The sequence below is a fragment of the Solea solea genome, chromosome 7 (genome assembly GCF_958295425.1).
Source record: "Solea solea chromosome 7, fSolSol10.1, whole genome shotgun sequence".
NCBI classification, from domain to species: domain Eukaryota; kingdom Metazoa; phylum Chordata; class Actinopteri; order Pleuronectiformes; family Soleidae; genus Solea; species Solea solea.
The window spans coordinates 27,246,027-27,298,667 of NC_081140.1; the positions used below are offsets into that span (position 1 = coordinate 27,246,027).

The 52,641-nt window shown below is 37.4% G+C and overlaps 4 protein-coding genes across 7 annotated transcripts; 1 reads left to right on the plus strand and 3 right to left on the minus strand.

The window, feature by feature from the left end:
* Positions 1-9,337: 9,337 nt before the first annotated feature.
* Positions 9,338-22,240, minus strand: proca1 (protein interacting with cyclin A1). The gene is made up of 5 exons (XM_058633834.1): positions 22,161-22,240; positions 12,894-13,567; positions 12,264-12,396; positions 11,262-11,396; positions 9,338-11,141 (listed from the first exon to the last, which is right to left on the minus strand). The coding sequence occupies exons 2-5, from the start codon at positions 13,384-13,386 to the stop codon at positions 9,515-9,517; spliced, it is 2,388 nt and encodes a 795-aa protein (XP_058489817.1). The 5' UTR covers positions 13,387-13,567; positions 22,161-22,240; the 3' UTR covers positions 9,338-9,514.
* zgc:174895 (uncharacterized protein LOC100126024 homolog) lies at positions 21,831-24,252 on the plus strand. Its single transcript, XM_058633838.1, has 5 exons — positions 21,831-22,071; positions 22,164-22,257; positions 22,754-22,900; positions 23,924-24,019; positions 24,110-24,252. Exons 1-5 carry the CDS (start codon positions 21,949-21,951, stop codon positions 24,250-24,252), a joined length of 603 nt encoding a protein of 200 aa, XP_058489821.1. The 5' UTR covers positions 21,831-21,948.
* Positions 24,253-24,328: 76 nt separating this feature from the next.
* Positions 24,329-34,454, minus strand: rab34a (RAB34, member RAS oncogene family a). 4 transcript variants are annotated; one of them, XR_009240893.1, is made up of 13 exons: positions 34,284-34,454; positions 32,942-33,051; positions 32,036-32,127; positions 31,863-31,931; positions 31,262-31,363; positions 30,243-30,307; positions 30,062-30,113; positions 29,884-29,965; positions 29,162-29,252; positions 28,339-28,446; positions 28,144-28,240; positions 24,923-25,031; positions 24,329-24,440 (listed from the first exon to the last, which is right to left on the minus strand). XR_009240893.1 is itself a non-coding variant. In XM_058633836.1 (12 exons), exons 2-11 carry the CDS (start codon positions 33,014-33,016, stop codon positions 28,170-28,172), a joined length of 807 nt encoding a protein of 268 aa, XP_058489819.1. In that variant the 5' UTR covers positions 33,017-33,051; positions 34,284-34,454; the 3' UTR covers positions 24,435-25,031; positions 28,144-28,169. The 4 variants fall into 4 exon arrangements, 3 of the variants coding, with proteins under 3 accessions (XP_058489819.1, XP_058489818.1, XP_058489820.1); XM_058633836.1 differs by having other exon boundaries at positions 24,435-25,031; XM_058633835.1 differs by lacking the exons at positions 24,329-24,440; positions 24,923-25,031 and having other exon boundaries at positions 25,170-28,240; positions 34,284-34,453.
* Positions 34,455-36,306: 1,852 nt separating this feature from the next.
* Positions 36,307-47,342, minus strand: tlcd1 (TLC domain containing 1). The gene is made up of 4 exons (XM_058634758.1): positions 46,777-47,342; positions 42,474-42,556; positions 41,354-41,436; positions 36,307-38,233 (listed from the first exon to the last, which is right to left on the minus strand). The coding sequence occupies exons 1-4, from the start codon at positions 46,980-46,982 to the stop codon at positions 37,829-37,831; spliced, it is 777 nt and encodes a 258-aa protein (XP_058490741.1). The 5' UTR covers positions 46,983-47,342; the 3' UTR covers positions 36,307-37,828.
* Positions 47,343-52,641: the final 5,299 nt, after the last annotated feature.

The following is a 52,641-nucleotide window of genomic DNA, read 5'->3' on the forward strand; positions in this document are numbered from 1 at the left end:
GACAAAAAAGTCATAGTATAGTATGTCGTCCAAAATTTGCCAAAAAACTCATAGTATAGTATGTCGTCCAAAATGTGACAAAAAAGTCATAGTATAGTATGTCGCCAAAATCACCTAAAAATATATTAGTTACAGTCAGGGGTGGGATTTGAACCGGTGTCCCTTTGGGGAGGCTAGCACCCAAAAGGGAGCGTCATAGACCACTCGGCCAACTAGAATGAGTGGACTTCAAGTTATTTTTTATCTTAGAAACACGATATATGACAGGAAAGTCATAGTATAATATGTCGTCCAAAATCACCAAAAAAGTCATAGTATAGTTTGTCGTCCAAAATTCGACAAAAAAGTCATAGTATAGTATGTCGTCCAAAATTCGACAAGAAAGTCATAGTATAGTATGTCGTCCAAAATTCGACAAAATAGTCATAGTATAGTATGTCGTCCAAAATTTGACAAAAAAGTCATAGTATAGTATGTTGTGCAAAATCCGACCAAAAAGTCATAGTATAGTATGTCGTCCAAAATTTGACAAAAAAGTCATAGTATAGTATGTCGTCCAAAATTCGACAAAAAAGTCATAGTATAGTATGTCGTCCAAAATTTGACGAAAACGTCATAGTATAGTATGTCGTCCAAAATTTGACAAAATAGTCATAGTATAGTATGTCGTCCAAAATTTGACAAAAAAGTCATAGTATAGTATGTTGTGCAAAATCCAACCAAAAAGTCATAGTATGTCGTAGTATAGTATGTCGTCCAAAATTTGACAAAAAAGTCATAGTATAGTATGTCGTACAAAATTTGACAAAAAAGTCATAGTATAGTATGTCATCCAAAATGTGACAAAAAAGCCATAGTATAGTATGTCGTCCAAAATTTGACAAAAAAGGCATAGTTAAGTATGTCGTCCAAAATTTGACAAAAAAGTCATAGTATAGTATGTCGTCCAAAATGTGACAAAAAAGCCATAATATAGTATGTCATCCAAATTTTGACAAAAAAAGTCATAGTATAGTATGTTGTGCAAAATCCGACCAAAAAAGTCATAGTATCGTATGTCGTCCAAAATTTGACGAAAACGTCATAGTATTGTATGTCGTCTAAAATTTGACAAAAAAGCCATAGTATAGTATGTCGTCCAAAATTTGACAAAAAAAGTCATAGTATATTTCGTCCAAAATCCGACAAAAAGGCATAGTATAGTATGTCGTCCAAAATTTGACAAAAAAGTCATAGTATAGTATGTCGTCCAAAATTTGACAAAAAAGCCATAGTATAGTATGTCGTCCAAAATTTGACAAAAAAGGCATAGTATAGTATGTCGTCCAAATTTTGACAAAAAAAGTCATAGTATAGTATGTTGTGCAAAATCCGACCAAAAAAGTCATAGTATAGTATGTCGTCCAAAATTTGACAAAAAAAGTCATAGTATAGTATGTTGTGCAAAATCCGACCAAAAAAGCCATAGTATTGTATGTCGTCCAAAATTTGACAAAAAAGTCATAGTTAAGTATGTCGTCAAAAATTTGACAAAAAAGTCATAGTATAGTATGTCGTCCAGAATTTGACAAATAAGTCATAGTACAGTATGTCATCCAAAATGTGACAAAAACCCATAGTATAGTATGTCGTCCAAAATTTGACAAAAAAGGCATAGTTAGTGCCTGCAGCTGCAAGGCATTCTAGTGAGAACCCTAGGGTTCTCACTAGAATGCCTTGCGCTGCAAGGCATCTCTTGTAATCGTGCGCGTTTATTCTGCTTTTTATTCTCGCGCCCTCCCGTTATTTCGGCACGCTACTCCTCCTGCATCTTTGAGAAACCCCCAACACAAGTTATATCAAAATGTGCGCCTTGACCGGGAATGGTGTGCTATGACTTTTCTAAGATTTTCATATAACCATTGGGATAATATTTACAAAAAACTGAACAAAAATTAACATTGAAGTGGATGGGAGACCGAAAAAAACCAAGCCCACTTTGGAGCATCACAGTGTCGTCATACTTTAACGTAGAAACGTGGTTGGAAGTTTAAACAGGTCACAAGACTTGGGACTTTTCTGACCTAAGTCGACATTTTGATACATGTTACGGTTTTTGAACTATCGCAGTTTAAGTTTTGTACTTTTTTTCAAAGCTTTCTGATTTTATAATGGGTGTGTGTGTGGTCGTTAGGTGTGAGCTAGAGTGACACACTCTAGCAAGATCCAGCAAAATAATCAGAAAAACTTCTAAACAAACTCTTCTCCTGCCCACAATTTCCAACCTACAGAGACAATTTTTACATCAAAATGTTGCCATGGTTGTCGTCTAACCCTGTGTGTGTTTGTCATGTTCATATGACTTGTAGTTTTTCTTAAAATCACCTCAAAGCACAGAGAACTCTGGTCACAGTCTCAATTCACTCCCATGTTAAAATGTCTGCTTTGGAGTTGTGGAAAATCAAGATGAGGGTGATTTTAAAACTGTGATTTCTCTGTCAATTCACGCCCGTTTGTCACAAATTTTGAGATGGGAGCTGCTGAAAGCCTCCTGGCGCTCACAAACCAAAAATTTTATCTCTATCATCAACCGTTCTTGAGATATGACAACTTTAAAACATGCTGTTTTCTCTGTGAGAATGGGAAACAGAGGGGATTGTGAATCTCTCTCTCTCCCTCTCTCCTGTCACTCCAGCAGTTTGCCCCGCCCCCTCCTCTGCCGGCCCTGATTACACACACCTGCTGACAATTAAGCCATGTGGACTATAAAAACTCCCTGTTCCCCTGTTTCAGTGCCAGTGTGTTTTCGTCCATGCCTGATCACCATAGCGCCTCGTCACAGCCCCAGAATCCTCAAGTTTTTGATCCTCTTGGTGAGCGATGCTTTATTTTGTAAGTTTTCTTATCATAGCCTGTTAGCTGATACCTTAGTTAAGATTTATAGCTTTTGTTTTCCTCCTTGGGAGAGATTTTTTGTTTGTTAATTTTCACAGCCTTTTAGGAACTCCAATCACTAGGCTTGTGACTTACCTTTTATTAGTTAGATCCAATCATTTAGATTGCGTTTTGTTTTTTATCTCATTCTTAGTTGGTTAAGGATCGACAATCATTGGGATTGTGCTTTTGAGTTAGCTTTTGTTTTGAAGTGTTTAGAGCCGTGTTTTCCTCCGTTTGGAGAGTTTTCTGTTTAAGTTTTACATGATAACCTTAGTCCGAGTATGTTTCCTCTTCGGAGTGATTTTTTTTGTTCCGCGTTTATAGTTCCACAACGTTTCTCTTGTAGAGCGTTGCGCTCGCAATTTGTTATAGGTTTTCATAGCCACGCTTTTGTTTTTCCTCAGTAAAGAGGACCTGCCTTGAGAATTGTTTACGAGTGCCAATAAAGACAATTAAAAGGCCTCTGCGTCTGAGTCCTCTCTGATCCGTCTTGTTATCTCCTCTAAAACTTGGTGTTTTTAAAGGGTGAGTCCACCAAAATACCACTCTGTCTAAATGCTTTTAAAGGTTCAATCCACATTTTTAGATTTTATAACGCAGGTGTTTGGAAGGGGGAGGGGGCATCAGGGAGTGGGAGGGGTTTATGAGTTATTCTCTTTCAAAGGGTGATTCCACCAAAATACCACTCAATCCTTTACCAGCACAAGTCCTGCACGCGAAGACACATGCCGCAAGAACTGCAGGCACACTCGAAATTTCGGCACGGAATTGCGGAAATCTAGTTAAGTATGTCGTCCAAAATTTGACAAAAAAGTCATCGTATAGTATGTCGTCCAAAATTTGACAAAAAAAGTCATAGTATATTTCGTCCAAAATCCGATAAAAAAACGCATAATATAGTATGTCGTCCAAAATTTGACAAAAAAGTCATAGTATAGTATGTGGTACAAAATTTGACAAAAAAGTCATAGTATAGTATGTCATCCAAAATTTGACAAAAAAGCCATAATAAAGTATGTCGTCCAAAATTTGACAAAAAAAAGTTATTTAATTCACATAACAAACACGATAGATGACGTCCAAAATGTGACAAAAAAAGCCATAATATAGTATGTCATCCAAATTTTGACAAAAAAAGTCATAGTATAGTATGTTGTGCAAAATCCGACCAAAAAAGTCATAGTATAGTATGTTGTCCAAAATTTGACAAAAAAAGTCATGGTATAGTATGTCGTCCAAAATTTGACAAAAAAGGCATAGTATAGTATGTCGTCCAAAATTTGACAAAAAAGGCATAGTATAGTATGACGTCCAAAATTTGACAAAAAAAGTCATAGTATAGTATGTCGTCCAAAATTTGACAAAAAAAGTCATAGTATAGTATGTCGTCCAAAATCCGACAAAAAAGCCATAGTATTGTATGTCGTCCAAAATTTGACAAAAAAGACATAGTATAGTATGTCGTCCAAAATTTGACAAAAAAGGCATAGTATAGTATGTCGTCCAAAATTTGACAAAAAAGTCATAGTATAGTATGTCATCCAAAATGTGACAAAAAAAAAGTCAAAATCACTTATGAATGTCTTAATAACTGTCAGGGGTAGGATTCGAACCTTGTCCCTTTGGGGAGGCTGGCACCAAAAGTGATAGTGTCATTGACCACTTGGCCAAACAGAATAATTGCTTGTAAGTTGTCCAAATTTTGACAGAGAAGTCATAGTTTAGTATGTCGTCCAAAATGTGACCAAAAAAAGTTATTTAATTCACATAACAAACACGATAGATGACGTCCAAAATGTGACAAAAAAAGCCATAATATAGTATGTCATCCAAATTTTGACAAAAAAAGCCATAATATAGTATGTCATCCAAATTTTGACAAAAAAAGTCATAGTATAGTATGTTGTGCAAAATCCGACCAAAAAAGGCATAGTATAGTATGTCGTCCAAAATTTGACAAAAAAGTCACAGTATAGTATGTCGTCCAAAATCCGACAAAAAGGTCATAGTTTAGTATGTCGTCCAAAATTTGACAAAAAAAGTCATAGTATAGTATGTTGTCCAAAATTTGACAAAAAAAGCCATAATATAGTATGTCATCCAAATTTTGACAAAAAAAGTCATAGTATAGTATGTCGTCCAAAATTTGACAAAAAAGTCACAGTATAGTATGTCGTTCAAAATTTGACAAAAAAGTCATTGATAGGATAATTTGATATGTTACTTTGACAAGTTTAATCACCTTCATGTGTTACCTTGAACTTTTTGATTCATTTTATGGTTTGACGGTGTTGAAGAATGCATTAAGATTCTGGGTTGTTTGAATTGATTCTTGATTTTTTATTTATTTACAGATTAGCTTTAATGATGTTTAGTAACTGTGTGTGGTTTGTTGTTTATTGTGCTAAATAAGTCAAAATCAAATATGTAGTGGGTGATGTAACTCCTTGTTGTAACCACTGGAGGGCAGTGAGCACTTTCTTAAATGTTGTGTGATGAATAAAGATTTCATAGATGGAACAGCTTTTGCAATATTGTGTTCAAAGAGAACAAACCAAGCAGCACTTTTATTCATTTATGGATCTATTGACATAATTATTACCCAAATATGAGTGTTATTTCTAACAATTACATCAGTCATGAGCTTCTGTCAAATAAAAGTTACAACTTTGTTAACACTGGGGAAAGAAATAGGGTCAACAACCATAATTTTGTGGTTTGTTCACGATGCTTCCCGATGTCATCAACTTAGGTTGTTGTGAATGCAACAGATTTATCCACACAGACAAGGAAACACAATCTTTTTTGTTCTTAAGATGTTCTCTATAAACACGCATACACATGGATCCCCCAAAAACAGCAAAAGAACCAAGACATGTGGACCTAAGAAGGAAAAGAGAAGTTAACATGAACCAAAACAAGTCAAAAAGACAAACTACCACCAAACACAGCTTGCGTACCACTGGTGGTACATGTACCACAGTTTGAGAACCAAAATTTGACAAAAAAGGCATAGTATAGTATGTCGTCCAAAATTTGACAAAAAAGTCATAGTATAGTATGTCATCCAAAATGTGACGAAAAAAAGTCAAAATCACTTATGAATGTCTTAATAACTGTCAGGGGTAGGATTCGAACCTTGTCCCTTTGGGGAGGCTGGCACCAAAAATGATAGTGTCATTGACCACTTGGCCAAACAGAATAATTGCTTGTAAGTTGTCCAAATTTCGACAGAGAAGTCATAGTTTAGTATGTCGTCCAAAATGTGACAAAAAAAAGTTATTTAATTCACATAACAAACACAATAGATGACGTCCAAAATGTGACAAAAAAAGCCATAATATAGTATGTCATCCAAATTTTGACAAAAAAGTCATAGTATAGTATGTTGTGCAAAATCCGACCAAAAAAGTCATAGTATAGTATGTCGTCCAAAATTTGACAAAAAAGTCATGGTATAGTATGTCGTCCAAAATTTGACAAAAAAGTCATAGTATAGTATGTCATCCAAAATGTGACAAAAAAGCCATAGTATAGTATGTCGTCCAAAATTTGACAAAAAAGGCATAGTATAGTATGTCGTCCAAAATTTGACAAAAAAGTCACAGTATAGTATGTCGTCCAAAATCCGACAAAAAGGTCATAGTTTAGTATGTCGTCCAAAATTTGACAAAAAAAGTCATAGTATAGTATGTTGTCCAAAATTTGACAAAAATAGTCATAGTATAGTATGTCTTCCAAAATCTGACAAAAAGGTCATAGTATAGTATGTCGTCCAAAATTTGACAAAAAAGCCATAGTATAGTATGTCGTCCAAAATTTGACAAAAAAGTCATAGTATAGTATGTCATCCAAAATGTGACAAAAAAGCCATAGTATAGTATGTCGTCCAAAATTTGACAAAAAAGGCATAGTATAGTATGTCGTCCAAAATTTGACAAAAAAGTCACAGTATAGTATGTCGTCCAAAATCCGACAAAAAGGTCATAGTTTAGTATGTCGTCCAAAATTTGACAAAAAAAGTCATAGTATAGTATGTTGTCCAAAATTTGACAAAAATAGTCATAGTATAGTATGTCTTCCAAAATCTGACAAAAAGGTCATAGTATAGTATGTCGTCCAAAATTTGACAAAAAAGCCATAGTATAGTATGTCGTCCAAAATTTGACAAAAAAGGCATAGTATAGTATGTCGTCCAAAATTTGACAAAAAAGTCACAGTATAGTATGTCGTCCAAAATTTGACAAAAAAGTCACAGTATAGTATGTCGTTCAAAATTTGACAAAAAAGTCATTGATAGGATAATTTGATATGTTACTTTGACAAGTTTAATCACCTTCATGTGTTACCTTGAACTTTTTGATTCATTTTATGGTTTGACGGTGTTGAAGAATGCATTAAGATTCTGGGTTGTTTGAATTGATTCTTGATTTTTTATTTATTTACAGATTAGCTTTAATGATGTTTAGTAACTGTGTGTGGTTTGTTGTTTATTGTGCTAAATAAGTCAAAATCAAATATGTAGTGGGTGATGTAACTCCTTGTTGTAACCACTGGAGGGCAGTGAGCACTTTCTTAAATGTTGTGTGATGAATAAAGATTTCATAGATGGAACGGCTTTTGCAATATTGTGTTCAAAGAGAACAAACCAAGCAGCACTTTTATTCATTTATGGATCTATTGACATAATTATTACCCAAATATGAGTGTTATTTCTAACAATTACATCAGTCATGAGCTTCTGTCAAATAAAAGTTACAACTTTGTTAACACTGGGGAAAGAAATAGGGTCAACAACCATAATTTTGTGGTTTGTTCACGATGCTTCCCGATGTCATCAACTTAGGTTGTTGTGAATGCAACAGATTTATCCACACAGACAAGGAAACACAATCTTTTTTGTTCTTAAGATGTTCTCTATAAACACGCATACACATGGATCCCCCAAAAACAGCAAAAGAACCAAGACATGTGGACCTAAGAAGGAAAAGAGAAGTTAACATGAACCAAAACAAGTCAAAAAGACAAACTACCACCAAACACAGCTTGCGTACCACTGGTGGTACATGTACCACAGTTTGAGAACCATGAAGCTACTATATAAAAATATGCACATCAATTCTTCCGTTTTTTTGCCAAATTGCCATGATGATTTCATAGCAAAATAAACCCCCCCCCCCCCCCCCCCCCCACACTAAATGAGTAAAGCAGCGTGTCATCGTATGATATACAGATTTCTTTCAGCTTCAGAAGTTGGTAAAAAATATATATATCAGATTTACCTTTAGCTTGTGTTTTCATCTTGTGCATCTCTGTGGCAGAAAGCTGTTTGAAGTTGTTGGCGCCACTGTAAGTGACGCCAGATTCAAGGACTTTCCAGGACCAATTCCCTCAAATTCAGGGACTGATTGTACTGACACAGCTTAAGATGGGAGGGCAACTTGTAAGAGCTGCTTCAGCCATGGCGTCCACTTTCATTGATTTGCATCACGCTCTGCATCTGGTCAAGTGAGGGTCATTAAGTCATTATTGTTGCGGAGATTTGATTATTAGGTGAGCCGACCAAGGGTGGAGTTTCTGGAGTCAGAGATGAGTTAAGTTGAACAGCTTTATTGGAAGCAGCTCAGATCTTAGGAGAACTGAGAACATCATAATGTATAAAAATATCAAAATGAAATAAAACAATTTTTTCAGTGACAAAACTTGTTGTTTCAATACCAATATTTATATTTATTTTCAATACCTCAGTTTACTGTCACTGTTCTAGCTCCATAGGTGTGTTGCTAAACTGGTATTGCTAACATTGGCTAGCCTGAGATATACAGTATGCGTTCATGGTGGGGTTTTTTAACGACTTCTAACCTGGAACGTAGTCAACTTGGACGTGACGTCGCCCAAGTTCTGACTTCTGATGTAAATGGAATGCACCAAATGAACCTAATGCTAACAGTTAAGTTAGCTTAGCTGATAGACTGGAAACTACTTGACTCACTTTGTCTAACAAAACATACCGTATCTACCATTACGTTCATGGCTCAGTAGTTTAAACGTCAGATCTAATTTGTTTAATTAGCACAAAAACTGATGTCACGCTAAATGTAAGGCTCCTGAAAACAGGAGCAACTGAATGTGAAGCTACCGTTTAACATTTAAGTTAGCTTAGCTTAAAGACTGGAAACTGCTACTCGAACATACTATGAACGTACACAATAGTTTGTTTAATTAGCACAGTTTATTTTGTTGCTGTTGTTATGACGACATGCTAAAAGCTAATTAGGCCAGATCTTGTAGTTTTGAACGTGAGACATCAAATGTTAGCTTTAATGAATCATATTTTAACAATGTGACTGTGAATCAGAAGTTAGCCTAAATGATTTTCCTTCGTTATCACCACACACACAAACACAAACACTGTGCGATATATATTTACAATCACTTGGAATTTTTTATTAGACATGCAGAATTAAGTGATTCTCACAATACAATTGAAAAATCGTAAATGTCTGAGATTGAAATGCTGAACCAAAGACTCTATTTCATTTATTTAAATGTGTAATTTAGCTCATTCAGGAGCTCTTTCTGTAGCTGCGGGCGAGGCTCACTGTTGCCTGAAGAACATCGCAGCTTTCCTCCTCTTCTTCCTGTTAAATTGTGCCTTCACCCTCTCGATGGAAAGCTGAATCGGGCTCATGTCGGGAGACGCTGACGTAGTTGTCTCAAACCTCCGCGGACTGAGCTCTTCGGCGGCAGTGACTTTGGATTGCGCGGCCGTGAATGTCAGTGGTGTGCGTTCAGTTTGTGCCAGGACAGCAGCTCCGTTGCTGAGGGGAGCGGCCGCCGCCGCTGAGGCCACTTTCTTTTTCGACTTCCTCTGCTGTCTGAATGTGTGCCGGTGACGCTTCACATGAACTGTAGGGTGAACCGTTATGAAGGGCAGGTGACTGATCGCAGCAGATGTTTCGTTGACGTTCGGGCCACCACTGGAGTCGGGAGTTGTTTCAATAAACGGCGCAATGTTATCGTAAGATTCTTCTGAAAGAGGCACCTTTGTTTTCCTCCGTTTGACTCCTCTCTCTTTTGGCCTTTCCAAAACACTAAAGGAAGAGTTCAAAGCTGCGGCGTGAGTGTCCAGCCGGTGAGAAACCGGGGTGACGTCTGGAGCACCGTTGAGAGGAATCACTTTCAGATCGCCCGCAGAGGAATGTTCGGGGCTGGTGGCCACAATGGTGCCACCTCTCCTCCTTTTTTTCCTCCCCTCTCTGCCTCCTCTCTCCTTTGACCTGTTCCTTTTGACTTCCAGGATTCCAGCACTGATGGGTCCTTTTTCAAGGCTTTGTTGCTCGGGCTGTGTCGTCGTCGTTATGGTAACGACGGTGGGGGCAGACATACCGCCCGAGTTGTCTGTTGTGTTCGTTACAAGCCCCTCAGGAGAAAGAATCGGAACTTTCTCGTGCTTCTTTCTCCTTCCCTTCCTCAGCCCTTCTTTTATTTGTCCTTTAAGAGGAACCATTGCCATGTTTGTTGAAGTAGAAGGCGTGGTTTCCTCTGTCGGCGCATCAGTGTCCGTCACAGTCGGCTTCTTCTGGACAATCGCAGGCGACGTAACAGGAGCGGTATCCTTGTCCTTGGCTGGTTCATCTTTCATGACTTCATTGTAGGGCTCGTCTTTTCCTCTGAGCTCATATTCACTGTCAGCAACTCTGTTTTCGTTTCTACTCGACTGGTCGTGTCTGTGCGACTCGTTGATGAAGTTACTCAGAGCGATCACTTCCCCTGATTTGCCACCAGTGGGCGAAACCGCAGCGCCCTCCTCAGTTTTAGAGCCCGCCTCAGCTTTCTGCTTCCTCTTCCTCCCTTTTCCTTTTTGCTTCTTGGTTTTCTTCTTCTTCTTCTTCTTCCCCCCCGTGTTCTTCTTCTTCTTCTTCTTCTCGGAGCTCTGCGCCTCGCCTTTGTCCGAGTCGGCGGAGGAGGAGCTTTGGGAGGTGGAGACGGTGGCGAGGACTTTGATGAAGTCCTCGGCCGCCGTGACAACGTTGGTGAGCGAAGGCTCTTCGTGGCCTGACACCGTGGACTGAGTTGTGCTCTCAGGTTTCTCCTCTTCCTCCTCCTTGCTCTTCTTGGTGGGAGGAGCCAATGTCAGCTCGTCAATGACATCAATACCGCCGTAGTCGTAGGGCACCGCCTCTTTTATCACAGCAATGGGGAGCTTCTCATATCGCTTACACCTATGTAAGAAGGAGAGAGAGAGGCAGAGAATGAATGGGAGGATTAGTGAGGCAATTTGAACGCAGAAATATGTCGCAAAGCTTCTTAAACGTTGATCTTGTGGGTGTGCGCATACTCACAGGCCGTACCAGTGCCGCTCTGCACACTGCTCTTCATAGATTAACTCAAAGCACGGCACACTGATAACGTTGAAGAACGCCTGACCCACGACTCTGGAGGACGTGTCATTAACTTTCCTCAGACAAGATTTCAACCTGCGGTTTGACCGAGAAGAGAAAAGACGATGAAACCATGAACTGCTCAGTCTGTAGTTTCTGACTAAGACTGGACTACAGACTTTATTTTCCTAGATAAAGTGTGTACTTTTACTACATTTCCTAAAGAATTTTTACTTTTACTACATTTCCTAAAGAAATGTGTACTTTTACTACATATCCTAAACAAATTGTACTTTTACTACATTTCCTAAAAACATTTTACTTTTTTATATAAATTTTATATAAATGTTTTACTTTTACTAATTTTCGTAAATAGATTGTGTACTTTTACTACATTTTGTAAATAAATGGTGTACTTTTACTACATTTCCTAAATAGTGTATTATTTACTACATTTCCTAAAATATAGTGTACTTGTACTAGATTTAAAAAATGTAAATAAATAAATAAAGTGTGTACTTTTACTACATTTCCTACATAAATTGTGTACTATTGCTACATTTCCTGCATAAAATGTGTACTTCCTCAATATATTGTGTACTTTTACTACATTTTCCTAAAAAAAATTGTACTTTTACTGCATTTCGTAAATAAATTGTGTACTTTTACTATATTTCCTAAATAAAGTGTGTACTTTTACTACACTTCCTAATTAAATTGTTTATTTTTAACTCAAGGACACATATAGATGAGCAGGGCCAGGAACTGAACCCACAACCTTCCAGTTGAAAAAACAACTTGCCCTACCACCATCAGTCGCAGCTGTATCTGGACCAAAAGGCTTTGGAATGACTCTAAAAATCATTATATTCTGAAACCACTCATGATCTAATAATCTGTTAAATAAATGGTTTGGATGAAGGGATTATTAATTTAGGACTAGTTCAGTTATGTTGGACTCACTCTGTGTCACAGTCACAGTGACAGATGGAGTGCCACTTGAAGTTGGCGTAGCCGTATTTGGAGGAGAAGGCGTGGATGACGTGAGGACAGTGATCGTGCGTCCGACAGCAGCTGTCCGTCTCTGCAAATTCTCCTGCAAACATGAGGTCACAGAGGTCACGGAGGTCAAACCTTTGTTAAATACTACACACACACACACAAAGACTTGTTTCTGTTCCTCCATATCTGCACAAAAGCCACGATTCTCTTCATTCTCATGAAGTTCTCCGTCTTTCTGTTCTGCATGTGTTCATGGAACGCTCTTCAGAATAAAACTTTCCCTACATTTCCTAAATAAAGTGTGTACTTTTACTACATTTCCTAAATAATGTGTGTACTTTTACTACATTTCCTAAATAATTTGTGTACTTTTACTCCACTAAATTTAAATTGTGTACTTTTACTACATTTTGAAAATAGTGTATTTTTGCTATATTTTATTAATAAATTGTGTACTTTTACTCCACTAAATTTAAATTGTGTACTTTTACTACATTTCCTAAATAAATTGTGTACTTTTACATATACTCCACTACATTTCCTCTAATGTGGTAACATACATAAACGTATTGAAAGTGTGACTGGTCATACCCAGCTGCTCATAGTGGTCAGCCATGTTCCCAGCTCCACACCACAGTGTCCCAGGATATGTGAAGCCTCTCCTGGATCTTTTTAAAACCTTGTCCTCATCACCAGACTCTTGTTTCCTCTCATGGAGCTCGCGACACATTCTTTTGGCTTCATTCATGCGCGTAAAACGCGCCACCTCCTCCTCCTCCACCACCTCCTCCAACTCTAGCTCCAGCCTGCACTCGTGCATGAACGCCTTCACCTCCGTGTGGTTCACGCTGACGCTGCAGTCCACCAAGACTCCCGAGGGACTGAGGACAGAGGACACCACCTCGGCTCCGTCTGACACCTGGTACAGGGAGTTCTCGCGCACCGCGGCGGGCACTTTTGCGCACCAGGTGCCGCCGCCGCGAGCGGACAACATGTCTCTGCTCTGCACCTCCGCGTCCACGAAGTGTCCCTTCACCAGGTTCCTGTCCAGATAAGACAGAAAGACGAAGAGGACGCACCACATGATGCGGAGAGTGGCACTGTCTTCAGCACCACGCGTAACGGAGACAGCTCCACGCAAAGGACCTTTTCCCCCCAGCGCTCGAGACTGCGGCTGCCCTTCCACTTTTAAAGCCACGCTCGAGTGGTGCGATTATTGATACGGTCAATGACAGCAGTGGGAGGAGTCACAGTGGACTTTTGCACTGCGTGGATGAGAGTTAAACGTTAAAACCCAAAATGAACCACAACTCGGATTAAAACCAATAAAAGAGTAAAATGTACTATTTTTGTAACAAGTATTTTACCAGAAAATTACTTTGGTAGAATTATTATATTATTATTATTTATAGTATTACTCAAGTACAAAGTAAAAGTCTTAATAAAGTGAGGAGTTAGGATTGAGCCATGGCGGATCAGTGAACTGCGAGTTGTCTCTCAACTGGAAGGTTGTGGGTTCAATTCCTGGCTCTGTGCGTGAGTGTGTGTGTGCGTGTGTGTGAGTGAGTGAGTGTGTATGGAAGTGAGTGAGTTGTCTTTCAACTAAAGGGGTTGTGGGTATGAAAGATGTATGAATGGGTGAAAACTGTAACTGAAAAACTCTATATAAATACAGACCATAAATTGTTTATGGTAGTAACCAGTGGCAAATAAACTCATCAGGTTTTGCAGTGTGTTAACTAATCATTAGTTAATTATTATTTACTGGACTGATTACTTGATGATTGGTTCACCTTTTTGTCAACACGATTGTAAAGTGTGATCACTACTGTTTTTGTGTTAAATTCATACCAAAAATAATACAATTCTACACTAATCCAGAGATTAATTCCTTTAATTCCATGCATATTGTTAAAAATGTATGCCAGGTTGAGCAGTTCATGTATTTTTTTTGTTTTTAGTCTACTATAAAAAATGTTAACTAAAATACTCACACTAACACACCTTACGCACAAAAATGTCCTCATTGAAACCCATTCAAATCACTATTTTCGATGCATCATGACAAAAACATGGAAAATTAAGGATTAATGTATGATGAGGACGGATGTTAGTTTAAAAATGTAATAAAAACAATAATTTATACAATTTGACACTATACAATCAGCAGTCTTGTATAAAGTATCTTAAGTGTACTGTACTTAAGTATCAATAGTCATTTTCTGATAGAAAATATAATATAATTTTGACGATTTACGTAAATGTGTTTACTGTATATAAGAGCAGTTAAAATACTAATTAAATAATTTTTTATTTGATTGACTGTTTTTTTACAGTTTACATTTTACAACTAAATAGACAAAGACTTCATATCTGCAAAGGACAATAATGAACCTTTGTGTCCAATATTTAACCATAATAAGCAGCGATGTAAGGAGAGACACTCGACAAAATGTTGACAAAATCCACACCTGCCTTTGAGGAGAAATTCATCACCTACAACCAGTGTTTAGTGATTAACTTGTAATCATTAGAGCCTTTGTTTTCACATATGACTTGAAATTCGTACTCTAATTTAAGTATGAGTCAACCTTAATAGTAATAGCATCATATAATAACTTAATTAAGGCCCGAGCATGAATGTTAGCGTGAATAAAAACTCTTGAAATTTGGCATGGATGTCAGGTCAGGGAAAAATGCAATTGTGGCATAGGGCACAAACCTGTTCGTAGCCCCAGGGCTATATAGCGCCCCCAGAAGTCGGGTTATGGTCAGCTAAAAGTCGTCAGATCAGGAAATTTGGTGAGTGTGTCGGGCTTACTCCAAAGTTTCTTGAGGAATATTTTGGAAATTTTGACACGAGAAGGTGGCCAAAATTGCCAAAATGTATATTTTTTTCTATTTAATCTATCTATTTCTATACATACTGTATATATATATATACATATCTATTTAATATAATTTTTTCTATTGCGTCTAAGTCGCACATAGGTGTTCCGATTTTAACCAAACTTACAATCGTTGCTCTGGTGATTCCAAACAAATTTCTAATGTACTTCCATTTGCTCCGCCCACCCAGAAGTCAGCCATTTTGGAAAAACAAAATGGCTAGTCTATGCATTTGAACTGACTTGTCCTAGCTTGTTTGAGCTAGCAGCGTCAAACTTGGTCCATATGTTCCAGAAAAGTTAATGATTAAAAGTTATCAAAGGAATTTCTCTACGTCAAAAGGCATGGCCTCAGCACTCTGATAAAGTTGACATTAAAATGGCAGGAAAACTAGTTTAAAACCCCACTTTTTGAAAGCTTTAACGTAAACAGCACTACATGAAATTTGTCACAGTCATCGGATGTGACGAGTTGCGTGGGGCAAGGCCTATGAGTGGTCCTAGTTTGTATCAATATTGTTTTTTTTCTGGCATAAACACTGACCTTGACAGGTCCTCATGGAGTCCAAAACCTGGTCCTACATAACGAGGCAGAGAACTGAGGTTAGGATAAGCTTAGGGTTAACTATTATTAACTGGTTATGGTTAAGGTTAGCGATAAGGTTTTGTTTAAATGAACGGAAGTCAATGCAGCGTCCTGAGAAGAATAGCTGCACAAACCTGTGTGTGTGTCACATTAACCTCCATCACTGCAGAGAGGAATGACCGCGAGTTACCTCCCAACCCCCCTCACACACACACACACAGCCCTTGAAAGAGGAGATTTACTTCGGGAACATGCATGGAGGAGGAGGAGGTTCTGGCTCGCCCTGCTTCCCATGGTAACAGGCATGGGGTGATTCTGCCGACCCAGGAGATTGGACATCGTTCAGATGCCACAGAACGGGCAGAGAGAATTTGGCGATGACCTAAATCACATTGGTTAGCCGCAGGAAAGAAAAAAAAAACTCCTCCTCCTACTCTCAGTGTGGAATGTGGAGAACCACGCTGACTGAGCGACCGAGCCAAAGGCCGAGAGACGACTCACACAAATCTCATTCCAGTAATGAAGCGAACAAATCAATCAACACCTGATACACACTAACCAGTCACCAACTCATTAGTATGACACTGAGCCAGTGGTAATTATTTCAGAATCTATACCTAGAAAACTATTGTTTTCTCGTGTTAAATATTTTTAGTAGCTCTCGCCTTCTACATTTTTTAGTCAATTTAAACAAAATGTTTAGGTTCATTCTTGGTACAATTCCACGTGTTTCTCTCCTGATCATCTGATTTTGATCTGAACTGTAGGAGCTGTTAGCAAGCAAAACATGGCGGAAATGCTGACTGATTGAAGACTATAGTTTTTTATATATTGGCAGATATTTGATTTCTCAGTCTCAATTGCTGAGCCACCTATTGTTTTCCTGTTTACACGATTTCAAACTATTTATATTGATAATACCATATATTGTTTCATACCATTCAAAGTTATTTATATGATCTTCATACATTAGGAAATAGTTTGTAAATACAGACCCCCCCAATAAAATCTCATAAAATCAGACCCCGGAAAAAAATCTCGTAAAAACAGACCCCCAAGAAATCTCGTAAAATCAGACCCCGGAAAAAAAATCTTGTAAAAACAGACCCCCAAAAAATCTGGTAAAAACAGACCCCAAAAAAATCTCGGAAAATCAGACCCCGAAAAAAAATCTCGTAAAAACAGACCCCCAAAAAATCTCGTAAAATCAGACCCCGAAAAAAAAATCTCGTAAAAACAGACCCCCAAAAAATCTCGTAAAAACAGACCCCCAAAAAAAAATCTTGTGAAAACAGACCCCAAAAAATCCAAAAATGAGAGTTCACATTGGTGCTGTGTTCAGGGAGCAATGTAAAAAACGTTAAAAAACGTAAAAAAAAAAGTAGTGACATCAGTAGTGATGTTAATGCGACACCAATTGAATGGAAAGCCAATGGGGTCACAATTCCAATTTCGATCGCTGCATCAAGCATAATAAGATCTGAACTGTGGGAGAAGTTACCCACCAAAAATGATGAAATTGAGTAGTATAAGAGTATTCAATTCCCTATTATTCATTTTTTGTTTCCATGGGTACTTCCAAATACTGTAATTCAGCTGATTTTAACAATCAGAACAGTGAAACGACCAAAGTTGTAGGAGTTGAATTTTCCCCGTATGAAAATGAGAGGAACTCTTGTCTGACTTTGATCAGAAATGTGGAAGCAGTGGGTGGTCAAAAATGCCAGAAATGCTAAGTCAGCAAATCCCGGCTATTGCTTTCACCTCCTGCTACAATTTTCAGCCGATTTGAACAATTTCTACATCAAAATGTTCTGCTGAGGCTATTTTATTAAAAAGAGACAGCTGGTTAGCACAGAATCAGATTCAGTTCTGACCTTTGTCAGATTGTTTGGGTGGAGAAAACAATGCCGCAGCTCTGCTTCTGTTTCCTCGTCTTTTAATCAGCCCAGGGTTTTTGTCACATGGCTGGTCTTTACTCTGAGGTCCAGCCTCCTCAAGGCACTGAAATCGGATTGTAGGAAGGCGGAGAGAAATGATGTAAAATCACCAGAGGCAACATTCGACCACTTCTATGAGAGAGGCGGTGAAGGAGGAGGAGGTTAATCCTGCTGTTCATCAACTAACACAGCAGCAAAAGCAGAAAGGTGACTCTTCATGTGATGTGTACTTTATTGACTCCTGCAGCGTGAGACAGACAGGAATAAACCTAAAATAATTTTTAAAAAGGCTCTTTTTTTATGAGATTAAACAACTTAAACAACAAACAAATCTCATAAAAACAAGACCCCAGAAAAAAATCTCTTAAAAACAAGACACCACAAAAAAATCTCGTAAAAACAGACCCCCCAAAAAAATCTCGTAAAATCAGACCCCGAAAAAGAAATCTCGTAAAAACAGACCCCCAAAAAATCTCGTAAAATCAGACCCCCAAAAAAACATCACGTAAAAACAGACCCTGAACATTTTTTTTAGAAGAATAATACCCCGAAAAAAATCTTGTGAAAACAGACCCCAAAAAATCTGGCACCACATGGCCTAATACAATTTATTTTTTATTTTTTGCTCTATTTTTAGCCCCTCCCACTTCCAATATTCCACGCCAATTCACCAATTTCAGACGACTTATTTGAAACCTGGGAAGATGACGTTAAAATTTAATCCTTTACACTGTGATATAATTTGGACAGATAATCTGTTCAAATCAGCCTAAAATCAGAACGATTGTCAGAGAGGACCGAATCGGGAAGAAAATCTGGCCAATCATCTTCTTATTAAAAGAAAACACCCCATAAACAATGCACTAGTCTACAAATGCAAATCTATAACTAATGATTCAACTATAAAAATAAAAAAAAAGAGAATGGATAAAATATGTAACAATATAAAATATGACAGCAGTTCTGTCCACACATGAAATTCAAGTCTCAACATTTTCTTTTCAAACATAATCTCTGAAAAAAGACTATTTTGTGGCAGCTGCTCAGCACAAAACCACAGATTCAATGTGGGGGGTTTTACATTAGTTTTTGTTATTAGGCGGTAAAAAGTCTGCATGATGTTCAAATCATAGTTTGTTTACACTGCCCCCGTGTGGCCACCATACTCCATCACCACCACCAACAGTGTCAACCCCTGAATATTGGTCAGGGATTCAGTTACATTTATTTATGTTTTCTATATCTATAGTCTGACCAAACACAGGTCAAAAGTGTTTGGAATTATCATTCATATTTAAGTTTTTAAATATTATCAATATTTTTGACATGATTTTCTGTAGATTTCAACGTGGCTCAAGCGAAAATGCTGATTCCTCCCCTCTATCCGTTTATTTTGATTGTGTTTTTTTCAGTCCAATCCAACTTTATTTATAAAGCACTTAAAAACAAAAGACCTAAAAACAAAAAATAAGATGATAAAAAATACCTCTGAAAAATATAAAAACAGGTCTGACTTTGGTCAAAGGCCAAAGAGTAAAAGCGGGTTTTAAGATACAGTACAGTACTGACATTTCTTAATGTCAATATTCTTTCTTTCTTCTCTTTTAAATACTTTTGGACAAAATGTGCACAAATGTTTTGCAGGTGACTGAGAAAAGAGTTCATGACCTTTGGTAGCCCGTGGCCAATGAATACATTTTGGGTGAAAAGTGAGTTTTGACAATTTCACGTCACCAATGCTTGTTTGCAAGGGAAAAATAAATGGATTTTTTAATAGTAATTAGGGCCCAAGCCACGAATATCAGGGGCCCAAACAAACAGCTCCTGGCACGAAATTGTGCAAGGAACCTATTGTTAATCCTTCAGATTATTATTATATCCGTGGCTTTGCGGTCATTTTTGAGGGTCATTTTCTATAGCGCCCCCTAAGGTGAAAACAGAGGTAAAATTCAGTTCAACCGAATTTCCCAAAACTTGGTGGGAAGATGTTATAGACCAAGATGAACAAAAAAGTCGACTGTAGCCATGGCCTCAACTCAATAGGAAGTCGGCCATTTTGAATTTTGGCAATTTACGTAAACAAGCAATCTTGTCCAAGCGTGTTTGTCGTACTGACGCAAAAAACACGCCAAGTTGTACTAGACACACTAAAGGTGAAAAATCAAAAAGGGCGCTCAAAACGGCCACCCTCAGTGTTTTGGCGAATTTTGATCATTCGCCACAAAACTGGAAGTGCCCCATAAATTCGGCATACATTAAGTTCATCGAATTTCCCGAAACTTGGTGGGAAGATGTTATAGACCAAGACGAACAAAAAAGTCGACCATAACCATGGCTTCAACTCAACAGGAAGTCGGCCATTTAGAATTTGAGTGATTTGCACCCTACGTAAATGCGTTCGTCATACCGACATAAAAAATACGATCGATCGAATAAAAGTCTGACTATTGAGTGAGGGAAACAGTAAGGTCAGGGAACTGCTGCACTACCAGACTTGCGTGGGGACGCAAGGGCCCTATCATGACTGTTTGCAGTCCTAGTTAATAGTAGAAAAAAGCGTCTGAGTCAGTTCACCGGGTTCAGAGTCTAAAGTGTGAGAAAGTGGAGTTGGTGTTGACAGAAACGCGAACACAGGCGAGAGCTGTTTGACGCTGTTGTAAAAAGACTGGGGTGGAATTTCACTTTCCAGTTTGTTTAATAATGGAGGTCGTGTTTGCAGTCTGAGAGCTGGAGACGTACAGTGAGGTCACGGTTTTTATGTTTCATTAGTGTCATCTGAGACAGCAGAGACAGTGAGCGTCCTCTGGTTTTAATAAACACCTGAGGACAAAGAAGACATTTTCACAGGGTCTTTATAACACGAATGGAACTGTTTAGATGTTTAATATGTGGGGGGTGAAAATGTGTTTAACTTTTATCTTGTTGTCCTGCTCTACATTTTATTTAATCACTCTTTGAATGAGTGTGTCCATGCTTCCACTCTGCTTCTTCTTCTTCTCATTATGATTATTAAAATTATCTGCCAATTTCAACGATCCATACATCAAAACATTCACCTTCAAAAATGTACAAAATACACTGTCATATCATGTTAGCCGTTTGTTCAAATTTAACATTCTTTTATTTAAATTGATGACTGAAATGTTATACTTTTATAATGGGCAAAAGATTATGTAGATTACAGATTACCCCCCCAAAGAATCTACTGTAGTAAAATCTCAGACCCTGAATTTTTTTTTGTAAAAACAGACCCCCCCCCCCAAAAAAAAAAAATCTCGTAAGAACAGACCCGAAAAAAAAAATCTCGTAAAAACAGACCCCCTAATAACATAAAAACAGACCGTGAAAAAAATTCTCGTAAGAACAGACCCAGAAAAAAAAATCTTGTAAGAACAGACCCCGAAATTTGTTTTTCATAAAACAGACCCAAAGAAAATCTTGCAGGAATAGACCCGGAAAAAAAAAATTCTTAAAATCAGACCCGAAAAAAAATCTTGTAAGAACAGACCCCGAAATTTTTTTTCCGGAAAAACAGACCCAAAAAAATCTTGCAGGAATAGACCCGGAAAAAAAAATCTCTTAAGAACAGACCCGAAAAAGAAAATCTCGTAAAAACAGACCCCCCTCATAACATAAAAACAGACCGTGAAAAAAATTCTCGTAAGAACAGACCCAGAAAAAAATCTGGTAAGAACAGACCCCGAAATTTGTTTTTCATAAAACAGACCCAAAAAAAATCTTGCAGGAATAGACCCGGAAAAAAAAAATTCTTAAAATCAGACCCGAAAAAAAATCTTGTAAGAACAGACCCCGGAAAAAATTTTCTGGAAAAACAGACCCAAAAAAATCTTGCAGGAATAGACCCGGAAAAAAAAATCTCTTAAGAACAGACCCGAAATTTTTTTTCCGGTAAAACAGACCAGAAAAAAAATCTCTTAAGAACAGACCCGAAAAAGAAAATCTCGTAAAAACAGACCCCCCTCATAACATAAAAACAGACTGTGAAAAAAAATCTTGTAAAAAAAGACCCATCTCCCCCAAAAAAATCTCATAAAAATAGACCCCCCCCCCCCCCCCCCAAAAAAAATCACTTTTATTAACAGCTTCTTCCCACCCACCGTTCTTCTCCCTGCTGGAACCTGATATGTGCCTCCCTCTCTCTCTCTCGCTCTCTCATTCGCAGAGCAGGTCGTTCACCCCTCAAACAGTACAGACCAGAGTGGTGTGATCAGATGGACGTATTGGCCGTTCCTGCACACAGACATAAAGGGTGGTACCTTTCCCTCATGGCGCCAAACACAAAGGGACCAGCGTTTGCTTGGCTGGATCCGTCCAGACTCTACTGTAACTCCCAGGTATCTTCCCACTGTTAAAGTTCATGTGTGGCTGCAGAAATACACACATGTCGTGAGTTGTGTTTTTGTTTTGCTCTGTTTGTGCTCACCAGGCTCTGGCAGACTGCGTCGCTGACCTTCTCAGTCCGTTCTCCAGCGACACTGTTGACCTGGTTGCCGGGATAGATGCGATGGGATTCATCCTCGGTGAGGAAACAAAAGTGCAAATAAATGATAGTTAGAGAGCAGTCACTGTGTCACTGTGTGTCTCACCGACTTTATTTTAGGAGGCAGCTCTGGAAACCTAACCCTTAGTCCTGGACTTCAGTCAGGACTGAGGGGTGTGTGTGTGTGTGTGTGTGAGGCACTTAAAGAGACAAACAGTAAAAACTCTGTTTTAGTGTTTAGAACAGACACTGTTTAACATGGTTCATACAACCTTTAGAGAACGTTCACTAAAGGTTCCCCTAACGGTACTTTGTCACAGCCTTTATACAACTTTTAGAGAACATTCTCTAAAGGTTCCCTAATGTTACTTTGTCACAACCGTACAATTTAGAAAATCACTTAGGCAATTAAATGATTTTGGTTTGTGGACAAAAACAATCCACATTTTCGGATATTTTGAAACAACTGAATTGAATATTCAACAAATTTGTGAGTTTCAGACCTAAAATGAATATTTCTGATGTGTGTTTTTCAGGAGCGTCTGCTGCCACGAGTCTGGGAAAAGGTTTCTTGGCGATCCGTAAAGCAGGTCACCTGTGTGTCGCGACTCAAAGCCAAAACTACTCTGACTACACAGGTCGAGAGAAGACCATGGAGACGAGACTGGATGTTCTGAAACCAGGTTCATCCCGCAGCAGTCTTTCATCTTAAATATCTGTCACTAGCAGACAAATGTTTCCCACAACCGAGGTTTTTAAACCACTCACTCTCCCACACCAAAGTCCTTGTGGGGACACACAAGGACACCGGAGCTCCTGGTCTACTGCTGCCTCGTGTGGCCAGTTTGTGTCACTGAGGTAAATCTGAATGAAGGATTTTAAAAGCCGAATTGACAAAATAAGACATTCGAAGTGAGTGATGGAGGCAGCGGTGGATCATTTAGTTTTTTTTGTTATTAGTCTATAAACAATTTAAACCAAAGAAAAGCAGTAACTGAGCCACTGGAATCAAAGCTCTGGTTTAGCTGTGATTATTTAAAACTACCAGAACAAAACTGCAATGAATCAGCAAAACCTCTTCAGTTTCCACTGTTGCACAATGCCCCCTAGTGACGGATTAAGGAGGTTACAGCTAAACCATCCTTGAATCTGAGTACATCTCATGTGGTAAAAGCTCGAAAGTGATCGAGAATAATGTTGTAATTGTAATTATACGACTTTATTCTTTAAAGCTTAAACATTTTTATTATATATATATATATATACACACACATATATATATACATATATGTATGTATATACATATATATGTATATACATATATATACACACACATATGTATAAGACGACCAAAAGCATCCCGCAATTTTAAAGCCTGTACATGTGACCTATAACTGGTGAACTTTGAGATTAAAGTCAGAATTCTGAGATTAAAGTCAGAAATCTAAGGTAGGAATTCTTAGATTAAAGTTAGAAATCTAAGAAAGTCATAATTCTGATATAAAAGTCCGAATTTTGAGATTAAAGTGAGATTAAATTCTGAGATTCACCTATAATCACAGATCCGTGCTGCGTGAGCACTAAGGGTCAAATAAAGCATTATTATGAAGTATTAACAGTATCGTTTATGTCCCCATGTCCTCAAACGATACTGTCATCATGTGTGCACACGTTGGCGAGGTTAAACGTTTCTCTCCATGTCACAGGAGTGAGAGTGTTGCTCGTGGACCAATGGATCGAGACGGGGGGAACGATGAAGGCGGCGATCGAGCTGGTGGAGCAGCTGGGAGCCACTGTTGTAGGTCAGTTTCACCATCTCTGCTGTCACCTGCTGATTTATTCACACCCCGGATGCTGAAAACATAAAACGCGGCTCGCTCTGTTTCCTGGAGGTGTTGCAGCCGTGGCCGTCGAAAACACCACGGGAGGGAAGTGGATCAAAGACAACTACAGGGTGTCCCACTGCATCCCCAAAGAACTGCAGAGCCAAGTGGATCGAAAACAGCTCGAGTCTTTCAAAAGCTTCAACTGCTGAATGTGCAAATCCTGTAAAATATAACGTTCTTAGTCGTTAAAGTTCCAGTGTGTAAGAATTAGTGACATCTAATGGTAGGATGGCAGATTGCAACAAACGGAGGATTCCAGTGCTCACCCCACCATCTTACAAGCACTTTAGAGGAATACAGGGGCCTTCACAGACCAGAAAATTCCACTTCAAGACACCTTAAGGTACAAAATGGTGGGGATTGGTGTCAGAATTCTACGATTAAAGTCAGAATTTTGAGATTATAGTCAGAATTCTGAGATTAAAGTCATAAATAAATAAAAACAGAAATCTAAGAAAGTCAGAATTTTGAGATTAAAGTCATAAATAAATAAATAAAAATAGAAATCTAAGAAAGTCAGAATTTTGAGATTAAAGTCAGTATTCTAAAATTAATGTCAGAATGTTGAGATTAGTCAGAATTCTGATATTAAAGTTAGAATTTTGAGATTGGTAACATTTTTGAGATTAAAGTCAGAAATCTAAACCAGTCAGAATTCTGATATGAAAGTCAGGATTCTGAGATTTAATTCAGAATTCTAAGAAAATAAGAATTCTTATATTAGATTAGACTTTAGACTTCAGAATTCTGACTTCACTCTCAAAATTTGTGATGCTTTTTTTTCATTTTTTTTAAATACTCTTCCATAAATTCACTTACATTTTACTTGTTGATTTTTGAATGAAACTAACACCCAAGTTCATTCACTCATTCTTACAGAACTCTGGTGATATTTGGCAAGAGCGACACTCCCCCTTGTGGCGGGAGGCTGGCAAGACAAAAAACACAAAATGACTTGAACATAGAAAAGAAATGCATATATATTTTCTTTTTCCTCTCTTTAATATATTTATATGACAGTTTAAACAAAAACATGGAAATAAAACATTAATATACAGTGTTTTTGATTTGAAAAAAAAAGGTATTATTGATATTCAGTCACTGGATTTATTATTAAATTAAAAAAACTACATCTATAATCAAACCTCTGTCTTGGTATTGAAACACTTTTTTTGCTTAGTAAAAAATCGTAATACTATGCGGAAAAATACACAACTGTGAAACAAACTACGGCAGCAACACTGATTATTCAATTCAAGCTCAAGGTGAAAACGCTCGTACACTGTCTGACAACAATAAAATAAAATGTCAACACTTGGATTTAAGCCAGCAAATAGGAAAAATAGCCTAGTTTTTAAAAGTTTAAATAATTACAGCAGTGACTGATATGTTTCAGCCTCAACAACTTTTTCCCTTTATAACTCTTAAACTGCTGCACATTCTTATTTCTTCAATAACACTTTGGCAGTGGAAAATACATTTTCAGGTCCAACTCCACAATCTTTTGGGCTCTTATGATTATGTCACGTTATACTGTGTTCAAACCAATGGCCAATTTCTAAGAATTCTTAGATCAAAGTCAGAATTCTGATATTAAAGCCAGAATTCTTAGAAAGTCAGAATGTTGAGATTAAAGTAATTCTGACTTTAATCTAAGATTTCTAACTTGGTCAAAAAAAATGAAAGAAACTGTTACGGAACAAGCTATTATTATAGTTAACTATATTAAAACTCCATCTTGTGCGATGGGCCCCATAATATTGACTAGAAAGCCACAGATTTGAGACCTTAGTCCTTAAATAAGGGACCTTAGCATAAACAGTTTTTTCCCCCATCGCACAAGAGGCCGGTTTTACGCAATACGTCAGCAGCTTCTGTAAAATTCCAACATGGCGGCCGAGAGAAGCTAAAACTACGAAAACGGTTAAAATCTGACCAAAGCATTTTTAAAGCTGTAGCATGTAACTTTTGTTGTTGATTATTCTGGTCTTTGTGAACAGAACCAATGTGAAGTCATTAAGATTAGCATTACGATTAAAAATGACCAGGAGGAGCATTTGCTTGTATCCAGCAGACAAGCGCTTATCCCATCACATGGGTCGATGGCAATATTTTCACCACGTGGGCTTTAGTGCATAATTTTCCCAAACTTTCTCCCACACTTTTAAAGACATAGAAATAACAATAACACATATGCACAATGCATAAGGAAGAATCTAATTTAGCTCCAACATCTGTAAAATACCTCATATAATTCTGAATCAGTAAAATGCACCACTTCCACTGGAAAAAAAAAAAACAGTTGGGGAAATATGAATAGGTTTGAACTTGAATTTGATGATTCTAAAATGTACTTAAAGTTCTAAAATCTCCTTATGGTTTCAAATTTTACTTATGGTTCCAAAATATGCTTTAAGTTCCAAAATCTCCTTATAGTTTCACATTTTACTTATAGTTGCAAAATATACTTAAAGTTCCAAAATCTACTTATAGTTTAAAATTTTACTTATAGTTCCAAATATACTTAAAGTTCCAAATTTTACTTATAGTTCCAAAATATACTTAAGTTCCAAAATCGAGAAAATCGGGGAAATTTGAATGTTTGGGAGAAATCCAAAAATAAAATCTGCCACGACACATCTGTGGGTCCAGACACTGTTTGGGAACCACTGTTCAAACGTGACACATTTACTCCTCATGTAAATGTGAACGTGGTAATTTGGGAGCGCTCCCAGCTGTGCACTTCTCCGACTCCATGCATCATCACATCGTCCCGTTTCGGTCGGTGTTTCGGTGCTAAAAGTCTTTCGGGCGAAAACCGAAAATGGAATATTGGAATGGAATATATATGTTTCGGTCGGCGATTAGTTAAATTGGACACTCTAAATCAGGGGTGTCAAACGTAAGGCCCGAGGGCCAGAACCTGCCCACCAGAGGGTCCACTCTGGCCCACATGAATTTGTTAAAATCTGAAATATGATCTGAAATACTATATTTTTCACTTCAAGATACCTGTGACTAAATGGTTGTGCCTTTATAGATCCAGTGTGACGTGGGTTATTATTTTTATAAACAATTAGTGTGTCAATCATTTTCTCGATTCATTAAGTAATCCAGCGTTCGGTCCATGGAATGTCAGAAAACGCTGATCAGTGTTTCTCAAACCTGGAAAGGAGGACGATCTCAAATGTCTCGTCTTGTCCAAAAAAACAAAAATTAGTCAGTTTGAATGATTTCTTTGTTACATGGAGCAAAGAAACCAAAGAATATTCACATTTAAGAAGCTGAAAAATCACGCTTTGATTGCTTAAAAACACTCAGACCGATTAATCGATGATCAAAATAGTTGACAATTCATTTAGTAATTGATTAATAATCGAGTCATTGTTTCAGCCCTAGGGAAAACGGTAAATTTAGGCATAACATTGATGAAATCATACTCAATTTCTCTCAAGAAATGTCACGTTTTGTAAAAAGATACTTCATTAAATGTAAAGCACATGGGAACAAAATTTGAGTTCTTGTTGTTCATAGATTATTATACTATTATTTTACTGGTCTGGCCCACTTGAGATCAAATTGTGCCATTTGTGGCCTCTGAACTAAAATGAGTTTGACACCCCTGCTCTAAATGGACCTTAGGCGTGAGTGTGAGAGTGAATGGTCTGGCGAACTGTCCACGCTGTGACCCCATCATATCTTTTTGGAGCTTGAGATGAAAATTATGGGCATAAAATACTGGGAGCTAAGGTTGGGTTCAACAAAATACTGCAGTATGTGACTATAGGCAGTTTACAGTATATTAACCGTATTAAAAAAAACATCCACACTCTTTCTTTGGCATCTCAGGAGAGAGGTGGTTATTTCTGTGTCAACTCTGTAATTCCACACACGACCACAGGAATCCACATCCCACGGAGGGGAAAACTCAGTCCACGTCCACGGGGGAAAAAAACTGAATTTAAAAAGACCTCAAGGAAGTGAAACTTTCTGACCACAGAAATCCCTCCACTGAGCTCAGTCACATTCTCAGTCCGTACCTTTCATGAACCTTGTGCTCTCGTCCTCACTGGCAGCAGTCGTGCTGCTTCTTCTTCTTGGACGTGGCATACAGGTTGTTTGAATTGCTGTTAATTCCTAAAAACAGAAGTGGGAACAGAGTTGTTAGAGGGCATTAACAACTCTTGAGGGTGTTTTTTTTGTTTGTTTGTTTCCGTGGTTACGGGGTGACTCACTGACGACGTCTCCAATTTGCCTCGAGCCACTTTTCTCCAACTCGGCCAGAACATTGATCTCAAACGCCAGCGATGCCACACGGAAGAAGAACTCTTTCACATTTTCCCCTGCAGCGAAAAAAAATAGAAAGTAAGGGACTGTATGAAAATGACTGGAGTGTAGATAGAGACTAAAACAGGTGTGACTTTTAAAAATATGTTGAAGCTAAGACAAAAAAAAGTTAAATCTTGGATTTAAATAACAACAATAATAATAATAATAATACACCTTTAAATCTAAATTCAGAAATGAACAACATAACAAAATGAACAGAATTTTTTTCCCCACTATTCACTTCTTTTTTTATTTATAAACAGGAAAATAAAAACAAACAAAACAAATACATAATATAAATAAACCTAGGAGTTTAATTATTTAAAATAAAAGAGCAAGAGAATCAAGATTTTCCACCCTTTGAATAGAAATTACACTGCCTGGCCAAAAAAAAGTCACCACCTGGATTTAACTAAGCAAATAGGTAAGGGGTTGCTGCAGTTGGTCAGGTCTAGGTTCAGCAACATTATGTGCCCAAAGAATGAGGTCAGCTGACTACCTGAATACAATGAATGACCAGATTATTTTTTTGGCCAGGCAGTGTATTAAAAAATATAGTATTGGCTCACGACTGAAAAATGAAAGAATAAACCAACACTTGACTCTTGTCTCCGCCTGCCCCTGCTCTGCTGCTGTATACACACAGATACTCCCTCTGTCGGCAGAATAGTGAGAGCAACACTCAACCAGAAGCTACAAACTTCAGCTTTAAAAATCCAAAACTTTGACCTGTGAGTGACGACACGGCCCAGTACTCTGCGCTGATCTCCTGTGCCATTCTGAGAGCGTCCTGTTCCATCTGAGAATACTGAGCCGGAGACTGAGACACACAGAGACAGAGAGACAGACAAAACCAGAGACAGATTTTACTGGTGGACTGGAGGTCAACGAAAGGACGAGAAAGCACATTCCTGAGGTTTGAGTCTGGACACAAATGCTTCACACCGTGGGCAACAATCCAAATGATTCACATGAAACGCCAGTAAAAAGTGTGTGTTCAGAGTAGAAACTGGAAAAGGACACGATTTTAAATAAAAAAAGAATTCTGGCATTAGGCAATGAAGTGATGAATGAGGTGAAAACTGCATACAAATGCTCTCCGTTTCAAATTCTACTAAATCCACATTGTACTTATAATTCCAAATTCTACTTGTAGTTTCAAATTCTACATATAGTTTAAAATTCTACTTATTTCCAAATTTTACTTATAATTCCAAAATCTACTTATAGTTCCAAAATTAACTTAAAGTTTCAAAATTTACTTCCTCCACCAGAGGTTCGCGGGGGGTGCTGTGCCAATCTCAGCTGACATAGGGCGATAGGCGGGGTACACCCTGGAAAGTTCGCCAGTCTATCGCAGGGCCACACACGTGGAGACAAACAACCATTCACTCTCACACTCACACCTATGTTCAATTTATAGTGTCCAAAAAACATAAAAGTACACATACACTCAGGTCTTTCTTTGTGCCGACGAGGAACAGCTGAACAGCTGTGGGGTCGTTCTCTTTCAACGCGTCTTCCAGCCACTGCCTGCAGATGGAAAAACGAGCAATGTTTTTAAAATAAATAATACATTTATCCTCCTGTGAGGGTTTAAACACAGCGATCTTAAAAAAGTCAACTCACCGCACATGACTCAAAGAGGCAACGTCATTTACGTCAAACGCGATGATCACAACTGGAGGAAGTTAATGAAATGTTTCATCAGTGGAAACAATGAATTAAATGATGTGGAAATAAATAAAAAATTAGTTTGTAAGTACACGGTTTTTATTAGTTTACGCAATGAAACATAAAAATGTCTCACTCTGGGCTCCTCTGTAATATGTAGATGCGATGCACTTGAACCTCTCTTGACCTGCAGTGTCCCACCTGTGTGTGAAAATGTGAAAATAAGGTCAAATAATCACAAAATAGTAATTAGTAAAAAAAAATAATTTGACCAAAATTATTAGTTTTATTTCAACCAACTCCGTATCAGAAACTGTTCTCTTAACTGTGATTTTTCTCATCCATTTTATTTCCTATTTAACTTTTATTTCACATCTTTATCAAAAGGCCCAGCTCAAACTCGTTTGATTTGCGATTTAGTGTTAAGTTGTTAAAAATGTATTTACTGTTTTATACTTTTAAAATGAGCAAACCACTAAAAGTACTACACTAACTTTGGGATGAAAACGAATGAAAAAGTATAATTTTTCTCCCCAAAATCTAACCATTACACTTTTTACAGATTCTAAAAGGTTACGTTAACAGACCTAGAGCACCAAAACGTGTTTATGTTTCAAACCAACATCAGTCCTCATCATACATTCATCAAACATTAATGGTTTTTAACCCCTAAATCGCAAAGCTTTTGTCATGTTAAATATGTATTTGAATGGGTTTCAATTAAGACATTTTTGTCCGTAGGGGTGTTAGTGTGAGTATTTTAGTTAACATTGTTTACAATACACTAAAAATAAAAATACATGAAAATTTGAAACACTCGAAAAAATAACGGACAACCTGGCATACATTTTTAACAATATGCAAGAAAAAAAGGATAAAATATTCTCGAAATTAAAAACCAAAATGTTTTGCGATTTGCTAATCGCATCTTTTCAAATTGCGATTTATTGCCATTGCCATTGATTCAGTGCCAAACAGATGTGCTATATTCTGGTAAAAAACAAACTGACTTTGGCCACGGCAGAGGTTTACACTCCTCTATTCAATTTACGTCAGACATCGGATGTCCGAACTGGCAGTGAAGTCATTGTTGATTTCACCATGCCTCCGTTGAGACGTAGGGTTAGCCATTGTTACCGAATGAATTGGACTCACAGCTGTAGACTGAAGGGAACACCCAACACCTCGAACCGCTCCATCTCAAAGTCCACGCCAATCGTGGCCTTGTAGTTTTTATCAAAAACATCTTTGCAAAATCTGAAACACAAACAAATGTCGATCAGTTACTGTGGCATTCCGGTCTTTTTTGCGAGCTGTCCCTAAATACACCAATCCACTTTAAAAGACTCCTGTTAAATATAGAGGTTTCCCTGGTAGTTGTTGGAGATTAACCCACATTGTAAGGATTGTTAAGTAGTTTTAAGTGATCTACAGTTCGGCGCTGTTCCGCTTGATTTCTGTGTGGGACATCTCTTCCTGTGACGGGACTCTGGCCAGTTAGCGGCCGGCAGTCTGACCAATGTTATTTTACAGTGTTAACAGGAGTAATAAAATTAAATACACCTTTTATGTCATTCCACAAATGTCGTAGTACATTAGTGGAGACAAAATGAAAATACAATACCAAAAACAGGGGCCGTAGCTGCCACATTAACTTTTTTTTTATAAAAAAAGGAAGTCATTTTTCCTTGTAGAATTTCCAAGAACTGCCCTTTAACATGCGCTCTACGCTTCAATGAATGTGTTTGTGTTTTACCTGTTGATGAGACAGGTTTTCCCGACGGCCAGGTCGCCCACAACGATGACCTTAGAGATTTTAAATCTGCTGACAGGAACAAAACAGGAAGGAATGCGTGAGTACGTAGCATGAAATAAACGAAAAATAAAAGAAGAAAATCCTTTATAATCTGTGTCTTTAAATAAAGTCACCCCACGGTGCCGGTGCGCTGCTCCTGACAGGCTGTTCTCACTTTGTTGTTAAAGTCATTTTTAGTGTGGAGGGCAGCTTCTTTCCTGAAACACTGAAGAAGAAGAAGAAGAAGAAGAAGGAGAAGAAGAAAAAGAGGTCATTAACATGCACAGGTTAATCAAGCTGAGGCCATAGTCTGACTAAGACAGACAATCGGTCAACTGGTAGAGTCCAAGTATTCACGTGGAGAATATCGATTTATTGGTCGTGTATGTCTGACTCCACCTCAGTAGGTGGCGCTGTATCTCTTCTATAAGCTAGTACGAAAGTTGTCAGTTTCCTGTTGCGCTCCATTAAGTGACAGAAAAACAAACGGTGAGCGGTGAGCTAGACAATGCCCTGGTTTCGTATGTCTTGTGCCTGCTGTACTTGTTATTCGTGATACATTTTAGACGGAGCGTGGCCTTTTTGGTTGCCAAGTCTTCCGAAGAAAGACGCAGGCGCCGCACTTTACACATTGTCTCCTACTTTTGGGTCAAAGACCAAGGAGGACATTCCAAGGAAGAACTGAACGATTCTGTGAACAAATCTTTTTAAATTGACTGATTCTAATGATACACATACACAAAACCACTGCTTTACTAGTCACGAGTTTGTGCGTTTGTGTCCCGCAGAAAACCACGTCCCGGAAGTTGACCCTGCTCACTTTTACAGCCGAGTAGAGGCAAGCCGTGCTGTGCTATAACTGTACAGTGGAAAAGCGCCAAAATTGTATACATGCAGGAGTAATCAGACTGTGAATCTCATAATCCAGGTATGTTAGTCTGACTAAGACTTTAACAAGCATGTGAACGCACTTGAGTGTGAGTGCAGCTGTGGACTGGACTGTGAACACGCATGACGTTTACGTCACAGATGATATTTACCGGAGGAAGCTGAGCGATGATCCGGTCTCTTCGCACAGGAGGAAGAACACTCATGGATGAAACTCGGAGTGACATGAAGCCGCCGTTTAAATGTTTATCAGAGGTCAGAGCTGAAGAAAGAAAGAGAGCGAAAGTAAATCCAGAAAACACTTTTTTGCATTGTTCCATGATTCACTTACAGTATTGTTATTGTACTTTTACATACATCTTATTTTATATCCGTGTAGTATTCATCTGCACCCAAACTTGCTGTTGTAACAAATTTATCTCCCCAGTGTGGGATCAATAATGTCGAAACCTATTGTTATCCTTCAGATTATCATTATATCCGTGGCTTTGTGGTCATTTTTGAGAGGGTTACCGTGCATAAAAACTCTTGTTACCAGTTGCTGAAGGGCTCTATAGCGCCCCCTAAGAAAATGTTCAGGTTTATGTTTCACTGACTTTTCTCCACATTTGTGTCCCTGAGGAACAGCATCGTCACAGGAAACCCAATTAAACGCTAATTTTAATGATAATCTAAATTACACAAGTTGGCAAAATGTGCGACATAAGTCCATTTATTTCAATATGGACTAAATATTTGAATACAAATAGCTGTTTGTGATCACTGCTGATGTCTTCTGGTATCTTTTATTTACTGAAAAGTGTAATGATTTACTACTTACAAGCATACAAGTCTCATATGGATACGCACTGGATTAATTAATGCTCGAGTTAAAACAGTAGTAGATATGGTTAAGATTAAGTCTCCTAAGTCAACGTAATGTCCTCTGAAGTCGTGTGCACTTGTATTTATGTCGTTGTGAAGTCCAACAAACGTTCAAAACTATCTTTGTGACGACATTTTGTCAGTTTAAAGGGATTTTTCCAGGGTTAAGACTTGGTTTTAGGGTTAAGAGGTTCAGGAGAAAAAGTGAATGCATTATTTCTATGATTTTCTTCTCACTAAAAACACGTTTGTGTGTTTCATATGGAGACACTAAGGCAGAGACACTCAAACCAACAGTGTCATAATGGAAAAACGAACTTTTAGCTAAGTTACGTGAGCTCAAACACAGAGAGAGACAGTTACTTTAATCCGTTTACTGCTTTAGTCAATCTGAGCTTCTGCTGAAGAAGAAAAGACACCATTTTAGACACAATTTACCAGCCGAATTCACATTTTTTTAAGCTTTTAAAACTAAAAACTAGTTTTGCTCTTGTTCGTGTGTCCATTTTGGTAAATAACGTATACGCACACGTGGACTTTTAAAAAGCAATTTAAATAAACGCGTTGCACACATTTTCTATTTGTTGTTGTTGTTTTTTAAGTGAAATAAAACCACAAACATCGTCTCACCTTCTTCTCTTCTGCCACTTTTCACGCCTCGTTTTCCTGTTTCCACGGTAACCACGGTGTGTGTGTGTGTGTCGCGACCACAGAATGACGAAAAAGAATTCACGGAAGTCGTCTTCGTCGTTGCTCCGTGGATCTTCTCCCTGTTCCATGGGCTTTTTTTCTCCCTCTCGCTCTCTGCTTCAGCCCCCTGCTGGAGGAAATGAGGAACAACCGGAAATAGGGGGGGGGGGGGACTACGTGTGTCCCCCAAAAAAGGGTCCTCTGGTGGGCTTTAGAGGTATTGCAGGTGATCCTGACCAGGGATTTTAATAAAAAAAACAGGTTCTGAACGTTTGTGAATCTACGGAAGAGTATTAGGGCCACATGTAAGAAAGAAAAAAGTAATAAAACAGCATCAATTCTGAGGGTAAAAAAGTCAGAATTTCTGAGAAAAATAATCCAGAATTCTGAGGAAAAAAAAGTCAGAATTTCTGAGACATTAAAGTCAGAATTTCTGAATCTAAATCTGCATTTAAATGCTCTTTCCTCAATATTTGTTTGTTTCAAACTTAAGGCAAAACAGTGACTGTAGTTACAATATTTGGACTGCAGGGGGAGCCACCGTCATAAATCTGTTCTGGACACAGATGCACTGTAAAAAGTGTATCATTTTAATAATCTTAGGGATCAAATGTGTTTTGGGCGGAAAAACCCTACTATTTTACAAACAATGGCAATTTCTCTGAACTTTATTTACTTTATGAACACGTTTGCAGTAAATAAACTGGATATTTATTAATATTGGGCAAAAAAGGGGAATAAATCCTTGTGTGATTTGAAACACTTTCTTTAATTCACACTGTACTGAAACACACACACACAGAGCTCCTAGAAACAAAAACAGTTGTCACTTTAACATGTGACACATATTACACTGCAGTTATGGCCGTTAGCTTTGCAAAAAAAACACCCTAACCAGCAGGAAATACAACTTTATTTCCAGAATGTTTTTTAACAATGCGATAAAACCTCAAATCTGTCATTTGTCGAATGACTTGACCCAATATTTTAAAGAGATAAAATACAAAGTTTGTTATTACTGATACACCAAATTTTATTTTGCAAATATACATATATATGTATGTATACATATATACCTATATACAGTATATATAGTACATATACGTATATATTAATACATATATAGACACACATTTACACGTGTATATATATGTATATACGTATATATATATATATATGTACACATACTTTTGATTGTTTGTTTTTATGGACCGTCACATTTATTGATGAAGAATATTCAGTGTGTGCACTGTGGGCTACTGTCAAAACATGGTGGTCCAAAATGGATCGAACCCAACTCCTGACGTAGCTTAAAAAAAAAACGACTATAATTCATACAATTACATGATTGTATGCTTTAAAATGAAGTATCCTTGTTTTATTTTTAATTTCTGCCAAATGAAAATGATTTCAGCTACTAGGTTTTCACACATTTGGAAGTTGCGAAAAGTGGCCAAAATTAGTCGTGGTTCACTATTTTGTCAGTTCAAAGAAAATTTTGCATTTTCCCTACATACGGTTCATAAAACCGAGAAAAGATTCAGGAAGTTGGGGGAAATTCCGTCCTGTGTGAAAAGGTGAAGAAGGCATCGATTTACACATTTGTTAAACACGCCAAGTTCAACACTGAAAAATCATCTCCTTGTCCTTTTATCTGTTAAATTAAGGTAACAGTGAATTAAAGAATCGCAAACCTTTCTTGAAATATGATTTGTATCCATACTTTCTTATTCATATTTCATCCTGATCTCTGCTCCATGATGACTTTAGTAAAGGCACTGTGGTAAAAGGCACCCATGTTGGCTGGGATTTGAATAAAATAAAAATAAAAATATGAAATGTACTGATTGTTAAGGGTTTTTTTTTCGTCAGCACAAAAGATGTTTGGCAAAATTAGCATGGAGATATTATCCAGTGAAATATCCACACACAAAATATTTACACAATGAAAGGAGTATTAATATTCGTGAAAAGGGGGATTTTAAAGTACTTTGAAAAACACGCAAAAATACACACACACACACACTGCGAAGATATTGTTGTTAGTCCACATCTGGGGTTAAGTGCTGATTGTTCTGTTGTGGTCAACGTTGTCAAACTGTTCATTGGCAGGAAGATCCGGCTCCGGATCTGCATTAAAAATACCACCCAGATTTTATTGGTGTCTGTGTTGGTCCCTTTTAAAAACATGTCGTACCACTTCACGGCTGTTTTATCTCTTCATCCAAAAAAGGCTTCATCAAGACAATGTATGAAATGTTTATATACTGTATATATGTGTATATATACATTACTTTATATATACACATATCAAAAGGAGACTCAAAAGGAGCGGATTACATTTACCTAAAATCTTTTTTTTTTTTCTTTTTTTTTAATGAAATTTTTTTTTGTTTTTAGGAGACTTTTTTTAAGTCTGTTTTTACAAGATTTATTTTCCGGGTCTGTTTTTATGAGACTTTTTTTCGGGTCTGTTTTTAAGAGATTTTTTTTTCGGGTCTGTTTTTATGAGACTTTTTTTCAGGTATGTTTTAACAAGATTTTTTATGAGACTTTTTTTTCGGGTCTGTCTTTATGAGATTTACGCGGCCTGTTTTTAAGTGATGTTTTTCACTTAAAAAAAATTATTTTAGGTAAACACAATACGCTTCCGTAAGACTCTGCTGCTGCTGCTGCTAAAATGAAAAAGTCCAGTGTCAAACACCCAGAGAAATGTTTCCTGAATAAAACCTGACTGTTTGACGTGCAGATGTCGTGAGTTGTGAGCACAAACGTAACTTTGATGGTTTAAAAATAGTTTAAATATAATTTACTGTTATAGTTTTAAAACAAGATGGAGCATAACTGCATGAGAAACCAACATAATATTAAATACTGTACTTTGATGAGAGAGATACGACAGCGTATCAGAGGGTCATACTGAAGAAATAAAGAACAAGAATAAAGTCATAATGTTACGAGACAAAAAGTCACATTGCCACTTTTTTTAGTGATGTACACTAACCGATAATTGCGTCTATAGCACAGTTATTTGCAAAAGTTCCACTTCTGCATCTAAAATCTTAATGTTTCCCATTTTTTAAATTGACATTGAACATAAAACTGAATCTACAGTTTATTCTTAATGTATCACGTTGACCATAATAAAACAACATAAATATTTGTTTTCATCATTATGGCCGTAAAACATTCATAGTACAAATTTGAGAATCGTTGAATTATTTCTAAAAAAAAAAAAAAAAAAAATTCAGAATAAAGTTGCGATACATTGTGACATTTTTCCTCATAATACAGCAACTTTATTTTCGTAATATTATATAATATTTAGTTTTTTTTTCGAGAACTCAAAATAGTTGTATTGTTGCAAACGTTGATGTATCACATTTCTTAAACTGACATTTAAACACAATAGGGGGAACTTTTCTGACAAATTGCGTGAAAAACTTGTAAACGCTAAGCCAAAATGAAAACAGTCCCATAAAAATTCAATCGCTGAGAAACTTCTTGTTGTCGCGATGAGTCCCATTCTGCACCAGGTGACTCTTCTTCTGCGGCGAGAAGATGTCGGCGCGGAGCAGGCGCTGGAAATAAATCAGCATCATGATGTTGATGACGATCATGCTGGCGAGGAAGTATCCGCCGTGGTCCAGCCAGTAGTAGTTTTGGACAATGTACCAGGTGAGGTAGAACTGGGTGCCCAGGCGGAACGTGACGTAGGTGAAGAGGTTGGCGAACTTGTTGACGTGGTACATGGAGGAGGACTGTGCGCCGGCCAGCTTCAGCATCAGACGCAGGTGCAGCGTGACACTGTTGACCTCCACGAAGAGAGCGACCACTGCTCCGGCTACGTACACCTGAGTGAAGAGGGTGTACAGGAAACACGAGATCACCTGAGGGACAGAGAGAGAGAGGGAGAGAGAGAGGTGTTTATACAGCAAACAACATCAGCTGCTGTCTTTTAATGATTTCTGTGTTCACACCGGATGTGATGCATCAGCCGGGCCAAGCGGCGCGATAGATGCGTTTGGCGCACAGCGACTCGCCTATCGCACAAATCGAGTCTGATGCTGTGTTCACACCGAAAGATTTTTTTCGGGTCTGTTTTTATGAGATTTTTTTACAGGTCTGTTTTAAGAGATTTTTTTTTCGGGGTCTATTGCTATGAGATTTTTTCTTCAGAACAAGCTGATGCTATGTTCAAACCGAACACGGCCATTAAGCTCCCAAAGTTAACAGTGAAACTCTCCAAAGTTGTGTCCCGTTATTGTCATGTTGTTGTTGTGAAACCACATAAGACGATGGTCTCTTCTCTGCAGACGTTTCCACAACAGAGAGTGCAACAAATGCTACGTTACTTCTGTTTAAAATATGGCGATTTCTAAACAACTTCCCCTTTCCAGTTCAGATGGTCTAGTAATGGGTTCAGATATTTAGGTGCCACATCATCTTTTTCACAATAATCTTGCAACCCTGGTTGAAAAGCCTCTATCGCTTGTGGGTCAAATAAATTTGATTAAGATGGTTGTCCTTCCAAAGTTTTTATATTTTTTTCAGCACCTCCCTGTTTTGCTGACTAAATCTTTCTTTGACAATTTGGATAAGAAAATATCAACATTCAATTCTGCAGTCTCCTAGGGATAGGGGTGGTTTTGCTTTCCCTGTCTTTAGACATTATTATTGGGCAGCGAATGTGCATAAGCTTCTCTTCTGGTTGTGTGATGATCATGATTCCTCGCCTGTGTGGGTACGGTTGGAAAACAAAGCCATTCCATTTTCTTTGCGCTCAGCTTTGTGGGCGCAGCTTCCTCTGCCTGTGTCAAACACGTCCTGTTGTCCAATTGTTGCCGTTTCATTAAAGATATGGTGTCAGTTTAGATAGGTTTTTGGCCTCCCGGCTCCATCTACTCTGACCTCCATATACAGAAATTGTGCCTTTGAGCCAGACTCGTCAGACTCTGCATTCCGTATCTGGTATGACAATGGCATAAAGTCAGTTAATGATTTGTATTCAGACAAGGTCTTTTCTTCTTTTACACGACTTCTAACGGAGTATGACCTCCCACAACATCATCTTTTTTGTTTTTTTCAGGTCTGCAGCTATGTCAAAAAACTATTTCCCTACTTCCCTCAATCGCCCCCCCAGAAACCTTCAACATTCAGATGTGATGATTTATGCTCATAATGTTTTTTTTATTTCTGGTACTGTACTTGACTGTCTGTGAAATTATTAAAAATGTTCTATAAATGAAGTTTGAAAAAAATTTGCGGCCAGCGCTCCCATCGCGTGGGATGACAAAATGTACAAAATGGTCGGAGGCGAATCGTGTTCGGTGTGAACACAGCAATGTGTTCATTAATGTGTTTGACTTTCAACAAGATTACGCAAAAGGTACGAAAGTGTATCAAAGTTTCCAGAGATCAGAAATATTTCAATTATTAAATGATTATGTTTATCTATATATTTTAATCTATTTGATGTTGATAATTATCATCGTCATCGTTATCATTATCATGAACCTGTGTTTACTAAACCTGGAAATGATGTTTTCAAACTAAAATAATTCAATTTTAATAATGTCTTCATACATAGATGTATATATATGTATATAAATAAATATATATACATATATGTACATACTGTATATAAATCACATTTAAGAAGCTGATAAATCAGAGAAACTTATTTTAATTATTGAAATTGTCAAAGTAGTTGACAAATAATTCAGTAATCAATTAATAATGGAGTTTCAGTCCTACAGTTTAAAAAAGATTTTTGTAGTGCAAAACAAGATTCTTTTTCTTTTTAAATAATAATGTATTATGACCCAGGGTCATAACACCAGCATAAGAAAAGTTTTGCACAAATGATTTCTTGGTCATATGGGGCAAAGAAACCAGGAAATATTCACATTTAAGACATGACATTATTTTGATTAGTTTCTCCTTTAAAAATACAAAGGTAAGGTCAAAGATGATGTTGTCAGACAGTGGAGGACACACCTGTTGTTTTTACTAATGACCTCATCACAAGTTACAAGCATCATCTGCTCAGTGACATTCAGCTCAACTCAGGCGGCACAAACAGCCCGTGTCACATTTCCCCCTAATTACTCCCTCGCTGGCTTTGTTTCTTCTATGGCTCTTTAATTACTCATTAAAAACCATTCATTAAGAAATCAACAACACCAACGGCAAATTCAACAGACTTAATGTACAGTCGTAGATTTGATTGACTGCCTTTTACTTTCACAAACACGTGAAGCGCGTCACATCACCACACTATCAACCGTCTTTGTGTCGAGTTTCTGAGATAAACAGTGATTCTGATCCCGCACGTCTGAACCAGAAATTCAACCTCAATGGAGTTAATAGGAAAAAAAAAAAACCTCACATGTACACACTGCAAAAACGGCCCGAATCAATAAAGATTATGAAATAATATGAAGTTTCAGGTGGATACAAAAAGCCCTGTTTGAGTTGGATACGATAATATCTATAAAAGTTATTCCTGAAATTTATTTCTGTTTAAACTGTTTTTATGAGGTTTTTTTCAGGGTCTGTTTTTACGCAATTTTTTTAAGGGTCTGTTTTTACGGGATTATATTTCAGGTCTGTTTTTACGGGATTATGTTTTCATGCAAATGTTGCTGTTATTATGAGGGCTGTTTTTACGAGAGATGTTTCACAGTCTCACAGGAATATGTCTTATTTTACTTTTAATGAAAATCAATTTTCATTAAAAGTAAACACATTTTTTTCGTTTTAATGATTTCTCAGCGATATGGAGCAAATAAACCAGGAAATATTCACATTTCAGAACCTGAAAAATCACAGAAACATGTTTTAATGAATGGAAAAAAACTGATTATCAGTAGTCAACTACTTATTATTAAAAAAAATTGGGACAAAAATAAGAACAATTTCACAGAAATTAATCTTAATTTACTTTCTTGAAAATCTATTTTTCCAATGCACACACTCACACACACACACACACACCATCATCTCACCAGTGAATGATGAAGTAAGAATTCCCATGAACCTTTGGCATGTCCTGTCAGGATGATGTCACCCGCGTCCTGCAGAAAATATCCTGCAAGGACAGGAAAAGGGAACTAATTAATCAGCTGAGTGACAATTTGTTATGATCGTCCTGTAGTTGATGGACTGACGGACAGACAGACAATCCAGGGGGGACTTTGACTTTTCAGGTCTCAGACAGGAGGAACGTAATATAAACAGTCTTAACAGAAAATTAACATCATTTAAAATTCCTATCAGCAAAAAGGAAACTGATAAATAAATAAAATACAAAAGGACAAAGAAAAATGTGTCTTTTGTCGAACTTGATACAATTACATTAAAACTCGACACACGTCAAACAACACAACCTCCAGCATTGTTGTTGCTGTGGTGAAGGTGAAGGTGGTGGATGAGCCTCGGTGGAGGCCTGAGCTGTTTGCAGTTGTTAAGGTTAGATCTCCACAGGTTTGTGTCTCCTTGGTAACACAACGATGCAAAGACCGTAGGGTGTGATCACCAGTGTCGTGTGAGATTGAGGAGGAAAGTTTATGTTTTGAGAATCAGAAGGTTTCAACATGAATTTAATTTCTAGAATATTGTGCAATTTTTTCATGCATATTGTTAAAAATTGATGCCATGTTCTGCATTTTTGAGTGTTCTGAGTGTTTATATTTGTATATTTCTTTAGTCTATTGTAAACAATGTTAACTAAAATACACTAACACACTTACGAACAAAAATGTCCTCATTGAAACTATTGAATCACTATTTTTGATGACAAAGAAATGAATTAATATTTGAAATGTATGATGAGGATTTTTTTTATCATTTATCATTTTTTTATGAGCACATTTTGGATTTATATCGATATATATTGTTTTACTGTTTTACGTATTATAAGAGATGGGCATTTCTTGAAATGTGACCTTTATTTTTGTATATTCTTACCAAAATTCACTGGTAACATACTTGGACGATCACCTACCCATCACAAAAAGCTGCTAACAAAAGTACAAACTTAAAAAAAACTGAAAATTTGGTTTAAAAACCCCAAAACAAAACAAGGTTTTACAGCGTACCAACGTGTTCTTACGACATGATACTGACCTGTTGAGCAGCAGACGAGCAGGTAACACAGAGGCGTGTTGTACGAGTGCAGATTGTGCAGCGTCTCGGGCCAAATCATCACACTGGAAAGGGACAAATGTATTTTTATTCATTCTGACAAACATACAGGGTTCACTCCTGAGAGAAAAGCCAGACTTAGCTGAGACAATATCACGGCTATGATGTGGTTTTTTTTTGGTTTTTTCACCTGACATCAGTACATGGGCTGTCTTCTTGTGGTTGTACATACAGTGTTTTCTTAATGTTTTAACCCTTAAACACATTACTTAGACACATTTTTGTGTTTTTGGCTTTTAATTTCTAGAATATTTGATCATTTTTGCATGCATATTGATAAAAATTTATTTTATGTGTTTAATCTATTTTTTTTATTTTTTTGTCTATTGTAAACAGTGTTAACTAAAATACTCACACTAACACACCTACGGACAAAAATGTCCTCATTGAAACCCATTCAAATCACTATTTTTGATGACAAAGCTTTTCAATAAATTATTTTTTCAAAAATGAATTAATGTTTGATATGTATGATGAGATTGCTTTAAAAAGAACAATCATTTTTACATTTTTTATAGCTTAATTTTTTTATGAGCACATTTTGGTGCTCTAGGTGTATTTATGTTTTATGAAATCATTTTATATGACATTGCAAAAAATCTTTCATATCTTTTACATATGGCAGTCTGCAATAATCAAACCACAAATAGTCCAGTTTGCATTTAGTATATTGACTAAAACTTAAAGAAAATAAAAAAATAATATTTGATATGTATGGAAAGGACTGATGTTTTTTTGTTTTTTTTTAATTATTTAAAAAATTAAAAAACAATGTATAGCTTCATTGTTTTAATGCCCAGATCTTGGTGCATAGATGTGTTAACATAACTTTTTTTAAGGCACATCTATGGTTAATATATTATATAGTTTATATATATATACATATATATTTATATATACATATATACAGTATATATAAACTATTTTCCTGTGGCTGACTAACTTGTTTTTGTCCTTTGTCCCATTTTTTAAGGAGGCACTCCTTAAAGTAGACTTTTCTGCACGTCTCCTCCTTGTACAAACACATAATGACAGAGTCATCGTGACGTGACCTTTATCCTCTTTTCTTCCAAAAGAAATGTACTGTTTCACAGTACAGGTTGAAACAAATAGACAAAAATATCAAAAAGTATTAGGTTGAATGTAGCGAATTTCGATTATTGGCACAATCGTGAATGGAGAAAATTGTTGATATTTTATGAGTGACTTAAAAATGCCAATATATAGTCCTAGTGATTTGGAAGTTCCACAGGGGGAGCATGCATGTTTCCAGCCATTCCAGGACCTTCATAACATCAATTTCGGCCTAATCCTGGTCAAAATCACTAGATTGGATATTCCAACAAGAAAACGTATAATCCAGAGCTATTGCAAAACCTTAAATTTCACATACATGCATCACTAAGCACAGCCTGTAAACATTTATGCCTTTTATGTTTTCTTTATAGTTGAAACATTGCATTTATAGGTTGTAAATCTCAATCAAGGTTTTAGATGTTTCCCCAGCTCCAACACACCTGATTTACATGACTGGGTCACTGTCAGGTTTTTGCAGAGCTCGATGACCATCTAAACTTGACCTCTGTGGCTTTAAAGTGCACAGTGAACTCTTAAAGCACGAAACTGACACTGGTGCCATTAATTTTTTGGCTATTCCTGCCAAAATGGCGGTATAAACAAACCAGAGTATCTTTGCATTACCGTAATTACGCAATGGTAATTTAACTCGCGCTGTTGCAGGAACCTGGCGAATCAGTGTCCATGTCACCAGAAAGGAGAGAGTTGAAAAAACACCTGTACATAATTTTGTTTACTGTTTTTGGACATTGAGACAAAAACTCAAACAAATAATGGTTTAAATGTGTTTTATAGTGTTCAAAAACGCAAAATCTAGTGTTCATGTACAACTACAGTGTCTTTTCTATATGAAATTGTAAATATACTGTAAAGATAGAAGATCTGGAGTAATATTGCAACTTTATTCTAATATTACTTTTTCTAGTAATATTATGACTTTTTTCCGGTCATTTTATGACTTTTCTCTGGTAATATTATGACTTTATTTTTTCTCTCTCTTCCGTTTGGCCCTAATACTCGGTCGTAGGACTGGAGTCTATAATTCTATTACCTATTATCGTACAGTATAACAGGATGTTATTCTGGAAAAATGGGCAAACGCACATAGTCACAGGACATTTTCTGGTCCTTTCATAGACATTTTGAGGCTTAGGTGTTAAAGGTTAACTATTAGGTCAGACATATATTATAATAATACATAATAAATCATAATAATAAGTAGTAAGAAAAACATTATGAAAGACAAATTTTACCAGGATTTACAGTGACACCAGCTCACATTATTCATGAATGGGCCCCCAGATAAAATATGGGAACGCAGTTCTAAGAAACACACAACACGTTTGTTTCTGACATGAAAACGTGAGTCACATGCTTGGTCCCCACCCCAAAAAATAGTTTCTCTCACTATCCTTGAACAAGAATTCTCCAGACAACAGGTTTTTCCAGTTCATACAATCTACAGGCCAGCACTTGAGTAACGAAAGATGTCTGAAAGAGGTGAAAATACAGTTGTGCTCTAACCCTAACACCTCAAACCCTCACAGTGTAAACAAACAAACAAACAAACAAGCGTTCAGTGGCGTTTCCCTCCTCACGCAGAAATATGTCATTGTCTGGACATGTCGTCATCTTCTGCTGACTGCCACAGACTGTTACTGCCACACACACACACACATAGACATGAATAGACAATGGTGACCCACTGTGTGCCTGGTTTAGGCGGATAGAAGCTCTGTGTATCAGCGAAAATCTGGGGATACGATACATCACAATATATCAGCCTACGTTGCAATTTTTCCCCACTAAAACGTGTCTCATTTAAGAAAAACTATAATTACAACAAAAAGTTCTGTTATGAGAGTAGAAGAGAGTCAATTGGCCTGAAAGCGTGCTGCCAACTAGTGGACGGAGGCTGAAATACAGCATTAAATGACATCAACAGTATTTCTTATTCACTTATCCACTATCTCACGTTTTAGTTATATATATAGATCTATATATACAGTTCTCCCCTTTAAGCACTGATTTGTACAAATAGTATGTGGTCTCTCTCAAATTAAGCAAGTGTTCACAGGTTTTTCATAATTGTCTTTTAAGTTAAGTTTTTAATTTTATTAATCCCCTTAGGGAAAGTATTCCTCTGCATTTTTGACCCATCCTAGAATTAGGAGCAGTGGGCTGCCACACTGAGTAGCGCCCGGGGAGCATTGGGAGTTGGGTACCTTGCTCAGGGGTACCCCAGCCCTTTTTTTTTGGCCGCGTGGGGATTTGAACCGGCAACCTTCCGGTTACAAGTCAAGTTCCCTTTCCACTTGGCCACGGGCTGCTGCTCTTTTGACATAAACAAGAGTGGAAACTATTATGCTATCCATACAGAATATTACACATATTAAAGGTGTGTAGGGATTTGTCCGCATACAGGTTTCGCAAACCTAAGCGGAAGTTATCAAATTTACGTCACACAGACACTAACAAACCTGTATAACCTAGCCCTTTAGACACTGATTTGTACGTACAGCTTGCGGGGTCCTGGTGGACTTTCTCGCAAATCAAGCCAGTGTTCATGGCTACTGTCTTTTCTTTTTTTTTTTACTTTAAATGTCTTTTGACGTAAAACAAGAGTGCACCACTAGCTGGACTGGAAAGTGTTGTGCTACTGACACTAGCGGTGAATACGAAAATTAACGGCGTATAAGGATTTATTGTCCTCAAACCAAAGTGATGAAACTTACGTCACACAGACACTAGCAGACATGAAGCGTACAGTATATACACATATACATATATATATATATACATATATTTATATTTATATATGTATATATATATATACACACTGTATGTATATATATATATATATATATATATCTCCCATTTAAGCACTGATCCGTACAAACAGTATGTGTACACTGATGGACTTCACGGTTACCGTCTTTTCCGTAATGTGTTTTGCTGTAAAACAAGAGTGCGCCACCAACTGGACACACGGAACCCAATTGAAGTTGTGTATGTAGGGATTTGCTCGATGTCACGTAAATGCAGATAAACGCAAAGTTAATTTGCAATGAAAATAGTCAAAAAGTAGTCAAAAAGTATCGGTCATACAACCCGAAATATATGGTCCCAAACCCCAGGTTAGACTTACCAGGCCATGGCCCATGTGGCGGTCACCAGGGAGTGAACCATGGACACCGAGAGGTTCCTCCACTTCCATGAACGCAGCTCATCTTGCCTGACCACGCTGGGCAGAGGCAGCCTCTGCAGGAGTCTGTGGATCAGTCTGAAGAGCAGGGAGCTCAGCAGCACCGAGGGGCCCGGGTGACTGTTGAGCACACGGAGCAGGGCCTCCATCCTCGGCTCCCCCCCGTCTTTTACGCTCCTGTCACACGCGGCGATGGACGGATATGCGCGGTATGGAGCGAACTGAAGGGAGTGTTTCCCCCCAGGTCAAGGGCCCCCCCGGACTGAGATACAGAAGAAGAAGCTGCTGCTGCTGCTGGATTCCTTCTTAAAAATCGGAGGTCCTCTTTACGCAGAAGCTCCAGTTCCTCCTCACGTCTTCAGCGTGGAGTGGGAGGTTTGGGAAGCAATTCCTGTGACAGTTCATTCCAGTGCGACGCTGTTTGTTTGTTTTTCTCTCGCCGAAGTTGGAGCCGCCTCCGCCTGTGGTGGTACGAGCAGACTGAAGGCAGCAGAGGAGGAGAGGAGGGCGGGATGTGCCGCTGCTGCTGATCCTCATGACCACGAAAAAACGAGAAAAAAAATCAAGGAGGGGCAAAGATTGCGATCATATTACGCAAAGAGGGAAATGACAGTGAACACTGGCGCTGCTGCTGGAACCCGTTTCTTTAACAAAACCAAAACCAGATGTGAAAGAATGAAATTCCTGCACTCTTTTGCCTTTTATAAGAACATTTATTGTTTTGTCGTCACTTTGAACGAAACCAAATGATCCCCTCATCAATTAGACGCTCAAACAATACCTTAAAGTTATTTCCTATAGACTCAGATTTTGTAAATTATATTCATCAACTTTGTTATTGTTGTTTTTAGCTTCCAGTGTCATCCCTTTTTCCTTTTACAAGAATATTTATTTATTGTTGGGCATCTTTTATTTTCCTTCTTTTAAAAAAAAAAAAAAAACTTCATAAAATCCTGCAAAGTTACGTTTTCCAACAACAACACGTCGTGTCTTCACTTTGAAAATGAAACCGAATTTTACATTTTATCATTTAGAAGCTTAAAGAAAATACATTTAAATGTATCTGACTATCTGTGAACCAGTACTTCCGAAAGCCTGGCTTGAGACCCACATATGGGTCACAGGAGAATTTTTTTGGGTCCCCAAACAAGTTAATTTTGTAGTATAGTGTATAGCTTTTATTTTATTTACCAAACATCAACAACCATTTAAAATGACATTAGGTGTACTGTTACAGACGCTGCTGTAATTGATTTATTTCAACCAAAAATTGAACAAATACAAACACACGGAAAAAAAGTTTAATTAAAAATATCTTATGAGACAGATGCTTTGTTCAAGAAAACACAGAACAACAACAACAACAACAACAACAGTGAAGTCCAACACACCCACACTGTAGTAGACGCCGCCTCTCAGGTGACCCCCTAACGACCCGCCCCCACACCTTGTCTCAGGTGAAACCAACAAATCTGAAACTGGGAGGGAGGGGTGATGAACCATCTGCATTGTTCAGCAAGTCCAGGCATGATGATGAGCTGATTCCAGCAGGGGGTAGCATAGATAGATAGATAGATAGATAGATAGATAGATAGATAGATAGATAGATAGATAGATAGATAGATATCTAGTGAGCTTAGCTTTGTATTACTAGAATAGGGGTAGTATTTTTTATCACCAGTGATACTTGGTCCTGTTAGCATAACTGTTAGCAAAGATGGCGGACACTGTTTACATTCTAGGAATGAGGTCCTGTCCCCCTACGAGTGGGTCTGAAATGTGCGGAATTCCCTTTGCAGTTTCAAGCCTCAGATCAAGCCTCAGACATTGTTTATGGAAGTGGGAAGATGGAGTATTAGGCCTTGAAAGCCAGGACAGATTAAGGTGCCCAGTGTGTAGATAGATAGATTGTTAGTTTGGGCTAGCTACTTAGAGAGATGCTAGCTAGTGTAGATGATAGCCTACTAGCTAATAGACAGACTTGGAGTGATAGCCAGCTAGCAAATAGTTAGTTAGTCAGTCAGTCAGTTAGTTAGGGCTAGCTACTTAGAGATAGATAGATAGATTTCAGCAACAAATCAGCAATCAAATATGAAAATCAAAGCTTGGAGCAACAGGTCATTTTATTCTCGGTGTAATTTGTTGTTTTCTGAGGCGACGTTTTCACAAACTTTTAACAAAATATAGAAACAATGAAATGAAACTTTATCACAAATGAAACTTTAACTTTAAACTTTAACTTTACAACTTTAAACATTTTGTGATGACAACAATAACAAATGTTAAGTCTGTTCTCACATCTGTCTCTTGAAAAATTATTTTAAATTAAAATAAATTGTCAATACTTGAACACATTACTGGTCATTAAAAGCTGTATCAGCAGTGTTTCTAAAGCAGTTTATTTGTGGAAAAACAACATGGTTGAATGTTTCTGTTCCAAACACTGTCTTAGCAGGATTTATTACACAATGCACCAGCAGATGGCAGCAAAACCAACATTTCACACTGACATGTTTTGTTGTACTCAGAGTTCTTCATTAAGCCACTTGATGGCGCCATTTCTCTGGCGTAGTGATTGTACAACACAGTAAACAGTTGTTGTTTTTTAAATCCTTTATATATTATTTAATATTTGCTTATTTATTGTGTTTCATGGCTAATTTATTTGCTGTGTTATTGTATTTTATTTATTTTGTTTTTTTTTTTACAAAAGATGCTACATACAGTAAATTAAATTTAATTGATTTAATTAATGTGCCATTACAGGGCTTTCCTGTAATAAGTGACAATAAATACATGAGTCACATGTTTCAGAAGTGGGTGTTGCATCATTGCATCATTCACTCAGGATTAGGGCTGCAATGATTAATCAATTACTCAATTAATTCAATTAATCACCAACTATTTTGATAACTGAGGTTTTTTTTCTTCCATAAGTAATTCTAGTTTTCTGAATTTTCAGCTTCTTAAATGTGAAAAAAGTCTGGTTTCTTTGCTCCATATAACAAAGAAATCATTCAAATTGAATCATTTTTCAATATGTTTTAACATTTTGCGGACCAAAGGTTTAAAAAACTATATGGACTATATGTACCTATATATAATTGCAGTCTCTATAAAATCCAATACACAAACAAAGACAGTTCAGTCCATCAGTATCAATCAAATACTCATTTTACCTTTTGTTCCAACATGAAACTTAGATCATGAAATATGAAACACATAATTAATATGTTTCTATGCACTTGGTACAGACTGTGAGTTTTCTCTGAAACAATAAACCCTGAGGTTAGAGAGAGAGAGAGAAAAAGAAAGAGAGAACACTGTAACTTAACACCATGACTAATGTTTCCTGGTTCACTCACTGTGGTTATTTTGGTTGTTGTTTTAAGAGAACCAAACTTACAAAGAAACAACTCTCAATTTCAAACTGTAAATACGTGTAAAGACACCAAACAAAGGGCTTCAAAGAGCTGAAAGTGTCTCAGTTGATCTTGACACTGAAGTTTATTGATCTCAGGATGATTTTTCTTTTCCCCCCGAGGTGAAACGGTCACTGTGGAAGCTTTGCAAACAACAATAGAGAGAAAAATCCACGGGTTTATTGATTTCCAGTGAGTGCTGGGGAAAGAGACAAAAGAAAAAGAAAAAAAAATTGATCCGCGTTGCTTTCGTCAGCCATTTTATCAATATGTCTGTCTGAAAAAGCCTGTAATAATAATTATTTATATAATATATATCGTACTGCACAAAAATCTTAGGCCACATTAGATTTATTGTTTTAACACCATAATGTCCGTACAGTACAATTAGTTATTAGTTAGTAAGTTAGTTAGTTTAGTTTAGTTAAGTTAGGGTTAACTACTTAGAGAGATGCTAGCTAGCGTAGCTGACAGCTCACAGGCTAATAGAGAAAGAAAGAGAGTGAATGAGTTAGTTAGTTAGTTAGTTAGTTAGTTAGTTCAGGCTAGTTAGAGTGATAGCTAGCAAATAGTCAGTCAGTTAGTTCGAACCAACTAAAGATCTTTAGTTAGTTAGGGCTAACTACTTAGAGAGAGAGAGAGATAGCACAGATTATAGCTCACTAGTTTTTGGGTTAGGGATAGATAGATCATTTGCATATTCAAAGTGATTCTGAAAATGTATAAAAAAATAAATAAATTTAAATGTGCAAATGAAAAACACTTTTTGATATCTAAATGTATCTAAAACTGTCTTAAGTATATAAAAATGTTTTTGTTTCCCACACTCTATTGCCACTTAGCCTCAGGCTGACTGTGAGTTTCACAATCACTCGCTCATTAGGGTCCAGTGACCATTAAGAACACAGGTTCTGCTTCAGTGACAGGACGCGCCGGAAGTCGCACCCATTCACACAAGGTATCATGGAATAACATTAATCTTATTGTATTTATCCTGAATCCAGACCTGGATCACCACCAACATCTAATCGGTAGTTCCTGTTGAGTTATGCTGCTCACAGACAGACAGACAGACAGTATAAATGGTATCAATGTATCCTGAGGCTCAGCATCAGTTTCATTGTCAGCTACATTTACATTCCTAAACACTGACACAGAAGACACAAATATGTCACTGAGCTGGTCTGAGCACCACCACATGAACTGTGAGGTTTTATCACACTGAGGAAAGAGCAAACTGTTGTTACCTCAGGCAATAATCCGCATCTTCTACCCTGCCACTAATCTTCATTTAAAGGAAAAGAAAAGAAATGCTAGAGGAAAGGCTTCAATTACACACACAGATGACTGTTTATGGTGATGTATATCATTATCACAGATTGGTGATAATGGTGGAGGTTTGTGCTTCAGTACAACACAGACCGGGCTTTGTCACAGCACAAGGCCTTTATTATCCTGGTAGTGGCAGAAAAGAGGAAACAGTCTCTTTCCTTTCTCCCTATCTCAGATAAGAAGAAGAAGGTGCTTTATAATCAGCAGGCGTCGACTACTGTGTCTGAAGTTCAAGCTGAAGACGCCGGACTAATCACGTCCTTCTGACTTTTTTCCCCCACTGTCTCCACTTCAGTTTTCACTCCGGATGATTTGGTTTTCTAGGACACAGTCTGTTAACGAAGAAACAGGACTTTCACTAAAAGATCTTTTTCTTTTGTCGTTTAATGAAAAACATAGTATTGTTTCCGGAAATGTCAACAAAATGCCCAAAACTACTCGAAACGCTGTAGTACTAATGTCAGGCCTTATGTAGTGCTGTAATGCTGCAACACCAAAAAAATGGAGAAGAAGATGTGACTGTGTCAAACGACATAACGAAAAAGATAAGCAACAGTGAATGCATGCGCAAGACCTGCGGGATTCATTTTCTAGCGGACAGTCCCTAAGTTGCTGCTTATCACTACAGTAGTTTGAGCAGCCCACGGTTAAATGGAAAGGAAGTGAACTTATAACCATGAAGTCGCTGGTTCAACACCAGCTCCAGCAAATGGCTTAGTGTGCGTTATTTGGGGATAGCTACTTAGAGAGAGCCCCCCCAAAAAACACAACAAATTCTGAGATATTTTTTTTTAACCTCAGATGTGAGATTATTGGAAAAACAAAAACAAAACATGGATATGCATCTATCCTATTTTCAAACAACATATGGAATAATCAGATATCAGAAGGGAAACAAATAAGTAATACATTTGTGGGAGGAACTAAACAAACAAACATACGGGCTTGTTGATGGGCCCATTTAATACCATATTTTTTAACCCTAACCCATGTATGTATTTATTTACTTATTTTTATTTCACTCTTTCAAGATTTGAGTCTGCCTGTGTATTTT

Coding starts and splice junctions, on each gene's coding strand:
- proca1 (XM_058633834.1), bottom strand. CDS start 13,386: ATGTGGTGCGTCCTCTTCGTCTTTCTGTCTTATCTGGACAGGAACCTG. Junction 11,397..12,263: donor CACTGTGACTGTGACACAGA/GTGAGTCCAACA, acceptor GTCAAACCGCAG/GTTGAAATCTTGTCTGAGGA. Junction 11,142..11,261: donor GAGCGGCACTGGTACGGCCT/GTGAGTATGCGC, acceptor CTTCTTACATAG/GTGTAAGCGATATGAGAAGC.
- zgc:174895 (XM_058633838.1), top strand. CDS start 21,949: ATGGACGTATTGGCCGTTCCTGCACACAGACATAAAGGGTGGTACCTT. Junction 22,901..23,923: donor ACTGGATGTTCTGAAACCAG/GTTCATCCCGCA, acceptor TCCATGTCACAG/GAGTGAGAGTGTTGCTCGTG. Junction 24,020..24,109: donor GCTGGGAGCCACTGTTGTAG/GTCAGTTTCACC, acceptor TGTTTCCTGGAG/GTGTTGCAGCCGTGGCCGTC.
- rab34a (XM_058633836.1), bottom strand. CDS start 33,016: ATGTCACTCCGAGTTTCATCCATGAGTGTTCTTCCTCCTGTGCGAAGA. Junction 31,932..32,035: donor CAGCGCACCGGCACCGTGGG/GTGACTTTATTT, acceptor TGTTCCTGTCAG/CAGATTTAAAATCTCTAAGG. Junction 29,253..29,883: donor GCACAAAGAAAGACCTGAGT/GTATGTGTACTT, acceptor TGTGTGTCTCAG/TCTCCGGCTCAGTATTCTCA.
- tlcd1 (XM_058634758.1), bottom strand. CDS start 46,982: ATGGAGGCCCTGCTCCGTGTGCTCAACAGTCACCCGGGCCCCTCGGTG. Junction 42,557..46,776: donor GCCACATGGGCCATGGCCTG/GTAAGTCTAACC, acceptor GTCCCTTTCCAG/TGTGATGATTTGGCCCGAGA. Junction 38,234..41,353: donor TCTTACTTCATCATTCACTG/GTGAGATGATGG, acceptor TCTGTCCCTCAG/GTGATCTCGTGTTTCCTGTA.